This window comes from Tetrao urogallus (assembly GCF_951394365.1).
Source record: "Tetrao urogallus genome assembly, chromosome: 12".
NCBI lineage: Eukaryota > Metazoa > Chordata > Aves > Galliformes > Phasianidae > Tetrao > Tetrao urogallus.
Window position 1 is genome coordinate 13255446 of NC_136825.1, and position 71929 is coordinate 13327374.

Here is a 71929-nt window from a genome sequence, read left to right on the forward strand (position 1 = left end):
ATATAATTTTAGCCCGATAAAGGGCATTAATAATAGTTTGAAGCATTTTAAAAGAAAAACTTTCATGCTTTCATTTTGAGGGTGCTCCATTGAATTGCTGGCTGATCGTGATTGAAAGGCTCTCTGGGGGTCCCCAGGTCCATCCCTGTGCTCGAGGCAAGGCTTTGTCTAGGGTCTGATAGGTCGTGCTCAAAGGGGTGAAAATCTCCAGGGGTGAAAATCTCACAACTGTGGGGGGACCTTTGCTTGACTGTCCTAATTAAGAACATTCCCCCGCTTCTGCCACTTACCTAATAGGAACTCCCTGTGCCACAAAGCAGGCCTCTTGTCCTTTGGGTGCCACCAAGAGGTGTCTGGCTCCATGTTCCCTTCAGTGCCCATTTTGTAGCTGAAAATAGGAATTGTATTGCCCTTTTCTCCAGGCTGAGCAGACCTGGCTCCCTCAGTCTCCAGCCATCTTGGTGGCCTTTGCAGCCTTGCCTGCCTCTGTGTGTCTTGTGCTAGGGGCCCAAAGCTGTGCGCAGTACTGCCAGTGTGATTTCATGAGTGCTGAAGAGAGAGAAGTGTCATTTTCTGCATCTGCTGGCCATGCTCCTGTCAATACTGTGCAGTATTCATTAGCCTTCACTCGCTGTGAGGTTGCACTGCTGACTTATCATCAGTTTGTCCGCTGTGACCCTGAGGTCCTTCTCTGCAGAGCTGCTCTCATTCAGTCAGGAGCATGCTTGGTTTTTGGGACTGCTCTGTTCCAAGTATAGGACTTCACATCTTGCCTCAAGTAGGGCAGTCGGACCCTGCTTCCTGGAGACTGTTAGAACAATTACGTGTGTGTGGAGCAGGGGTTGTTACTAATGAGAATAAAATGTTTTCTCTTAAAATACAAATCTGAAAGTTGCAGATAAAGGTCTCTGCCAGAAAGCCTATTTTTTATTATAACCTGTCATACCCCATTTTTTTCCTGATAATGAAAGCACAGAATGTCATTTACATCTGAAGCTATTCCTGCAGTAGGAATTATTTTCTTTTGTTTGTTTTTGCTGTGCACTAACCAGTTAAGTGTCTTTAGAAAATCTTCCTTTTATTCACTATAAAGTAAGTTCACAGTATAGACTGTATCGTTTGTAGATGTGTATGATTTAGTGCACGCAATATTTGCTTCTTTTGATATACTTCGGTATGCAGGTAATGAGGACATACGAAGACAGTTTCATGTAAGTTTGTACTAAAACTCAGATGTATAAAAGCTGAAATAGTCCCTTTTCGGCTTTGTTTCACCTGAGCAGAATTGAAGCACTTCAGTGGGGCTATTGGGCTGAGGGTATGAAAAAAGGGGCAAGCTGGCTCTTCTGTCTGCCGCTCCTCAGGTACGTTCCCTTTGGTAGAGGGGGAAGCTGTAGCTCTTAGGAGGGCTTTGTTGTTGTTTTCTTGGCTCATTGCTCATTTTAAGGAAACCTCTGTAAGTGATTTCTTGGCAACCGGTGTTGTATGGTCACGAGCAGCCTATTGCCATGATCATGGTACATAACAAAATGGAGCCAGTATCTTCCTGCATATTTTGATGTCCACACTTTCATTTCTCTGTTGAATTAAGAAAATCTCACTGTATTACCTGCCTAACTCCTAGTGTAATGTAACTTGCTCTTGGTTTCTAATGGATTGCTTATGAGTGAATATGAGGGAGTAATTTTTTTATGTTCTACCTGTAAGGGGTGAGATAGAAGATAATATGACAAGTATGGAAGACAATGAAAAGGCAAATTGTCTGTGATTGAAAGAAGTGTCAGATCATGGCCTAATAAGGGAAGAGATTTATAGGTACAGAAAAGCTCAGCTGTAAGGTTTGGGCTATAAAAGTTGTTCTAACACAATTGAGGAAAATTACGGCAGTGGAAGAAAAGATGATGTGGCTCAAGTTAAATGCTTGATGGGCTCTTCTGGCACTGTTTTATTTGAGTAGTTTTAGAGTAAGCGAGACAGAGAGGTTGACAGCATTGAAAGACAAAGGTCTTCCCTTCGAGGGTGGGAAATAGTGCCCTGGTCTAGTCAGTGTGCAGCCTAAGCAAGCAGATGCTGAAGAGATGTAAGGGATCTTCATCAGTTCATTTAATCGCGCAGATAAGACTGTTATCAAAGCAGGTATCTTAAACCGAATTTGTTTGCTTATCCTCGTCTCTAGAGCGTCTGTCTATGCTGCAATTTAAAAACTGCTAGTCTGAGGTATGAAGTACAGTAAAGGAAGAGGGGCTGTTGGCCCCTTCCTGCTCAGAAGTGGTGAGACGGATGGTGGTGGCTGCTGCTTTGGCCTCTGCAGCCTGCAAAACATTGACTCCACAGCTGCACAGATAAGGAATTTATCATTGCTACGTGGCTTGTTTTTAACTCCTTATGAAGATAAACAAGTGGAAAGATTTAAATAAGTATTTGTTGTGACACAGCATTCAGATGTCTGTTACATGCCACGTTATGGTTAATTATTAACTACTCAAGGTTTGTGCTGTATGTTGACGGTATTTTTTGTGTGATACGTTTTAAGGATCTTCTCTGTAGAGGAACAAGAATACTTCTTGCCAGTACTACTTGCCTTGGTTCTACATGTGTATTTTGAATGTGGAGAAAAAAAATCAGAGCACAGTAAAGTTACAAAATGAGAACTGTAATCTGGGAACAAATTAATTTAAAATCAGTTTGTAGCTTAAGTATTATAAATGAAACGCATATCTCATGGAATAGTAACATAGAACAACCAACCAAAAATGCTTATAAACTCAAGTTCTGTTTCCTTAATAAGTAATTTTCAGTAAAAGCATTCCCAGAGGTCTGGAAAGAATTGTCTAGCCTTACATTTACTGTTGCAAATTCAAATTCAGGCAATGGTAATTGTAATTGAAAATAACATAATGGTTCTTTTTTGGCACAGATGAATTGAGCAGTCAGTCTATATATAGTCTCACTGGATGTGCTCTTAAGATACGTAACACAAAGATAATTGGCAAAAACTGAGAACTCGGACAGTGGCAGCAGAGGAAGGAATTTGAAGTTTCCCAAAAGGGCTGAAGTGCTCTGCGTGGAGGAGCTCTTACTGAGCGCTGCAGAGTTCTTGTCTGTTCTCCAAATCAATTCAGACTGTTTAACTTCTGTACCTTCCAGGAAGAATAACACGTGTTTAAATCACTCTAAGTTCATTTTGTTTCGGTATTATTTTCCTAAGTTCCTTGTTTCTGTGAGAGTCACAGACATAACGTTCTGTCAGACGTAATTCATTGACCACATAAACACAGCTTGAGACTTGCACACAGAACATGAGAAACGTTTTTTTCTTTCAAATCCCAGTGTCCTCACACTGCTGCTATATTAAGAACTTAAATCAGAATGCAGTGAGCTGAAATAAGGCATCGCTGCAACAGTCTGTGCTGTTGGAAGTGTTGTGGCTGCTGCATGGCTGTCGGCACACAGGAGAGTCCTGGTGCAGCCCCAGCTTTGGGAGAGGCCCTGAGTGGTCGTGTCAATGCCTCTACCACTTCTAAAGCTGTGCTGGGACTCGATATATGTTCTCTAGGCTTTGTGCTCCTTTTTGTGACAAAGGCCTCATCTGGGATTGTTTCCTTTCCCTTCTGGTGTGATTTTTTTTTTTTTTTTTACCTGTAAGGGAAATGGTCTTCGTCTTTTCCTACCCCCACTGCTGATGGAGCGTAAAGGGCACTTCAAGAATCTAACTATGGAATGGCTGACAGCTAGAAACTGTGTGGTGTTTCTAAATAGCCTTTTTTCTGAGGAATTGCCTTTTTAGTAAGGAAAAGCTAAAGTTCAAAGTCGTGACTAAAAAAGTCATGTCAACTGTATTCAAGCATGGCAGCTTTTTGCCTCTCTTTCCTAAAACTCAAGCTTGTACCCTGATCTCATGTGCCTGTGGTATCACACTTTTCCAAGACCAGGTATTTTGTGACTGTTATCTCCTTAATGGTAACTTGAGTTTTTGTTACTGATGCTCCCTTTTCCTGCGCTGTTTAAATACGAAGTTTATGAATTGAAACCCTTTGATTTGTATCTTTGTAAGAGAGACTTTGGGCTGATCATATTCTGGACAGCTTTTCTGGTATGCTTATAAATCTTTGAATTACCGAAAAATGCGTGCCTTGAAAAATAGCTAGTGGGGGTAGCTCTTCTCCATTATTTATTCCTTTATTCCTGAGCTGTACTCAAGTCCCACCACTGCCCACTTGGCGTTGGTGGTAATTTCAGGTGATTTTTAAAGCAATTAGTCAAATCTATCACCTCAACAACTGCATCCAGCCCTGCGATTCTCGCTGGGGTTGGTCTCTCTAGGGCCGTGCACATCAGTCGGCCCAGGGCAGAGCCTCACTGCAGAGGGCTCGGTGTTCCCCTGGGCTGTGTGGGACTTGGGGTGAAGCTGCACCGTCAGTCTGTGGCCGTCATCACCAAACGCTGCCGGGACACGTTGTAAACTTTCGACCTCACAGAATGCTTGGAACTGAAGCACACCTTTCTAGTTCCAAACCCTATCTGAGCTCCTGCTTCCTGAGGAGGAATCCTGTCCTGCAATGTGCTGGAACCTTTGTAGCTGATATCATGCGAAAGATGTTTTAAGGCTGTGCTATGAAAGCACTGCAAAAATAAAATTGAGCCCGATTAGAAGCTGTGCTACTCCATTTTGCTGTTTGCTGCGCCGCGTGCGATGTGCTTTTCCATCTGCGGCAGCGGTGACCGTACAAGCATGGCAGCCAGGCGCTCCGTTTCTCTCCTTCGGCGCCGCACGGGGGGCCGGGCAAATCCCCTCAGCCCTCACGCAGCTGCAGGGCGCGTTACGAGAAGGGGGACGCGGCGGCGCGGCAGTTACCGACGCCGGCACGCCGTGCCTCGCGCGAGGGGAACCGGAGCGACCGCCGCTCCGCGCCTCCGCCTGCGGGCGCCGCACCCCGTGCAGGGCGGCCCCGCGCACCTGCTGCCCGCCGGGAGCCGGCGCCCCTCAGCGCGGGGCCGGGGCCGGGCGAGCGGGGACCGCGCCCCGAGAGAAGCCGCGGCGGCCGCCTCGCCTCGGAGGGCCCCGACGGCGGCCAAGAGGAGCGGAGCCGCGCGGCGCACCGGCACTGACAGCTCCGGGCCGGCCTAGCCGCCGCCGCCCCCCTTTATTGCGCGCGGCCCGTGTGCCGGCGGCCCGGCCGGGCCCCGCCTCGCCGCGCTCGCCAGGAGGGGCGGGGGCTGTGGAGCGACGGCGGCGAGCAGGCAGGCGCGGAGCTGCCCTTCCATAGGAGCCGCCATTAACGCTGGGACCCGCTGACAGGGTCTCGGCGGCGGCGGCCGGCGCGGGGAGCGGAGGCGGCCGGGGTGGGTCCCCGTTTGATGGATCCCCGGATCGCCTGGTTCCAGCCAGAGCAGCTCGGCCCCTCGAACCGCCTGTGGATGCAGATCTGGGAGACCACGCAGGGGGTCCGCAACCTCTACTTCCAGCAGCAGCAGCAGCAGGAGCAGCAGCAGCAGCAGCAGCAGCAGCAGAGCGCCCCCGCCGGGGCCGGCCCGGCCTCCCCGCCCGGCATGTACCGCGCCCCCCGCGCCGACCCCCAGCCCGACTTCCTGCCGCTCGAGAGCGCCAACAACCAGCACAACCGCGGCCACCGCCAGGCCTCGCCGCCCCCGGGGGCCGCCGCTTGGGCCCGGCCCGCGCGGGGGGTGCCGCCCGCCGCCGCCGCCGCCGCCGCCGCGGCCGCCAGCAACAAGAGGAAGCGCGATAACAAGGCCAGCACCTTCGGGCTCAACTACAGCCTCCTGCTGGGGCCCCCCGGGCAGGGCCGGGCTCCCGCCCTGGGAGACGGGCCGGCCGCCAGGGCCCAGGCCGGGCCGGCCGAGCCGCTCTACACCGGCACCCCCTGGAAGAAGAGGAACTACAGCCAAGGAGTCGTGGGGTGAGCGCCGGGCGGGCGGCGGGGAACGGGGCCTGCGGCCGGCCGGGGCCTCGGGGAGGACGAGGACGAGGAAGCGGGGGGCGCCGGGCCGCGACACCTGAGGCGGGCGGCGGGGCGCGGCCCGGGCCCGGGGGCGGTGCGGGGCGGCCGGGCGGGGCCGGGCCGCTGTGGAGGGCAGCGCTCCGCGCCCCTGCGGGTACGAGGCCCGGGCCGAGCGGCGGGCCGGAGGGGCGGCTCCGGTGCGGGTGCTGGAACCGGGGAGGGGGAGGAAGGAAGGAGGCGTTCGCTCGAGGCCGAAGCGGCGCGTTCCGCCGGCGGCCGAGAGGTGTCCGTGTGCATGCTAATGGGGCGGGCACGCCTAGGTGCGGGGACGGGATCTTCTCGCACGCTCGTCTCGCTGTCACTGCGTGTGCACGTGGTGCGTGCTACACACGGATCGCCCGCGGAGCGCTTGGAGATCGCGCGCCGCCGCAGAGTCTCGGCGTGGCCGTGCCCGCGCGTTCCGTCTGCGCGGGTCCCCGGTCTCGCTTTTTGCTCGGCCGGCGGTGCGGCTCCGCACGCTGCGGGGATGTGGCACGGAGCCGCCCGCAGGCGGGAGGGCGGTGAGCTGTGCCCCGGGCACGCTGTGCGCCGAACGCGCGCGGGGCGGCAGCTGGGACCTGAAGGTCTGCTGGTGATAAAGGAGGGCGTTCGTAGGGAGCGACGGTGGGGGCGGTGCGTTTTCTAAGAGAGGTGACAGAAAAGGTGCGTTCCTATGCTGCCTGCCGTTCTGAGCAAGGAACCCGCGTGTGTATACAGCATTATGGATTTCGGTATGGGATTATTAATGGTTTTCATGGATCTCTGACTGTGGAATGCGAGTGCTGATCTGAGGATTTTGTCCATATTGTTTCTCTGTTAGCTTAGGTCTCATCCCTTGGTGTTGTTGAGACCACAGAGATCGACAGCAGGCAAACGTGTCCAAAAGTCTTCTGTCCAAAGCCCCTCCTCGCTCCTTTATTTAAACTTGTGGATGACTTCTGGTATGGGTGAATCCCTGGTTAAAATCCGTTGATAATTTCTGTGGTTTTACTTTTTATTTTTAAAGTTCATGCTCTCGGAATCCATCCTTTGACTGTGACCCATTTCTCCCTCCTCCCCAGCAGCAGTATACTGACATGTGTTTGTTAAGTGTGGATTTGCAGTGCAGGGTGTAGCGCCCTTTCCAATCCTTCTCGCTTAGAAAACATCAGGCCTCGTCCCAGGGTTCAGCTGGCCAAGGTGTGTGGTGACAGGAGGGGTGGGAAGAACTCGGTTTAGAAATCAGTACTGATGTGAGTGGGTCGTGTTGGTGCGCCCAACTTGTGCCTACGGGTCCTTCTGCTGCCTCCCACGGGAAGTGCTGACCTCCTGCCTACTGAATACTGCCCTCCTGTAAGAAGTGTCAGAACAAATATTCAAAGTTGTTGGTTGCTTTGGAAAAGAAACTCTTACAGCCCCAGGCTCCCTGTTTTCTTGCCAGCCACTCTGTTACCTTTACTGCTGGGTTTATAATAATTTGTAAAGTGACATTGCAGAATTGTGCAGTTCTGAATTCTGTGGTCACTCTCTGTGTTAGAGCCTCCACGATGTCCTTCACAAGACTTACGGGTAGCACGTTCCAAACACACTAAATCAAACATTTTTAAAGTTAGTTTTTGGACTCTAACACCTTCCAGCTTGTCATTTATTTACTTGGTTGTTGAGGATTGCTTTTAGAAGCCCTTCTTTCTTGTAAATCTATAAACCTTTTCTCCACGTTGAGGAGACAAAGTGGAAAAAGGGGCTTAGCTTCATCAGAAGCCACAAGGTAATAACTGCACCCAGGTGTTCAAGGCGATGGCTGTTGCAGTAGGAGAGTTTCACCTGAATCACTTTCACACTCAAAGTTGGATGCCCAGTGAAGACTTCTGTGTGTACTGGGCTGTCAGGTTTGTGGTGCGTGTTTATGTGATGCTGGTCCTGTTTTAACTATTTCCTTTGTTCAGGGTGGGGTAAGGTCTTTAAGATATGTCCTTAAGATATACCCCTACTTGTTAGTTTTTTTTGTTGTTGTTTTTTTGTTTTTTCTGTAATGCTGTGCTCTTAGGAAAGCACAGACAGCCGTTGGGTGTTTGCAGGGTGCCTGCCTGGCTGCCAGTGGGGCATGGTGGAGCTCTGCATTACTGCTCGGCTGCGCACTGCGTCGCTGCCGTGTGCCTTCCTCGCCAGCAGCTGCTGGTGGGCTTCTGTCCCATGTCCTAGAGCACCGTGTGGCACTGATGGACAGAGAGCTCTGTAACCCAGAAAATGAGGCTGTTGCTAAAGTGCATATTTTAAAGTACGTATTTGCAGTATGGGTTCCAGAATTTGTGTTGGTTAGTCCTCGCATGCACTGGGTAAAGGGAGATATGTAGTTGTATTGCAAAGCCTTACACTGGTGTTAAAAATATCCTTTTTCCCCTCTGTACTTGGTTCCATGCAAATGTTACAAATAATCTGGGCTTGCTGCTTTTCCTTGAATACCTTCCCCTATTTTTTTCTGTTGATCACTTTAAATTTTGAGTCTGTTGGATGCTCCCGTGTTACTGAGCAGTCGCATTTTCAAAAGGACCGGGCCTGACTTGTTCACATACACTGCTGGGAGCAGACAGTGGAATTCATGTTTCCAGGGCAAGGATGTCACTTGCGTGTCCGTTGGCTCTGAGCACACAGTTCTATTGATCAGCTGTCTGGAAAAACTGCCCGGCAGTTCTTAGCTAGTTGGGCAGTTTATGTAAACATGTGGCAGACAGCATGTAACTTAACTATCTTGCTACTGAGCTGCCTGAAGCTTTAGATAAATGTTTGAGGCATTTCCTTTCACTTGTTTTTATTTTTATTGAGAAACAATATTTTCTCAGCTCATGCAGTCTGTGTAAGGTGATAACTGAGCAACAACCCACCACTGCATGGATTTCATATCAAGACAGTTCTCTTACAGAGCGTGCACAGTATTTGTGAGCATTCGTTGGTGCAGAAATACTGGCTGTGTTCAACATGTGGCCGCTTTGTTTCACTGAGTTAATGGCACTGCTGTGCACATCTTATTCTGGCATGTCTTTAATGCTTTTCCTTACAACAGTGTTCAGACCTCTTGTTCTGTTGATAATGTTTGTGTTATTCATACTCCTCTGCTTTGTGCTGGCACTCTCAGCTTTGAGACTTGAGAAGCAGCACTGTAAAGCAGGTGTCCAGTGTGTCTGAGTTGCTTTGCACTGGCGGATTCAGGCATGTGTCTTGTGTCCTCTGCTGGCATTGTCAGCAGGCAGTGGTGTTCCAAAGAGCCAACAGCACAGAAAGCTGTGCTGGACCTGGATGATGTTGCTGTAGATGTAATATGTCTGTTTAAAACTGTCACTGAATTTACCTGGATCTGGTTCTCCTAGCAGCAAAGGTCAAGGGTGTAGGTAGATACGTGGTTTGGGGCGTGGGGGGATTCTGTGTTGTTCCCTTCCCTCCAAGGACGGCAGTAAATGCTGATAGCACTGTGTCATAGCTATAAGGGCACAAAAATCATCTGGGGTGCTAAGATAGGTCCTACAGCTCCTTCCAAATAAGGCTGAACCTGTCTAAAAGAACTGCATAAGGCAGAAGCTTTATGTGAAACAACAAAACCAAAAAAAAAAAGAAGCTAACCAAAGAAAGCCATGCACCTCATTTTGGCCTGTCCCCTGCTGTTTCTCTGATGCTTGCACTGAAGAAAAGAGCTCACAAGCAGCTCCCAGGATGTGGGTTTGAGGACTTTGTCGGGAACTGGATAATTTTTACTACAACATGCAGTCAAATAGGAAAACCTGACTAATGCGTGAGTTTAGGAATACAAATGTTATATGTAGTAGTGAGGGAGAGGCTGGGTTATGTTGAAGACTTGAGTATTTTGGAGTACTGAAAGCACACTGATAACAGTGACTTGGACATGAGAGAGAGGCTCCCAGCCCAATGGAGGTGCAGCAGGCTGGCACGGCACAGGGCTTCCCTGGGTGCTGGTCAGGAGGAGGGGATGCTGTGAAGTAGAACCGTAAGCACCTCAGGAAGAAGTAGCTTAAAGCTGTATTGTATTCTCCGGTGCTTACCGGAGAAGTTCTAATCTGCTATTTTCATGTGGCATTTGTCAGCTCTTTGGGCCCCTTATTATCTTTTAAGGCAGAAGTTCAGTGTGCAGGTGTGAGCGCCGTGCTGAGCCTGAGCCGAGCAGCGCGTGTGTGGCTGCAGCAGGGCTGTGGGCAGCCTGAGCCAGCGAGCCCTGCGTCTCACAGCTCTCACCTGTGTGTGCTGTCAGCCACAGCAGCTTTATTGCCACGTGAGCTGGAGCATGGGCAAAGCAGCTGGGTGTACTGTGAGCACAGCAAATTGGTGTACCTGTACTGCTGATTTGTGTGGCTAAGTGCCCAACCTGGGCAAATGTAATGTCATCCTCATTTGCTGTGCTGCTTTTCATCGTGTACTCTTCAGTGTTTGAATCGAAAGCATGGGCGATACTTGGTTTACTTGCACTAGCTTGGTGCCTACAAAAGCTTCATGTAAATAAACCAATGCTTGTTGTTCCGAAGTGCTGGTAAAACAGCAGTGAGGTTTGTGTGTGCCTCTAGATGTGTCATTGGAGTAGTTGCTCATGTTATGGAGCTCATGAAGAAATGTGCGTCAAAACATGGGTTGCGCTTGAATTCACCGTGTACATCGTGCTCAGAAATTCTATCAGCCCCCTGAAACAGTCTCCCAGAACTGTGCTGTCTCGTCACTTTGTACCCACGTGTGTAAGCCTTAACGTAGAAGTCCAGGGATGTGAGTTGAGTGCGCATTTTCCTGTGTCTGTCAGATGAGATTGCTGTTAGTGTCAGCGTTGTGCTGAGCGTGGTGCTGGCAGGGCCCCCGTGACAGCTTGTGCAGTTCTGGAAGGCGGGCAGCTGGGCTGTGTGGGAGTGGGGTCGGCCATTGCCTGCAGCCTCAGGTAGTGATGGGTTGTTATTCTGGAGGGAGAGCGAAACGGGCTTACTAGGAGGTGCAAGCGTTAGACTAAAGGCAGTTTGAGGAAACCTGTAGGAAACACACTGTAAATATTATATAACAGTATTGTTTAGCTTGCAGAATCTTGTGCTGGTGCCAAAATTTCAGCATGTCGTTTAAACAATTTAAGGAGAACTCTGTAGACCTGCTGGTTTCTACACATGCAGGGAAAGAGCATTTGAATGCATTTTTGTGAGACGTTTTGTTTGCTCTCATTCTTACATTCTGCTTGTGACTTGGGCACCTACTTACCTTGGAGCGGCTATATAAGGAACAGAAGTTCGGTGGACTTCTTTGGTGGATGGGGATGCCTATATTAAGTAATAGGAAGAGAGTGTCATTCCCCCTTGGGTGTTTGCTGCTTCCCAAGAGCTGCTACATGCCCTCCTCAGCAGCGTGCAGTTGAGAAAAGAGTATCTGCTGGATCTTTATTGGAGTTGCCTTAAACTGTGTTTGAGTTCTAGTTCTTATTTTTTAATGGGCAAGCTGTTAGCATGAGATCAGTTTTAGGAAGCGTGAGAGTGTTTTGTTGGTCCTAGACCCATGTCATCAAAGCATAGTATTGCATTTTTCTCTGCTTTGTTGTTTCTTAACCATCTTAGTGTTACATTTTGTTCCAGGGTATTCACTTCTGTAAAGCTGGAGAATGAGATCTGGTTTTCACTTTGGAAATTCTTAATGCTTTGAAATGCCATTTTGAGAAGTTGTATACAGAACATCACCATCAAAACAGTACTGTAAAACTTTGTGCTACTTCCTATTGACTTCATAATGTGATGATTCAGAATACATCTCTCAATACAGAGTATGTACTCCAAAATAACAAATGCACTGAAGTTGCAGAGGTGGCTTTTGCTCCCAAGTCTTTTGTTTATATTGCATGTGATGCATAACAGTGTTCCACTCTCTTTGCTGGATGCTGGCAGTGGCAGCAGTAGCAGGATGTGGCCTGGAGCCACGTTACATGTTGTGTGGAGATCCCTGGTGCACGTGGCCTGAGGGCCTTCCTTGGTTCTCCTTTTCCTATCACAAGAAAAACAGAAGGCTGTCTGAAGCAAAGTGGAAATCTTGCATAGAGCATATTATAAGCAAATGAATGCTACTGCTGTTCTTAGTGAGCTGTTTGCATTCTAATTCAGTATTTGAACATGCTGTGATTTCTGAAATTATGAAAGTTCGTTCCTTTGAATTATCCATGCAGATAACTTCCAAGGAGTGACGCTGGTTGTATTTGAATATTGCTTTCTGTCCTCAAATCTAGAAATTGGGGTGAAGAAAATATTGCTATCAGAAGGAAAAAGAGTATAAACCAAGAAGCTGGATGTTGGCTTTAGATATTTTTCCGAAGCTGCAGGTAGCATTACCGAAGTGATTTGAACTTTAATCATTTTGAAACTTTAACCTAGAACAGATAACGCAGCAGGATTTTTTTTCCAGGTATACTATGGACTTCTGATGTCAAAGCAAGATAGGTTGGATCTAGACAACAGAGTCCTTATTTGTAAACATGTCCAAAAACCTCTCCTATGGAGTCTTTGGAGTCTATTTACCTTTTGAATAACTGTGTCTTTGCACGGGTGGTAACTGTTGTACCGTAACCATGCAATTAATGTATTAGTATTGCTGCATGCAGTCCAGGTCTTTTGCAGTTAGCTGTCCCTGGCCGTTACTGTTCTGAGCCTCAAAGTAGTGTCACAAAACCTATGTGATACTGTGTGCTTGCTGTGTGCCTTAGGGCTGGTGGTGGCTGGGAGGCAGCAGCAGCACAGAGTGAGGGCGAACCACCCCATGGCAGCACCTGAGGATGTCTTGTGCTGGTAAATCAGCAAAGTCTGTTAATTTCCTTCCTCCCATGGTGACAATTAAGATTATTTGGCAGACCTCGTTCCAGATCAGCCTCGTAATGTCCTCCTTGGCATGGGAACTACATCTGAATTATTCAGAAGCAGTGCGCAGCTAAAGAGACACAGTCTTGCCACAGTTGCTTGGAGAAGGCTTTACAGTATGGCACGCTCCATCGCCACACTGCTCTGTCTAATCTTGCATTTTATTTCTTCTGCTTTGGTTTATAGAGGATTTTTACTGAAAAATCGTGGTAGTAGGGGGCTTAGGGACAAAGTGTGCCTATGTACACCTACTCTTTTATTGGTGTGATTTGAGGTTAGGGTTGAAGGGAGGAATGAGTCAGCCAGCATTACTTTTTAAGTGTTGTTGAGCAGCACAGAGGAAATGGTGCTGTGATTCTGCAAGTAATGGGATGTAATAATGGGTGGATGCAAATGTTAAAGTTCTTCACAAACTTCAGTACTGGGAAAATGAGGGTGCTGGAGAAAGGGTTGCGCTTCCAGGTCAGCAGGAACTTGGCTTGCTGCCTTTGCTCAGTCTAGGTTTGTTTTTTTTCTGCTGGTTTGAATTGAGTGCATATGTGTAAAATGTTGCTTATTTTCTTACTGTTTGTTTACAGACTCAATAAATGCTGAGAAAACTTGCATTGTCACAAATACAGCGTAGAGATAAGCCTTCATAAAGCGTCTTGCATGATTAGTGTGGGAGTGTTGCTGCAGTATTGCAGTCTGAGGAGCAGTGTGCGGTCAGAGCGGGCCCAGCCCGGCCTCTTGGTCTGCTAGTGGTCCCGCGCTGAAGACAAGTGCTAATGCAGCCAGCCCCTTCCTATAGGTTTTTCTCTCACTGTGTTACCTTTGAAGCTGTTCAATTCCACTGTTACTTCAGAAACAGCAGGCATTTTCCTATGTAGTCTAAAAAGCCTGTGCCTGGGCTCTGCCAGCTCTGTGTCAGGGATTCCCAGCCTGCAGGCGCCCAGTGGCTGTCAGTACAGCAGCTGGGCTGCACAGCATGGGGTGGGAGCTGCCTGGGCCCAAATAGTGGCTGTGGCTGCAGGTCATCCAGGCCTGGGTTAGGACTGAGCTGTGCTGAGAGAGTGAGATCCTGATGGGTTTTGTTATTATTTGCTTGGCTATGTCACGCTGTAGCTGGGTGATTCAACCAGTGTTTGAGGATCTTCTGTTTACTTGGCCTTCTGGTTGTGTTTTGGTCTCATTGTCTCATTCCCATTCATCCATGAGGATTCCTCCTTGCTGGAGTCATACTTGGCAGGTACTCAGGAGAACATCGTCATGTTGGTTTTTGCCTTGAAGAGCCAGTTGTCTGAGGTTAACAGCTTTATACCTATTTCTGCTTCCAACATTGTATGCGAGAGGTTTGTCTCACTGAGCTGTTGGATTTACCTCTTATTAGATATTTTTTGAGATCACATAAAGAACATTGTCTTGCTTTTGTTTCTGTGTTGTATTTCTATTATACGTCAGCTATAAACATTTTCTTAGCTAAAATCTATGTAAATTTGAATTAGCTACTGATCTTCTGAAGCTGCTCTTGTTACAATTTGGCCAAATGCCACAGTGCACCTACAGGTAGTAAAAGATACTCTTTCACTGACAATGAGTAGCAGTGTCAGCTGCTGGGATGGCAGTACCTTGAAGCAAATGAAGAGTGTAACAGTATAATAATAAACTTCATCTCTCATTTCTTGTATAATGCAGGATGTGCCTGTAGGTACTAAGTCATTGAATGCTGAAATAGTTCACTTCAGCAACTGCTCCTCTGGGGTGTACCAGCTGCAGGGGCTCAGGAACACACTGTCCACAACCTCAGTTAACTGAGCAGTGTGTGGAGAGCTCAGCGACCCACTGAGTGCTGGCCAGTTGGGCTCCTCTGCTGCGTCTTGTGCTCGCTTCTTGGTGTGCTAGACAAATTCACTTATATTTCAATTTATTAACGAAATTATTTTGAGATGTTGGTTTCAGTAAATTAGTTGGATGAATCTTGAGTGCATGGTGTGAGTGCTCTGAACAGCCTCATGTCCATTTTCTGCTTCTGTCAGAGCCTGCACACAAATTAATGCTGCGCTGGGGATGTCCCATCCTACAGAGGGACCCAGAGTTCAGCTGCCCGCTGTTATGTCTGGCCCCTTGGGAGGGTTTGACTCTCCAGCCGTTAGGATCCTTGTTTTATCACCACATACAGATTCTCTTGTCCTTGTGTCCAAGTAGAATTCAGCAGTTGTTGCAGTCGCATTATGTCCTTAACAAGTCATTCTTTAGCATATAATGGTCTATATAAGTTCTAAGATTTTATGACTTTGGAAAGTATATTCAGTGAAAGGTGTTTTCTAGGCTCATACTGGTAGCTTTCTGACAGGTGTACCAGCTCAATCTTCGAGAAAGAAAGGAAAAACCGTGATTTGATCTGCAGCTTTAGTCAGAGATTTACTCTTCTGGGTGCTGTGAGGAACATGTCTGATAGCCCGCGTGGGTTGAGGAAGTGTTTTTTCCAGTTCTCACACAGAAGCTCCTGGGTGTGCATCTCTATCATTGCGAAGGGACCTCAGGAAACATTTTTCTGTGAGCTGCTGAAGTATTGTTCTTTTCTGGCTGTTACTGTTTGAAGCCATGTAACCCAGAGCAATTGAGCAGAGCAGAAGGCGGCTGGTGACTCCCTGGAATGCTGCAGGTTGCAAGTGTGGCACACAGCTTTGCACATGTTCTTTCTGGTGGCTGTGCAACTAAGTGAAAGCATCAGAATGCCAGAGAGCAAACTAGAATGTGAATAGGTAGCTCATAATACATACCTGTAAGAGAGTATATTATTGGTTAAATGGGCCCCCAAATGAATACTCAGTTGTTAATCTGAACTTAGTTCACTTTGCACAGCCTTACTGTAAAGATAGCAAGTGATAAAAGAAAAAAGCTACCTGAAATGCTCCTTGAACCTTGCCACAGCACGTGTAGACCTTCTGCCTCCTCCTCCCTCAAAATGCACCCCTGCACAAACATCTGAGCACTGTCACATCTGAATGTGTGTTGCTGTTGTATCACAGAGCCACTGAAATGCAGAAACAAGTCCTAAATGGGAAGATCTGGTTCTGAGCATGTGCTAGGCAGGTGAGTTGCGATCACAGTCCATTTTACTTGAAGAATATAAATTTAACATACAAATTTAAAGCTTTGTGCAAAATAGTAAGTGCTAACTTCAAATATTTATATTAAAAAAAAAAAAAAAAAAAAGTGTTTCTAACATGAAATTCCAGCCGAGGTGACTTGCGGCTCTTTCCTGCATTCTTTGAATGCTTCCAAATGCAGTCCCCAGAGCCCTCCCTGATCCCCCAGGTAGCCACCCAGCACTGTATTAACAGCTACAGGGTTCTGCGCTGAGTTTTTAGCTGGTACACTCAGATTTGAGATTTTATTTGAAAATGTTCTTGTGCTGGACCTGATAAGTCCTGTACTGCAGATGTAAATTGTTATTGGATGCAATATTCTGACATCAAATTATTTGCAAGTTTGATCAAATGCTGTGTTACTGAAATGGAGCTGTCTGGAGTTGAGCTCTGTTCTGGGCAGTTCTTGCTGAGCAGCAGAGCAGTGTGCTTGTTGTGCAAGTGGCTGTGAGGGAGCTGTGTGCTTATCGTGGCTGCTGCTCTGCAGCCAGGTGTGTCAGCAGCTGCTGCTGTGGGGGAGCTCAGACCCGGCCCAGCTTTCTGACTGACTTGTTGTGAGTGGGTGCAGGATTGCCTCTGTTCATTGTAAGGCTGCTGTGGGTGTGGAGCTCTGGAAGTTTAAATTGACTCAGATGGAAGGAGGCTGAAATGAATAACTGTGTTGCTCTCCTCTTTGTTTAACTGATCTTCCTAGTGAAATCTGTTACGGAGTGATAAGCGAGGAGAGCATTTACCAGGCAGAAAAACCCACTGTGTGTGGGAGAGCACAGAGTTCTCTTCAGCTTTCTTCTGTTCCAGAGCTCTGTTCTGGTTCTGCATCAGGCTTGCTCGGCCCCACAATGGACTTGACTCTCAGCTCAGAGGTGGCAGTGGTAGTGCTGAGGAGAGCCTGTGGTGTGAGTTGTAGCTTGGATCCCAGTCTCCAGGAGGAGAGCTGTTGTCCATCAGAAGTAGTGGACAGCCTTCAAAGAGTGCAGTGATCCTGCCCGTGCCCTGGCAGCATGCGGTGTCACTTACTGGCACACCTCACATGGAGCACTTACACGAGAATATTTCCCACACTAACAAAATAGTAGCAGTGTGTTAGTGGTGTGTGAAGAGCTTGATGTAGTGTTGTGTCTGAAGATAAATAGAAATGACTATAAGCTGGCCTACTGGATCCCTCTGATCTATTTTAATAGTAAACACCATGGCTGGCATTCGCAGAACTGATCTGATGTGGTTGGTTTTTGTTTTTTGTTTTTTTTAAAAAAAACCTTTCTTCTCTTACCTGTTGTGTTGATTCAGGAGGTGTCAGGTCTAATTGCAGACCTTGGGGAGATGTCCCAAGGGTCACTTCTGTTACAGTGCTAGCACTAACCCCGACTCACTGTGTTGTTACAGCATTGCTGGGAAAGTGCAGCTAATATACATTGAACTGCTACTGATAAGTATTTTACTTCTCATTAAAGCCTCGTTTCAAATATCTTACAAACCAGTGTTGGCTTCTCCAGGTGAGAGCTTTTTGACAAGAGAATCTGGCAGACTGTGGACATACTGGTTCCTCACTATGGGAAACATACCTTTAATGTTTCAGAAGTTCTAGCTGTTCAGAATTCTACCTTGTTGCTATTGCAGAACATTGAATGTGCATACCAATAGTCGTGCTCTGCATCTAAAGGCTCTTTTTAATATAAATCTGTTTTCCAAATTATGAATTTGCAAAATGTGGAGCTGCTGTATATATTTCACTGTATTCCAACAGACTGATGCTTTTCTACAAGTGAGCTGAAGAGAAAGGCCTTGCAGTATTTTACGTGTGCTCACCAAGAGGGGCTGCTGGAATGAGAAGTGTGTCTCAAGACATTAGCTGTTACTAAAAGTTGAAGCCATTTTGACACAGTGAAGAAAAATGCTCACTTGTGTGTTGTCAGAAAAAGTCAATTTCTTGTGTTACTTTTTGACTGTAATAATGCACTTGGAGTCATAGTTAGAAGTTACTTGAGTCAGCTTAAAGAAGAGACTATAGAAGAGACTGTTCATCTGCATTGAAGCAAAGGATCTATAAAATAAACTAAAAAAAAAAAACCAAACTGAAATGGTGGTAATAATTTAAATTCAGTAATAGAAAAAGCTGCCTACAGTGCTTTCTTTTCCCTCCTGTGTTTTAGTATGTCTTGCCATTGCCAATGTGCAGTTATTTTAATGCTTTTTATGATGCTGTTAAACCAATAAGTTAACGTTAAGTTTGGGACATCACTAAAAAGCTGCATTTTTTTTTAAATTTTTTACTGCATTTTTTTTTTTAATTTTTTAATTTTAATTTTTATTTTTTGGAAGGTCCTGGGGGAGTGGTGTTTATTGGGAGAAAGGAGGAGAGGCTTCACGGCATGATTTCAAATACTTGCCCAGGACAGGCATTATAGGCTTTGTAATCTTAAGTTTTTGCGGCATCTCTCTTTGTTCCACTGCATTTGAAGAAATGTGATGATCAGTCAACCATGGCTTTTTAAAGTGAACAAGCTCCATTCAGGGAAATGTTTTCAGATTTAACATCAGAGTATTTAGATGAATCTTGGAACACACTGGTCCTGAAAGCAGGGTCTGGGCTCCTGCCTCACTTACTTATTTGGGAAAACATTGCCTGCCCTCAGTGTGAAAAGGCAGTTCTGTGAGTCACTCGGCAAGCTGGGGGTGCTGCTCAGAGGTGTCTGGCTGTAGGTGGATGAATGCAGCGTCCCAGCAGTGCAGCTCTCAGCAGCCCGGTCACACCTCCTTACGCTTTCCTATCTGTTACCTTACTAACAGAGAAATCTTTGGGGATTTTTCATTTTGAAGTTCCCATAGGACATGCGTGGCCACAAAATCTGGTTACTGTGTGACCTGTAGTACATTGATGTGATCCAGAGATTGAGGGTAGAAAACGATGGCCAAAGTCTCTGTGGCTTTTGGAAGTTGTTTGCTTTGTTCAGTGTAATTTTAGTTTCTTATGAGGACTGATTCTACTCGTTGTCATGAAGCTTAATTGCCTGTTAAATCACCTGCAGACGCACTTAGTTGTTATTTCTGTAGCTTAAAACCTAGCACACACTACAAGAATTAGTCTGCTACAGAGACGCAGGTGGTAGGGACAGGAGCTCAGCAGATGCTGTGTATTTACTGCTCCCTTTGCTGCTCTAATGCTTGGTTTTGCTTCAGATTGAAGGTAGGCAAAATGATTTGTGGTCTTCATGTTGTCTGCTCTGTCCTGCTTTGTTACTGAATACGTGATGATGGTGATAATGATCTAGAAATATTTTTTTTAAATTATGAGCATTAAGACTGAAAAGCGAATTTGGGATGCTGCTAGAGAGTGCAGTGTTACTTCTGTATTTAAAAATACTGGAGGAGGGAGGGGTTTGGGCTCCCTGTGCTTTTCCTTTGCCTCAGTTTTGTTCAAAGTCCCTTCAGGACCAAACAGCTCACAAATGGGAGATGGACAAGCTTTGTTTGGTTCCCAAAACTTCTAAAGGATAAGAAATTTCTGCCATAATCCTGTTTGTTTCTTTGCTTTATAGTTACAGAAACAGTGCCGTCTTTTTCATAGTCAAGTATCCTGGGAAGCTTCAAACCAAAGTTGTTCTCTCTCTTCCTGTGCAATCCTGGCTTTCCTAACTGGAGTGGAGGGATGGATGCATCTGTGTTGTTTTCTTTTCCTCCGGAGTAGATATGAAATGGTGAGGGCAGCTGAACACTGTTGCACAGGAATGATTCAGCCAACGAAAATTCGGATATAAAGACTTGTTCAATGATACAGAAGTACACTGTAAATAGCCCATCCAGGTGTGGATATAAAATCAATAAGGTCTGAAATCAGAAGTGATTCATCTTAAAGCATAGAGTTTGGGGAGGCAGAAGTTGTGTGTTCATTCCCTGCTTCTGCCCACAGTCCACAGAGGTTCTTAATAATTTAAATTTTAATCACTTTGAAAATGGAGCTTCCTTCAGAACGTCCTGTAGGATAAATTGTAGAACATGAGCACTATGGAATTCTGGATCAGAAGCTGTGGGTAACACCCTTATCAGGGAAATTAAAACGTGTGCCTATGTAATTTCTGTTGTGAAGTGAAAGGTGAAGAAGAGCCAGAGCAAATGGATTTATAGTACAATTCTAAAATGACAAAAGCAGGAAATTTTCAATTACAACTGATTTCTTTGGTTAGCATAGAACTGTACTTCAGCACACAATGGCAACAAGCTGCTATTCTGTTGTTGTTATCTTTGTCTCCCTGCTCTGCTTAGGAATATGGCAGCTTGCTTCTCAGCATTTGGTCTGCACCAGCGTGTCTCCAGTTTCACGGAGCAGCATGGCTATAGGTAGCTCTCCTGGGCCCAGTTTTGAACCTGTTGGAGTGAGTTGTGCTGCTTCATACATCAGGCAACTGAGTTTGTGTCTGCGTGCAGAGCATTTCAAGCAGAAATCACATTTTGTTTGTCCGTGACTGCTTTTAATTGATTGGCAAAGGTGTGGTAGGGTTCATCCTCCAGAATAACAGCATCTTGGCCACATAGTTGGAGAACCTTGGGTAGTGCTTTTAGAGCCCACAAGTTGTACTGCAAAAGAAAGTAAGGTCCTATTTCCCTATGACTCACAGCTTTCTGCCTTATTGCTGCGGGTCTAACAGGCTTTGTGTTCCTCCCAGTGCTGCTCCAGGCTGTTGCAGTGTGATGTCCTTTTTGTCATTACAACTTTTGTGACCATCGTTTACTTTTTTAATGATGCATCATTGTCACTGTCAGGTAAACATAACAAACACTGCAGTCCACTGTATTCACGGCATGTTCTCTGTAACTTTGGTTCTGTTTGGTCTGTAGAATTGTAGTGAGCTCATCTTAACACGGTTTGAAAGCAGGACACAATACAGCTGGTACTTGCTTTTAAGGCAAACTCAGAGCAACTGTAAGATTATTTTTTTCTCCCCACATGTTAAGACTTCCTTGGATACCGGACAAAGACACGCTTGTTTACGGCTATTTACTGTAATAAGTAAACTAATGCTCTTATGCATTGCAGACTACTCTCCTCATGCATCCTAAGTAGCTGTAGGGTGTTGATAGCTTCAGTGTGACTCTAAAGCCAAGTAAAATAGCCCTGTGTGCTGTCATCAGGTTTATTACAGCGTAATTTCCTTTCAAAAACAAGCCTCCTTTTAAGGACTTTTATCTTAAATAGCTAATGAATGTAGTGGCATTCAATAACAAAATACTGTTATGATGCCAAAAATAACTTATTGGTCTCTTTGATCTTCATTTCAGCTGAAGATATAAAATTCCACTAGAGACTTTAGACAACAGGCTCCATTAATCTCAACAAATTGTTTCAAAAAACTGCAGCTATAGATGTTGATTAAGACAGTGAATAAGCTTGGGTTTTAATTTTCAATACAATTCGAGTTAACTCTGTATTAATTGGAGTCACGCTACCAAGTCATGCTGTTTTGCTCTGAAATCTGCATGTTACTGCTTCTGTTTATCTTGTCTTTGATTAATCATTCTCTCACTTGTTGGCAGCAGTTGCAGTGGGCAGGGAAGTGCGGTTCCAGGTGGAGCTGAGGGCTGTGCTCTGCAGCATGGCGCTCCTGGGGCTCGGGAGGTTTCCACCTGGCACACCGAGGGCTGCCTCTAGTACTGTTAAAGCCAGTCTTCTGTCACTGACAGAGTTCCCATTTCATTCTTGCTGTGTCTATGTTGTGTAGCAGTGTTTGGTGCAGGTGTGATGTGTCTGTTTGTGTCCTGTTTAATTTCTTCTCTTCACCGTAAAAACTTGCACAGCTATCTAAGAGTAAGAGCAATCCAGATGTAGGCACACATGATATTTATGTGTAGCACCTCAGTAGTTACATGCTTCCCAGGGATGCACCAGCTGATGTATTTATCTCCATAGGAGCGTTGTGTGGGTGCGTTAATTTAATGGAGAAGGCACTGAGACCTGCAGTGTTTGCATGGCACAGACCTCTTTTGGCTTCAGGGACTTAAACTCCTGGTGGCGGCGTTTCCTGAAGTTGGGCTGAGGGAACAGCTCGGCCCTGGAAGCCCAGGAGCAGCCAGGGCCACCAGCAGCTGGCAGAAGGGTTGTGCTGCGCTGCACCTTCACGTCTCCCCAGGTCCCTCGGTTTTCTCTCGTGCTGGGCCTGTGCAGTCGTGTGCCCTCTGACAGCAGAGCGCGCTCCGCTCTGCCTTTTAAAAACATCACTGTGGGCCGAATGGCGCTGTGGGGGTAGCGAGGCTGCCCAGGTTTGGGCTTGAGGCCTTGGCGAGATGCTCTCTGACGGTGACCTGGTTATGTCCCCGTGAGGAGCTTTTTCAGAGGCGTTCTCTTTGCATTAGCCATAGAGAGCCTGTGGTGATTGCCATCCCAGGCTAATAGGCTGTTGGCACAGTTGTCTTGCAGATGTTGGATGTAATTCCAGTAAATGCTGGGTAAAAAGTAACATAGATATTTCATCCCTTGGTCTCTTACAGAAAGAAGCTTTTGTTGTTTGTAACATACAGTGCTGAAGAATGCAAGACAAGTCATGGACTGAGTTCTGTCCATGCTCTGATTCAGTCAAATACACCCTTTGGATGTTTCAGTCTGTTTTTTTGACACCTTTGTACAACTTGCAGTTATCAACATGTGATTTATTTAAACATGTGTGCAGTGGGGAAGTGTTGGATCCTGTGTCTGATCTAAGGATGTGCTTCTGTGAATTACTCCTTTTTGGTGATCCCCTGGAGCTTGAAGGGAGGATGTGTGCGTACTTGGAAACTAGAAACAATATATTTAAATAAAGTGTTACTGTAATGATCATTACAGAGAACAAATGAAATTAATTTCACTACTCTGTGCCAGAGTTCCTCTGTATTTTGTTGGAATTAAAGGTTTTTTTGTGTCTGCTTTTTTGAATATGATGTTAGTCAAGCTGATGATGTGCATATGATACTGTAGAAGTCTCCACATTGGTGGCACTGTGTGAAGACTTTGTTATTGCAGCTCTAGTAAAGGCAATGTAAATGTAGCTTGCTGACTGCGAGCAGCACATGTGACAGGGTAACTCACATCTGCCAAGTTGGTTGTCTGCTTGTCAGGCAGTTTCTGAGCCACAGCTGCTGTGTGCGTACTACTTACTTTCTTGTTATGGGGAGAGAATGCATATTCAGTTTGTGCCTTGTCTAAACAGTAAAAGCAGCAGTTTTTCTCGCTCTAGTACTGGCACAATTACTATAAACTTTTTTGAAAGCTTGGGGCTGGATATAGACTGATGCCTGGAATTCCCTTGCTGGTGCCAGGGGCAGGCTGGGAAGTGCTGGCTGAAAACCTCCTCTTGGAGCTTTTGAGCTGGATGTGCTTTAAGCTTACAGCTGCATTCTTAGTTGAAGACTGAAATGTTCTGTATAATGCTGACTTTACGCAGTGCAACTTCTGATGTGAAGGTACTTTGGCTTAGTGTTGCTTCCATACATATGGTGCAAGTTAGCGTAAGGAAACTAATGGGAAACTAAATCTTGCTAAGTGTTGCAAATCTAGATTTAAAATATATATATATTTTTTATTGCATGATGCTCATAGACTGGTCCTTAACTAGGAGTATTTTGTTTTGTTTTGTTTTGTTTTTTTTTTCTTCCAGTCTTCATGAAGAAATCATTGACTTTTATAAGTATATGTCTCCCAGACATGAAGAAGAGAGAATGCGAATGGAAGTGGTGAACAGGATAGAAAACGTTATAAAGGAACTCTGGCCTAATGCAGATGTGAGTAGGACACTGTTCTGTTTGTTAAAATATAAAAGACAACATTTTGTGCCTGCTTAGTCTTTGAAGTTCTGAAAACACTGTTTATTCTTCTGTTTAAAAATAAATAAATAAATAAATAAATAAGGCTTTCTAGTCAAATAAGAGAGGTGATGTTTATTTCTATGGTAATATAGGTCAACATTTTATATCACACAGAAGAACAGAAAAGAACAAAGACAAGCTAGAACTGTAGTCAAAGAAAAGATGTAAGATATGGCAAAATAATGTTTAATCTCATTAATAATTATTAAGACGAAGGTAAATTTATCAGGCAGGCAGACATGCTTGTACTGTACCACGTTTAAAAAAAAATAAATGAATTCTGAAACCCATAGCTGACTGAAAAAGTCTGCGGCAGGACTTCTAGTCCAAAGACCTGCAGTCTTGAATAAGTCTCTGAAGGTGGAATGCTAACAATGCCATGCTATGTAGACCATAATGGGCAGTTAAACTCAATTGAAATATCTTACAAATGTAAATTATCCAGGTTTCTGTACAGAAAAAAAACCAACTCTGCAGATCTTTTTACTATATATTGAGCTTTAAATCTCTCATGCCACTTCCCACTGAAGGTAGGTTTTTGCCAGTGATTCGTTCAGCTGAAGCAAGTTTCTCCTCTGTATTTATGAGCTGTGTATTTATGGTTTGTTTTGTTTATAATAACTGATGGATTGAAGAGAAGCTAGAAAAGCTTCTTTTACATCTCAAGAAATTTTTGTGGAGACACTGTTGGGTTTTTAGCATAATTGTTTCTACTGACATGGTGATCATTTCCAGAATGCAGATTTGTAGCCTTAGTCATTTATCTACAGATAAATACAGATAACAGTAGCTGAAAATAAGGACTTGCTAACCAGAACAACAAACCAAATTCAGACAGTAAAATCTTTAGTTTAAGGAATGCACTTTGATCCTGCCACAGTAGAAGGTAATGTTATGACATGAGTGATGTTAACCTGCTATTCATTTCGGATCTTCCTAACATTTTTTTTTGGGGAAGTGTTTTCAGAGATTGGCAGAGTGACTACTGGAATTCAGTATGAGCTATCTGTATGTGTTTGTTTTAGTGTGTAAAATACACTGCTGTCTTCAAGGTAGTTCATGTGTTACAGACAGCATGTTAGTGATGTATATAATGTGGAAAGAGCACATCAGCCTCTTGACTGTCATCAAAGCCTACCTCAGAACTTCAGGGGTCGGTGCAGTCAGTACTACACATTGGGTAATTTTCTCTTTGAGGAAAAGGCAGTAATTTTTCTAATGGAACTGTGCCAAACTTGGGTATATCTCACAGTGTTGTGTAGCTCTCCACTAACAGTGAGGAAACAAGGATGTGTATCCTGTTCAAGAGCAGGAGTGGTGGGATGCCACCGTGACAAGAAACACTGCTGGCCTTGAACAGTTCTTACTGTGATGCACCTTACCAAAGTCTTGTAGTGGTGAATTTCACCGAGAAAACACATTATTTTCAGCCTAGAAAAGATGCCACTGTTGTCCAGACAAGTTTATGTGCTGTAGGCTTACTAGCTTAATGGTGTGGGTGGATTTATTACTTGGGGATCTTTCTTTGTTACTGCTGGACTTTTGAACGGTGCACCAGAATTTACTGCTTTCCAGGGTGTTCCAACCATTTGTAGGACAGACTTAACCTGTGGAAGCTAGATCTTTGATTGATTGATTGACTGATTGATTAGATATATGACTTTGGGTTATTGAGAAAATATTTTTTATCTATCTAACATACTGTTACTGGTTTTTTGAAGCCTTAATCTTTTTAAGAACTGGAATTGTGCCAGCTTATAACCTGGCAATTACGGTAATGCCATTTTTCTAATACTTTACAGACCTGCTTGGGAACTAACTGCTGAGCTTGACTTTTAACTTTGACAGCCATCTCTGATTTTCCAGTCTTTTCAGTTAATCACTAAACTTCTGAAAATCTTACTGGTTCAGTACTTCCAAAATCTGAGTACTGAGTACATGCTCTGAGAAGGTGGAGTGGTGTCTGGTCCAATGTCCTCTGCTGTAGCTGTAGTGTAAAGTGATTAGTTAATGTTTAAGCTGTTCGCTTTGACTGGTAGATGCAGCAAATCCAGCTAAAATAAACCTTCAAGTTAAACATAGACATTCAGCTTTGTGTATGTTGTAAAAATCTGATACCACGGGAAGTAAAATCAGACTTCATGAATCTAATTGTATAGAGATAGTGTGGAATGTGTGTGCACATTTTTTTTTTTTCCCCATTTTCCTGTTTCATGTCAGAAAAGGCTGAAAAAGCAGATGAAGAGGGGTAAAACTAGGTATCCTAAACTGTTACTTTATTTATAGAAGTTAGCAATTGTGTCATTTGCTCTCTTACTCAAGGGAATGTGCTTAGAAGGAAACATTCCTAGTAAGTGAGAACTGTTCTTGGCATCGGCAATGCTCTGACCATAAGAAAGGCTTTAATTACACTGGAACTGAACAACCCAAAACATTAAATGAAGACATTTAATGGAGGCACAACGGTTTTTGAGTAGTTGAATCTGAAAAGCTGAGTATTCAACAAGTGCTTCAATGGAGTTTAGGATGCATTTGTCATAGTGCCCTCAGCTTCGTGTCTGAGTGTGTGGCCTCACTGAGGCAGTGTTGTGTACTTCATGCACTTCAATTATAAAAATACTACGATTGGAAATAGTAGGACTGTTTATTTTTGTAGACTTCAGAAAATTCATATTTTAACTTAATGATGTAGCAGAAAGAGGAATTTGAATTGGCTATGGATAGATTTGTTCTTTGTCCTGATGTGGGGATTTTGACAGGACAGAGTTCCCCATGTTTTGTGGGTTTCCAAGTTCAGTTCTGCACAGTGAGGACATATTTGGACATGTACCATTGTGAAAGCACTCAGGAACTCCGGAATCTGACTCAAACAAGTTTATGGAGATAAATACTGACAGCAGTAGGAGTCCATTGCAGTACTACAAAGTGCTGTCTTATGAAGGTGTGTTCTTACCTCTGTCTACACAGGATAAAAATAAAGTGAACAGTACTGGCACAGTGTAAAAACCAACACGTCTCTCGTAATAGTATCCTGCATTTGGGATGCTTTTAATGTGAAAATGGCTATACAACTACTATGGATTAAATTCTACTTTGATAATAAATCTGAATCTTTTAAAATATCTGTTCTGATTTCCCCTCTCTTCCTCTTCCATCCCTGTAGTTTTGATGGATGAGAGAGGGATTGGAGTGTGGGTGTGGGTTTCTTTTATAATAGTTCAGTTTCTCATACTCCAAATTATTGTACAAGAGCAGATGTTCTCTCATTCCTTTCAGCAAAGGTCATATACGTTGTATCAGTAAGTTTATGAATATTTTCAGGGTTGTTTATTTAACAAGGGCTTTCTTTGCTGTTGAGTGGAACACACTCCTTTGTTTAGTAATGTGAAAGCATATTTGGACTTTCTTAACCCATCCACGATGTTTGCTTTATTATGAAAAAGTACTTTTCAGACTTCTTTAGTGGTGGAATAAATCCTGATCTGCTGGCCCCAAACAGTTTGATAGAGTGCTTTTTTTTAAAATTATCGTAAGTTTAGAATTATTTTTATTTTTATTACATTCCTATCTTTAGCATGTCTTGTCTGTCTTCTTTTGTCAAGATCTGGTAAAATATTGATACTAGTGCAGTAACATCTCTTGCAATCTTTTGTACTGTGAGCAGCTATGGACTTTGAACATTAAGTTTACTGCAGTTGCGTGCTTTTTGTTGGCCTTAGGAATAAGAAAGGTTAAAGAGTGAGGTGATGCAAAATAATCAAGAGGAAGAATTTGTGTTCTGCTTCTTAGCCTTTTAAAGTGTAAAAGCACTTATTTACAGAACATCATCTTTTCCTGTCTCCCTCTTTTCTTATCCCAAAGGGAAAAAATATGAAAAGTGGGTCACTTGACATACACATAGGTGGAAATCAAGCTAGTTTGTGAGACTCATTAAGGCAGAATATGTAACTGTAAGGTGGCTCCAGGAAATGCATCAGAAGGCAATCTAGTTGAAAATTAGTCCAAATGTGTAGATAACTTTCCTTTGAAGTCTCCCCAGTCCCCTCTGAGACTTGGATTGTGAGTCTGACCCCCGGTGAGGCTTGGTACATTAAAGAGATTGAGGTTTCGGGCAGCTTGCAATACATACACAGTGTTTTAAACTTACAGTGCTAATAAAAATCCAGCACAGTGAACTGAATCTGCATGATCATGTGACAGTTCCTGAAGCTATTTTGTTGTTGTTTTAGAGAGAGTTGTGCTACCTGTAATTCAGGAAAAAAAAACAACAACAAAAACGATTAGGTTTAAATTTTTTATTATTTTAAGTGTACAAAGCAACAGAAATATATAAAGCTAAATTCTGAAAATGTGTTTAAAAACAGAAGGGTATACTTAAAGCAAAACAGAATTGATCTGACTTTTTTTTGTGTTGTCTTCTGTGTGTGTGTGTTCTGTCAGTCATCAGTGTTTTAAAATCATCTGATTTATGGCTTTTGCCAAACTTGTTTATAGTAAAAATCCTGATATTAAGAAAAAGTTTACTGGGAGAAAAGTTGAAGTCGTTAATGTTATTATCTGTGCTTATGTAATCATTAACTATTTATACTACGTTAGGTATGTAAATGCTGTGGCAGAAGAGAGTGCTTTCTTTCATAACGTACCTGCTAGCAATACCTAATTCTGCCAATGGAGGGTAGCAGCAATCATCCTGTACGAGCAACTGTAGAAAATTTGTCTTCTGAAACCTGTAAGTCTGATTTCTTACGCACTGTTCTTGTGTTCCAGGTGCAGATATTTGGAAGTTTTAAAACTGGTTTATATTTACCTACAAGGTTAGTAATTTTGCTGTATAAATTTCATACAGGAGAAAGGATATCCTGTGGAATCTGTAGCCCTGTAGAGATCTATCCAATATCCCAGTATCTGTTACTTGTGCATACATGTCCACACACTTCTTTTAATAAGAAAGGGTTGTGCTATTAATACTCTGCAGAATGTGCAGAAATCCAGTAATTAGTGCTACTAGCTGTAATACATCTATATAAGCTTCACATTATCAGTAAAAGGTCTGAATTATTACACTGTGGGAAAAAAATCACAATTTTCTTTTCTTTTTGACTTTATTAAGAAACTGAACCAAAATAAGAAGTCAACCTTCTTATAGAAAAGCCAAATTTCATCATCTAGAGATGCAGACATGTAGGGCTACCTTCTTAATGTTAGCACTGAAGATTAAAAATATATATATATCAATGTTGTACCGTTTCTTTTCCTTTATCTTCTTTTGTGAAATCTGTATAGTAGTTAACCTCTACCTTTTCAAAATCTGTTACTAGTTTTCATAAAGAAAATCATTGCTCTGTGACTTTATTGTCTTCTGTATAGAAATTTGTAAGCATTTTTGGCAATTAAATAGAAATAGAATCAAAGGCTTAAACGGCTGCAGGAAATAAAGACATTTATGTAGCGTAAGTCTGAGATTAACATTTTAATTCAGTTCTGTAGATATTCCAAAATGTTCTTTGGGAACATGAGAGATTAATATCCAGTACTGACTGTGAGTGATACCTGAGTCATCTCACCTTCTGATGTCAGATCATGAGGGTTACAACGTGAACTGTTGGAATCTAAAGAGTTGCAGAAACCTGAATTGGTCCTTTTTTTTTTTTTTTTTTTTTTTTGTAAGAAGTTAGAAGGCCTACAAATATATATTGTTTTCATTCTTGGCCTCATTCTCGGCCTTTTCAAGATAGATTTTAAATGGGCTTAATTAAACTTGATTGTACACTGGTAATGCAAGAGATTCCTATCCACGTGACTAATAGCTATAGTTCTGTATGTATTTGCTTGACTGTTTTGAAGTTGATGGAATAACAAGAAAAGGTTTGTTGTTTTCTACTTGATTCCATATACTTTGTTTTCTCCATATTGGTTTCAACTGAGTTTTTGGCAGACTGTGTTTTTAATTCTGTTAATCTGTGCTAGAATTTCTTTAATATCCTTTTACTTATACAAAATCTTCAGTATCAGTTATGTGATTGTTCTGCTGCTGGGTCTTTGTATTATCTTGCAGGTAATATGTTTCCTCAAGTGATGAGAGGGTTCCCTTTTCTTTCTTAATGTACATAAGACGTCTCCTACTGCCACCATCAGCATCACTAGTGTATTAAACACTAGTTTAGTTAAAATAAATTAGAAGAGAAATGTTCAGCACCAATTCCTGCTCTCCAAGCAGGTTTAAACATGGTTATTGGAAATGTGCTGAATGCTACCTGTCCTTGTCAGCTAAATGGTATGCAGTTGAACTGGTGCTGAACTTCCTGTTGCTGACATTAGTTGTTGTCAAGAGATGTTTCATCTAGTGCAGATGTAGTTTCTTTGAATGCCTTGAGGATGTTGAAGCATTGTTATTTGTGAATGAGCAAAGCTATGAAACCTATGTGGAGTAGAAGGGGGAAGGATAGGGGTAGTGTTACTACTTTTTTTTTTTTTTCTTTTTACTGTGTTCTGTTATGCAGTTTGTTATGCTCCATATTCCTGAAATGACCTTAGCTATACTTAACTATAAGGTTATACACTTGCCTTCTTTGCATAGGAAATCAAGAAAAAAGACAAGAAAAAGAGTAATTGGGGTTTCAGCTCCTTGCGTAGCCAAATGAACGTCAGTGTGCATTGGCAGGAAGTTAGAGGGATGGAGATACTTCTTCAAGGAGCTGAGTTAATGAGTGAAGTTAACTAGAAGGTTTGATTTTATTTAACAGCTTGTTGCTTCCTGAAAAGTTGCCACATTTTTCTCTCTCCTTCCCTGCTCCCTGTTGTTAGCACTACATGCCAGCTGCTTACCACGCGCCCACTTTGGTGCTGGGATCATCTGGAAAACAACCTTTGAGTTGTGTGGAGGCAGGAAATTACCCTCAGAGTGTGGGGTTTTGTTTTGTTTTGTTTTGCATGTGGATGGAGAGGGGTTGAGTGGGTTTCTGCCAGGCTCATTAGTATATGAATTGATTTGCTGTAGGTTAGACAAATACCAGGCTTGGACTAAAGAGGACAGGACTGTGCATCTGGGAGAGGAAGATGAGGAGCAGGGCTTTCCTTTTCAGTGTCTAGCTGTTAAATTGACTTTAATGATGAATGCAGCCCTTATATGATTCACAGTTATTTACCTTCTTGCTCTAAATTACTCTGGAGAAGCTGATCCCTCTCTGCTGACTGTGTGATGTGAGGAGATTCATGTCTGACTTGGGCAAGCCAGTTGATTGTATGTGTGTCAGCCCTCTGCTCTTGGTAATCTGAAATGTTCTTTATCTTCCCAAGCGTAAGAATTCACCCCCACCCCTTTCCAAAGAATATAAAGAATAAATTATTTGGCTAAGCTGCATTCCATCAGCTTACTTCTAGTTACATGTGGGTATCAATTGTCTGTCTTTTTGGTGTATTGGTCTTTTAATTTGAATGTATCTATGTCTTCTTTTCATTTCAGCGATATTGACTTAGTTGTGTTTGGAAAATGGGAGACGTTACCTCTTTGGACCCTGGAAGAAGCTCTTAGAAAGCACAATGTAGCAGATGAAAACTCAGTAAAGGTTTTAGATAAAGCAACTGTAAGTTTGGGAAAGAAGGGTATTTCCTTTTTTAAACTAAATTTCTAGACTAAGGAGGATCGTGTTAAAAGGATAAATACTCATAAGCAGAAGCTACTTCACATCAAAATAGAAACTTTTTATTTAATGATGGTTTAATTTCTGACAAAATAATTGATGGTGTTCCAAGAAAACATTTCGTCTATTGGGAAAAAGTCTTTAGAGTTTCCACACAGCACAGCATATGCTTACTTTCAAGTGTGGTTATGCTAGTCATTGAGGTGAATTAATGAAATCAAACTTGTAAATTTCTGGACAGAATTTGTAGTAAGTAAGTGAAATATATGTATTTTTTATTGCAAGTAAGCAGACATAATATGCTTTCATATAGAATTAATGAGTACAGTATAAGTATTGCATAAATATTTAATGGTATTTCTTGTGCAGGATGGGATTAATTCTATTCTGACTTCCTCCCTTTTGCTTGTTGTAAGACTGTGGTAAGGGTGTTGAAGCAGATGTCTGACTGCTGTCATTAGTGAAAGACATAATTTAGAAATCATGCAGGTGGAGATACAGTAGAGTGCTCTCAATACCTTCTGCTTCTTGTTTAAAGATAACGTTGCTGAGGAATCTGTGTGTTTTCTTAGGAGTATGTCTGTTACCATTTATTTCTTAAGCATTTGTCTCCCTCTGCTGTTTGTTTCTCCTGCTAGAGCTGCGCTGCACCAGAAACTGGCTAAAACCAATGTAAAGTAAATAACTTTGAAGCTGCAGTGTTATGTTTTGTTAAAACAGTGTAGTGAACTGAAAACAACATATATGAGTTAAGAAAAGCAAAATTTGAACAGGTAGGCAGTGTGTGTTCATAACTAGTTAGGAGACCTGTTTTTTTTATTTGCCTTCTCCATGAATTCATAAGATATATCGGTTTTATTGATGCATAGCATTAAGAATGAAAACAAACGTGTGTTGGAAGTGTGTTGACTTAATCTGTCTTTCTTTTGCAGGTACCTATTATTAAACTGACAGATTCCTTCACGGAAGTAAAAGTTGATATCAGTTTTAATGTACAGAATGGGGTTAAAGCAGCACAGCTCATCAAAGATTTTATCAAGGTTAGGCAATACTATGATAGAGCTATAGAGCTCTATATTCATGTGGTGACTTTATTTGTTTTACTTTGAGCTGCATCCTTACTGCAGATATGCATTCACAGTTAGTTTTTGTTGTCTGGTAGTACTGCATGTAATTCTTAGGTTTATTGCCATCAAATACATGAAAAGAGTAAAATGTACAAAGGGAGTACATATGGAAATGGTACAGTGGTACAGTGACTAATGAAAATGCACTAAATACTGACTTTGAATGTTCTGCTCTTTTAACTGTGGTTCTGTGAACATAAAATCAGTAGTGCTCTGCAGTCTTGTAGCAGGTAGGAATAATCTTGGTCTCGATTGAATATTGTTCCAGTATACAAATGCTGATGAAGTTAGACACAGCGAGTTATGGTTCAGGAGTTCCCTGATAGCTGTCTCATGGATCCTATTGCCTTTTGGCTTTTTTCTCCATATGTTGGATGTATTACAGTATCTGGATATTACAGTGTCTTTATATACTTTTTGCTATTCGGTGTATGGGATGCTTGTGGTAGATGTTGTATCAAAATAGTAGAAAGTGTTACTTGGATTTTTATGTTCTGTGTAAGGATATGAAGTGCAGTCTCATTTTGGTGATATGGTATTGATTTTCTACTGCTAAGTGCTTTGTTTTGTTTTTAGCCTAACGATAAGAAAAAGTATTTCAGTAGTTAAATAAGCAAAACTCCTTTGGGAAAATCTGTAAGTCTGAGTAAAGCAAGCACTTCAAATCAAAATGATTAGAAATCATGTACATCTGTCTTGATAATGTCATTGAGTTGCAAGGTAACTTCCAAGTATTGGGGGATTTTCTCAGTTGCTGATGAGCTAGATGCATGGAGTTCAACTTGTTAATTGTTTATTCTTTTATGTGTATATAGTAGTAAGTATGAAAGTAACTCAGTTTGTTTCTACACTGCCTTCTACTTAAACCTACAGAACTTTAATAGGAGAAAAAAAAGTCTTTATTCTTTGCTCAATTTTGGCATGATAGCCTTGAGTACTTGTCTGTCTAGTTCTGTCTGTGTGTGCTTACATAAACCTTCCTCCTAAAATTTGTATATGTGAGGCTTTTTAGCATCAACTGTTTATATGCATCAGGGTATCCTGAAACTTTTTTGGTTCTTTTTCAGAAATACCCTGTATTACCATATCTAGTTTTAGTATTGAAACAGTTCCTGTTGCAGAGGGACCTTAATGAAGTATTCACAGGTGGAATTGGTTCTTACAGTCTTTTTTTAATGGCTGTCAGTTTCCTTCAGGTAAGCTTAATGAAATCTATTATCTGTTGATGCTAATGGGCATATATTAAAGAGTTTAATTGTTAAACTTAATAATTTAATCCCTTTTGTTTGTGGTTTTGCACTCCCTTTTCATTTATAATAGTCACATTGCAGCTGTCTTCTCTTCTGTCTTCCATACTGCTGCTTCTGGAATTAGAGGAGATGTTTGGAACATCCATTAGTGTATCGATACCAGGTCTAGAGCGTGGTACTGTTAGTGTTAGGCACAGCTGTTCTTTGTAACACTTGGTTTCAAGATCATATATTCTGCATATAGTTAAATGAATACAACAGAATTTTATTTGCTTGTTTTGGTTTTTCACCTGGAAGAGAATAAAGATTTTACTGTCTGTTAAATACTAGAGAACAGAATACTAGAGAACAGAATTCATAAGCTAAATCCATTGTGTTATTTTGGGCTGAGAAAACACTTTGCGGAGGTACAAAGTAGCAAGTTCTCTCTTTTAGCCTCATTTTTTTTCTTGTGTTTAATCTTACTCTTTAACTACGTGTGTACACTATGTGTGTGTGTGTATTTGTACTTTTTCACACTGTAGTTACTTCTAAACCTGACCCTTGAGCTGGAGATCAGTGTTTGCTCAGTGCAGTTTTCAGTTGACAGCCAAGCAGAAAAGAAATGAACGTAACAGGCGTATCTTTTTGAAACAAACCCAAACCTCTCCCTTTCCCATTTTTTAAAAATTGTAACTAGTGGCATTTCCATTAGCAAAAACTGATCCAGTCAGGTTTTATAACAATTACAAAACCAATCTGTAATCTCTTAGGCTGCGTGCCTAACAGTAAGGGGGTTTATTTATATAGCTTTGTAGATTGAAATCCTGTATTTGTATTAAAAACCCAGGTTTTTGAAGATGAAATTGATTCTGGAGCATTCTTTTTTTTGTGTGTGTATGAGCTCTGCCATTGGCACTGAAGTTGACTTACTGAACTGAAAGTTCAAATACAAAGTATATAAATGTTAGAAACGCCTTTAACATTCAAATATAAAGGCAGAAATACTTGCCAGCCTTATTGTAAAGAGGTAATGAGTTTATAAAAGCTTTGATTACATCTTGTTTCAAAGAGGCAGGACAGCTTTATCAAGAATGGTTATTACATTCAGATATGTCTGCTTTATTATTATGTGTTACTTATTATATTTCAACGTGCTTGCCTTGAATTAGAAAATAATATAAAGGTAAACAGAAGAGGACTTGCAGGCATTTGAAGTATTAAGAACATTATTTTTTTTCTTCTCTTCTTAATAGCTGCATCCCAGAGAAGATGCCTGCACACCCAATGCCAACTATGGTGTTCTTTTAATAGAGTTTTTTGAATTATATGGACGTCACTTCAATTATCTGAAGACTGGAATCCGAATAAAGGATGGTGGCTCTTACGTTGCCAAAGATGAAGTGCAAAAAAGCATGCTAGATGGCTATAGACCATCCATGCTGTATATTGAAGATCCATTACAGCCAGGTATCCTCACAAACCATGCTTTTCTGTGTTGACGAAGAGAATGCTAAATTCAAGAGTTAAACCAAGGAATAGTGTAGTGACCACCAAAAATCTTAAGAAATTGCTTGTGTCTGAGAACACAAGATGCACTCAATGTTGTGATTTTATTTCTTTATTTGTTTATTTATTTTAAATGCTCCTAGCAAATTCTATCTTGCTATCCAAGAGTGTGCCTGTGCTTCTGTCAGGAAATATAAGTATAAAAAGGCACACCAAACAACTTTACAGTCCTCAAGAGTTGTGACAGCGATACAGCTACAGGAATGCAGGCATGCATACGGGCTGGCTGTATGTGCATACCTCCCTTCCAAGCCTGTGCCTGCCTCTGTCGCAGTTGCACCTTCGTGCTTTGCAGTATATGCTTATGCCCATTGTTCTCATTCAGAGAATCACAGAATTGTAGGGCTTGGAAAGGACCTCTGGTGATCATCTTGTCCAGCCCCTTCTCTGTGATTCTTTAGCAATTGTAATCTGTCTTTTTACTTTTATGTTAAATTCAGTTGTTAACATGAATGCTGGACTCTGAAGTGGGAAATGAAGCGCTGTTTTAGAACAGAGTGTACGTTCGTCCAATCTGTTGCCCAAGATAGTACTGTTACATTTGTAATACATGCAGCACCTGATTTTTATTTCTATTTGTATTTTTATTCCTGTATTGAGCTTTTACTCTTTTTGACTTCCATACATGTAAATATCTGTAGTAGTCTTGTACTGTAAAAGTTTAACTGTAGTGAGATGGAACTTAAGGACAGTTAAAAAAAAACAAAAACAAAAAACTGTAACTGTCCCCTGTCGGAAAGCAGATAATCATGGTTTCAGTTTCACATATTCATTTATATTCTTATTTTAAGGTAATGACGTTGGCAGGAGTTCATATGGTGCCATGCAAGTGAAACAGGCTTTTGATTATGCCTATGTTGTTTTGAGCCATGCAGTTTCCCCAATAGCTAAATATTATCCCAACAACGAAACTGAAAGGTAAATTTTATGAGTCTAAATCTCAGACGTTGATTGCTTATGTTCTTCTGTACCTGAAATTAATTGTTTGGAGTTTTTTCTTTTCTCCTGGTTTACAGTATATTAGGTAGAATCATTAGAGTAACACAGGAAGTGGCCACCTACAGAGACTGGATATCAAAGCAGTGGGGAATGCAAAGTAGGACTGACTCTTCGTGTAATGGTAAGATTTGACTAAGCATACAGGATAGAGTTCCTGTACATTTTGATTATGTGCATTTTTTTGTTGCTTCTGTTCCACATAAGGTGATGCATACATCCTAGTATAAGTTTATTTGCAAAGTGGAGATGGATTTTCTTGTGTTTTCACCCAGAAAATTTAAACTTCTGCAAGAAAGGTTGTATCATAGCATCACTATTCTACAGTGTTAGATTTGGTCAGTATGGAGGTCGGTAAACAGTGCTGGCTTGCGAAACTAGGCTCCTGACAAACATGAGATTTAAATCACATGTTGTTATTGTCACTCTTCCTTTGTGGATAATGTTTGAAAAGTAATTATTAGGAATGCTAGTTAAAATCCAAATCTTGACCTTTTGTTCATCTTTTATTTTTAATGTTTAACATAATGTCTATCTACAGAAGCAGTATTTAAACAAGAATTGACCATATAAGTAAAATAAGTCTTTAAAACAGAAGTAAGAATTGTGATTGATATTTTGTTATTACTAACAAATGGAAACACACAGGATCTATATAGAGATCTTGTTGAAAAGTGTATTTTAAAATAATCTTTGTTTTCATTGCCCAGTAACAAGTTGTCACTCTCTTTGGGTGCAGGTGTATGTGCTAGCTGGAAATTTTCAAATTAATTACAGTACTCTACAATTAATTTTAGAATGTTAGCTACCAGAAGTCTTCTCCAGTTAGCCATTAAATCAGAGAAGACACACAAATACTGGTCTTCAGGCTAGGCTGGGGTTTTGTTTTTAAAGATATTTTTAGTGATTTCCCCAATGGCCCCCAGCGGGCCATTTCTGTTTTACCTCTCTGTAGATCTCTGTGGCACTGCTGTACCACTGGCAATGGCAGTCAACCGCAGTTTGGTCCTGCAAGCTCCGTAGCATGACTTATCTGCCTCTTGAGACGTATGAAGCTGTATATAAATAAAGCTAGTGGTGCAATAAACATGTATTACATAATTCTATTAGAAAGCCAGTTCAATATAAGTTGTCCGGAAAAGCCTGACAGCCTTTAATGTGGATACTGGTTACTGGGAAAGAAGCAGAGGTAACTCCAAGGTGCAATGTATGGGACAAAGCAATTATTTAGTAATAATACCCTTATATCAGGAAGGTAATGGTGACAGTTGCAATGTTCACCTGGCAGGTTTAGTTTAGATTAAAGTTCTGATTCTTTTTATTTATTAAAGTAGAAGTTAAGAAATAAGAGTTCTTTGTCTTGTATTTTCAGTTGATACAAAGTTCATACAAAGCCAATGAGAGTTAGTTGAAGTTCTTATGACCCTAGCAGCTCCAGTAGGAGCTTCAACTTCAGCTAGGAGTTGCTGAATGCTGAATGCATAGGAACAGTATTTAGACCTAAAATAAAGCTAAATATAGAGTGCTGTTTAAGCATGCTATAAAGCACTTCTATTAATCCACACACCTGGGCTCTGTTGACTTCCCTCTTCCACGCCTCATCTCTCCTTCATCCTGCACTGTGGGTAATGCTTGGTTGTTCTCATAGTGTACAAGAATGGATCTTGTCAGTAATCCACCATAGTCTCTGCAAAGTATTTTTGCTGCATGCAGTACATACACACAAACATACAAATGTGCTTGCATGTATTAAAATTATGTACAGACAGATGTCTGTCTGTGTCCTGCTGGACATAGACAGATACATAACACCTGAATGGGTGCATATATTGAAAGAGATAATAATTAATGTCACTTAATGTATATTGATGGTTCTGTCTCATTTTTAATAGGTAACGGAGTAACCCTGATAGTAGATAATCAGCAACTAGACAAATGCAACAATAATCTCGCTGAAGAGAATGAAGCACTGGGAAAACCTAGAAATAAAACTTCAGAAACACTTAGTAAACATTCTTCAAATTCTTCATCAGGTCCCTTATCATCGTCATCATCTACGCTGTCCAGCTCTAGTGATGTAGTAAGTTGGAGGTTTTCTGCATTTTGATTTTAAACTGTTCTCTTTATTGGTATTGCCACAGAGGACGTTTGGAAAGCATAGAACCAGAGTTCAGTATTTCATCCAGAATCCTAACCTGCGTAAATGTCCCCTCTTATGCAGTTCTTGGACATGTAAATTGCAGTGTGTTTTTTGACACCTTGCATATAAGGAAGTCAGTGCAGTAGATACAAAGCTTCATAGCCCTTTTTTATCTCTGTATTTTTTAAAAAGACTGGTAGTCCTAATCTGTACACTTAAAAAAATTAGAATAGAAAATGTCTTAGAAATAAATCTGTTTGAATGAGATTTCTATTAAAAAAAATAATAAATGAAGAATATTAGATTCCAACATTGGAATCATGAACCAATATGCTTTAAAATCAATCTGTTTAGTCAGTAAGAATTCTGAACTGAAAGTTTAATAAACAACATTTCAAGTTTCATCCATTGCTAGCTTTATTTCTAAGGGAAAACTCACTCACTTAAAGAAAAACATATTTGTTCTTAAGAAAAACTCACTTACACTTTACATTTTCCTGAAGGATTCTGATGGAACACCTTGCAAAACCTCTAAGCAATTGAGTTGTCGCCAGCCTACAACAAACAGAGTGGGGTCACAAGAAGTATCACTGGAATCCTCCCAGTCAAGTGGGAAAACACAAAGCAGCCAAACAGGCAATACATCCAGCAACACGAACAAATCTCAGGTTTGTGAAATGTTTAAATGTTATAGCACATACCCTCTATGGAGGGATAGTTTGTTCTGGAAAGAAAACATTGTGTTTTTCTCCTTTGTTCCACTAGAAAACACTGAATACTGTTTGCATTCAAGTCATCCAGTTCTCTTTCTAGCTTAGTTTTGTGCTTTTTCCAGGCTTAAACATAATGACAGTTGGATTGACTTTATTTTGGGAAGTCTAGACTAGTTAGAAGTACGTGTTTGTGTTGTAAAAATCTTTTTCACAAAAATTTTGTCAGTCCATTCTTAACTGCAAAGCATGAGAAATAATTGGACTTGTGTGTGCTTCAGTAAATAACAGTAAGCAAAAATGTGTGTGTAAAACAATGACTGACTGCTGTGTTAACTGTTGATCTTTGCTGAAATGCCTTTTAGTAAAGGAGATGAAGATGCTTGCTGGTACATGAAATTCCTTCTCCTTTCCCCTTAAATTCAGATATCTCTGTGGTGAGACCTAACAGCTTATGCACCAGGGGATTTATCTTTTTGAAAAATACTTTGGTGACAGCTCAGTAATCTGGAAACACAATGTGCCTCTATATTCAGTATACCTCTGAATATATGCAGTTCAAAGTTTTCTACTTCTTCAGAACTTAGGACTATTTTAGTGGATGAAAAATTGTCTGGAACTTAGTGTAATGTTCCTGAAAAGTAAATTTGACGACTTGCTGCCTCCTGTTTGCTGATGTTCTCTAGCTAAGAATGAGACAGTTTAAACAAACAGGCCTTAAACATACCATTCATGTATGTTTGTGTTATTGCACAGGGCCAGCTCTGGTGCTGGCAGGTGAACACACACAACCTGAGGTATTGTACATCTGCAGAAAGATGTGATGTAAAATTAGTCTTGGTCTTAAAGGAATGTTGTCTTAATTTGCACAGATTATGAGATTTGAGCAATCTTCATCTCTTCTCGGATTATGGAATTCTCTTTCTATATAACACGTTTCTGATGGGTGCACAGTGGGTGAAATAGAGCAGTTCTATCATTTTCAACATTCAGAGTGCTGTATTCTTCACTCTGTTGACATGTGGTTTGGATCTAGAGATGAGATTTGTTTGCAGTTGGCAAAATGAAAGATTTGTGGTTTCATTCTGCCGCTCAAACAGTGGCCCAGCTCCTGCCTTGCCAGTTCCTTTGTGGACTCATTTTCATGAGCTGATGTCCTTGTTATCCCCAAATAAGTTTGTGTAATTCCCACGCTTTCTTCTTACCATGGACTTACTGGGCCCTCTTTCTCTTTGCAGCATGGATCTGCACGGTTATTCCGCTCGTCTAACAAAGGCTTCCAAGGTCCAGCAAATTCAAGCCACGGTACCTCAGTCACAAACAAACAACATCAAGGCAGCAAATCCCACCATCAGTATTTCCATGGCAAAAAGAGGAAACACAAGAGGGATGCAGCCCTTTCAGACCTTTGTAGATAGTTGCCTATTTTATGACTGTTCTTCTGTGTGCAATGATCTCATGCTACAGGATAGTTTGATAGTGACTCCTTGGATCTCTTCCGGAGCTTCAGACTGTTCGGACATTGATTAGCAACTGCATTTTTTTTTCCCAGCTCGCCACGGAACGGATCATGAAGATTGATCACTGCAAAAATAAAAAATAATAATTAAAAAAAAAAAATAAAAAAAAGAAAAATAGAAAAAAAAAAAAAGAAAAAAATTAAAAAGAACAAAAAATTTTAAAAGGAAAAAAAAAAAAAAGGAAAAAGTCTGCTCATTTGATAAGTCATATGCTACAACAGGGTCATTTAGGATATAAAAGCTTGAATGTAAAATAAATGTATTTCCCATCAGCTCATGCTGACCTGTAGGGGTAGTACTCAGTGTGTCTAAGGGGTGGTTAACAAAACACAGAAAATAGGAAAAGAATAAAAAGGCAAAAATTGTATTTTGAGGGAAACCCAGCCTTTAACCGTGAAAGTAATTTGTGCATGATTTTTTTATTATTTTTGCATATACTTACCATTTTATTGTGTATATATAGATGACCATATAGGAAAACTGACATTTGTAATAGTGGATTTGTTAATACTTTTTACATAACATTACTGTTTAAATTGTAAACATAAATTTTTCTCAGGATTAGTTTGGAAAATAATCTGAATTGTCATCTTAACATCCATATAAAGAGACATTACTAGTTATATTGCTCAGAATTTCTTTTCTTGGCATTAAGGTTTAATAGAACATTTGATCTGCAAAAGCTGTTCCTCTGGAAGAAAGTTTTATGGTGACAAATGAAACATTTCATTTGTATAAGTGTAGCTGTACTTTGTGTAGACACTGAGCTTGTCATCTCGGAGAAGTAACTTTCACCTTGTTTTCTAGAGTGCCATCATTTCAGGGCAGTGGGGTTTTATAGTTGCACCCTTCTCTTCCTACCCTTAGTGGTCCTCCCTCCCTCTTTTTTTTCTTTTTTTTTCTCTTTTTTTTTGATGTAAGCCACTTTGGGGAGGGCTGGTTGGTTGGTGTTGGTGATTCTTTTTTTTTTTTTTTTTTTTTTTTTTTTTTTTTTTTTCCCCCCTTAGTTTAAAAAAACAAAACCAAAACAACTCGGTTTGCTACAGGCCGTTTGCATTCCTGGGCTGCTTGGATCCCATGCCTCTTTGTTTGTGCCTTCCCTCCCCATTCTAGGTCTGGTTTTTTGTCTTTTATATTTTTGCTAACTCCTGTAGGAGATGATAACTGTTGAAGCTTTAAGTAAATTTTACAATTAAAGTATTTTTTCTCACTCCCCTCTAAGGCATTTTTGTATTTACACTTAATTATTATTAAAAAAAAAAAAATCAAATGATGAAATATATTTTGTATTGCCTTAAAAACCCAAACCTTTCATATCTCATAGCATCTCTTCGTTGAAGTAATTATCACTAAATTCAAACTCCGCATTTGTCTGGTTCAGTCACGTCAGCCTCGCTGCAGTGAGCTCCATGCCACGAGCGCCCATCAGATGCGTAACTGCAGGTATCGCTTGGAAAAGGGGCTGGGACACTTCAGTGCTAAAATGTTGAGTGGCATTTACTTTCACACGTTTCTTTTAAGAGGAAAGTTTGTACCCGGCGTACGTGGCTGTATTTAATGCAGCTGTTCTGGAGATGTTGCTTTTATAAAAAGTAGTGTTAGCTTTTCTTTTTTCAGTATGTATACAGTTGTGGATTCTACAGACCAACCTGACCTTTGATGGGCACTAATGAGTGCAATGATTTTTAAAGTAAAAAAAAAAAAAAAGCACAAATAAGACCAGAACTGATGTCATCACTTAAAGGAATAAACATTTACAATGTTAAAGTGTTTTACTTCAAAAAGGAAAGAATACATATATATATTCCAAAAGTGTGGAAAGTCCTAACGGTTACTCAAACACTAAGCTTAAGTGATGTTAATTTGACAATATTTAAAAAAGAAATTAGATTCATATTTTAATTTGATCAGATAATTTTATCCACAGGACGTTGAGCTTTTATTCATAGAAACTAGTAAAAGTTATTCCACATTATGCATAATCACAGTATTTATTTTGTTTTAGATTATTGTGAATGTGTAGACTTATGTTCACCGCTTAGGGAACAATTATTTATAAATTATATTAATCCAGTATTGTTAGCTGCTATTAGCAAAACTGTTCCAAAACTAAGTACCTGCAAAGATCTGTATCGCATTTACCACACTGAAGTGTTTTTAAAAGAATCACCCTCATTGTTGAAAGCAAATGTACTCTTAGGGTGCAGATATTAGTGTTCCAATAAGCATGTGATAATTTTAAGGTGGTGGTAGCGGGAAGATAATCTTGATTCCATTGGGAATCTTAGGTTTGCCTCAATTTATGGTTTTCATAAATTTAATGGAAAATAGCTTTTCCTGGACTGCTCAAGTTTCTTTTTGGTAAACAGTATCTTTCTAAAAGAAAAAAAAAAAAAAAAAAAAAAGCATGAAGGAAGAATTGAGGTATTTTACATTGCCTCAAATGACCAGCATTGTATTCATAAAATACTGTATATCTTGCAAATCTTTATTTAAACAGAACAGTTGAACTGTTCATTTTTCAATCTGAAGTAAAATACTTTCAAGACCTTTTAGTTTGCCTGCTCATTTGTCTTGTACATTTCATCTCTGTATTTGACTCAAGTCTAATTCCTTTTTGAGTTTCAATACTTTTGTGAAGATTTTGTGAATATATGAAAAATAAATGTTTAATCTAACTACTGCAGTTTATCACCATTCTTGGCACTCACCCTGTTTTTCCCTTCACAGTACTGAAAAGAACAGAGTGTTCAAAGCTCTTTAAGGTTTTGTAGTGTCTGGGTGCTTCACCTGCTGGTTGCTGGGCACCTCTACCTTTTGCAGAGGTGGGCCTGCCCTGCAGCTTTTCACTTTAAGAGAGCTGAAGCAGAATATTCTGAGAACAAGTTGTAAGGATATACGTGTATACAGGTTTTTTTTAACTATGACCTTTCTTTAATTTCCCTCCGTTCTGAATGTAGGCAACTTGTCCAACCTTGTGTTCCGTTTGGAGTTGTCCAAACCTTGCATTCTGAGCAGGGCATTGTGGATGTACACAGAAGTTAATGGCAGTTGCCTTTGGTGGAAACTTTGTTAGCATAAATCCTGAAGCATGGCTGATTTTTACGAGTTTATGCTCTTAATTTTATTAACTAATTATAAATAATTATGCAATTCCTTGCATAAATTGGTAGGAAGACATATACGTATTTACGTATTGAATTCTTCCTTGCTGTGCCAGTTTGATAACACAGGCCTTCTAAAACACCTAGAGATGCTGAAATGCTTGTACATCCTGCTGGGACATCGGATTGGTGGTTTGGTTGTTGTTTGTTAGCGTTTTTAAAAGGTAGCTCAGATTGCTTTTATTCTTAAAAAGCTGTTTAGTTATTATTTTTTTTTACAGCCATTCTTCTACAGTGTGGCAAAAAAAGAAGCTGAAATGTAAGTCAAGCTTTGTTTGTGACTCATGACACGATTCTCTTTACTCACCTCCACGTTCCTTGCGGGATTCTCAGAATTTACAATTTGGATTTTCAGTCTTGAAGTTGTAGGAAAATAATTTTGTTAATCTTTTGAAAATAATAAGCTTTCCAATTGGTGGCAAACTTTCCTTTTAAATGTACTTCAAAAATGGAAAGTTTCCATTTCATGTCTGGAGTCATCTTGTATGCTTCCTAAATGTAATGTGAGCAAGTGGTTAGACAACGGTCTTATCATGAAAACAGACATTAAGTTAAAGAGGTCAGCATCTTGACATCTGATGGGTGCTAAAGCTCATGTTAGATGTTACCATGTGACTCCAAAGCAAAACAAACAAACAAACTATGCAATTACTTTAGAAAGGGGAATGCCCCATTCAGGGGCTGCAACAAAAAATACATTTAATTATTCCAGCCAGTGTTAAAGTGAAAAAACTAGTGACTACTTACACTGCTGGTTCCTACAACTTGATTCTTTTGCTTAGAAATGCAATTTTCTGGAATCAAATCTGCTGTCTTGCAAGTGTTTCTCTCTCCTGAAAGGGAAAACATATGAGAGCTTTATTTTCTGATCTGTAGTGCTTCCGTGAGCTTGTTAAATAGCTTCTCAAAAATGTTTTCCAGTTGCAGCGATCAAAGTGTCTGTGTGTCTTGTCTCTACATCCATGAGCTATTGACCAGTACTTCTGATAGACAGCTATTCGTGGCTTCACCTGTAAGTTGAAAGCAGCTTCGTTACTTCGTGGTCCTAAAATCTGTCACACTTGCAGAGCTCCTTCTGTTAATGGTCTTTTTCCAGTAGTAGTTTGTTCTGAGCCTAATTACTGATCTTCAAAGGTTGGTGATTAGGATGTTTGAGATAACCCCAGAGAAATGATCCAACACATAGAATCCTCTCCGAGTTACTTAATGGAATGCTGTTCTGAGTAATAGAGGGAATAGAAGAATTAAAAGTTAGATAGCCTTATTAGGTTGACAAGCCCAAAATTTGAGCATCTACTTGAAAAAGGAATAAAGTAGCCCCAAACCAGTTATTTGTGCATTTTAGTATGATAGTGCTAGATTAATGTAATCTACATTTTAGGTCACACAAAAATTTAGATGAGTTAATTTTCAATAGTTTTGATGTTAACTCTTATTATCTAGTGACTTTCCTACCATGGCCGTTTTATTAATTTCTACCAGAAGTGTGGTGCCTTTATTAGACTTCTCAACCACAGACATGGTTGGGGTACAGTTCATAGGATTCTTCCATTGCAGTAACTACTTCAAAAAATTGCTTCTTCCCATTTGTTTGTTCTCCTACGCACCAACCAGTGGTGAATGTGAGTATGAAGCAGGGAAAGAGAAAGAAAAAACATACATTTTGTTTTCTGCAAATGAGTTGGTAAAAATTGATGGGATCCTGAAAGTCGTTTGTGTATGCAAATAAGCAAGAGAACACCAAGAGAAAATGAATAGAAGAAATCTTGGAGATACTCCACGTAAAAGTCTTACAGAGGAATGCCATCTTTTTGCCTTCCAAGATGAACAACGATGAGACGCCACAAGGCTTCCGGTGAGTCAGTTTGCTTGAACATTCCTTCTCATCAGGTACTGAATGAGCTGAGCAGTAAATCTGCTCACCACTGAAGTTTGTTAGATTCCTATGCTCCCCAGCAGCTATAAACAGCTACAAAGGCATTTATTAGCAATCAGGCTGATTCTAATTTGTCTTGCTTCTGCTTTCTCCTGCTAGGTGACTTTTAAAAGATGCCGTTTCAATCCTTGGTTGCTTTTAAAAAAAAATAATAAACAAACAAAAACTTGCTAACTTGAATCTTATAATCCTTTTTTTAAAATATTTTTATTGTTAAGCCAGCCTTCAGTTTTGTGGTGCAAAGTCTTGGTAGTGAATGTGGTATTTATCAGACCCTGTCCAGCCCTCTACAGAGAGGCAGGAATTGAGGTGAAGATTGATAGAGTTTTGAAAGGAATATTTGAAAGGAAGATTATCTTCTCTGAATGTAATGTTCCCACCTTAAAAAACAAAACAAATCTGCTTCACTGGTCTGTACACAACAGGTTGTTTCACCTGAGAGTGTGAATATATATATATTTCTGTTTCTTTATTTTACTATGATATTGTAGTTTATGTGAAGTACCATGTAGTGGTTACTGTTTGTATTTCCCTTGTCCTATGGCCTTTCCAAACAGGACTGCTGTCATTTTCACAGCACGGTGAAGTTTGAGGTGCTTGTTTCATATTTTTCTTCATTGCAGTAGATTTTGAATCAGACTAATTTGTGGTTGTCTGGTAATCAGTAACTACGAGAAGACCATCCTCAGAAAAATCAATGGCTAATCCAACAGCAGGTGGAAATGTCTTATTTTCTTCCTTCATTGCTAGCTTGTTTGCCTTTTCAAAATTTTTAACAGTGCAAGGGAATAATTTATAAAGTAATGTAAAACAGAAAATATTTTTTACTTATAGAAAAAATTTTACTTATACCAAAATGTGTCTTACTAAACATATGTTATGATATTAACTTGTATCCCTAAAGGTGACAAAATAAAGCAGTCCAATTGCTGAAAACCTCAACCACGTCAGAGCTGCAGTGTGTGCCACCTGCTGAATGACTTCTGTGCAGTGTCTAAGCAACATACTCCATCTAAGAAAGGTAGTTCAGAGGTTTCTGCTTTATAATGTTTGTACATAGATGCTAGGAACTTAAGGTAGTAGGAATTTGTCTGGTACTGCTGAGTTTCACCTCCATTCCTCATACATCCCACACCCCAGAGCTACGGGTATGGATGAAAAAATCAAACTTTGGTGCTTGGCGGAAAAAAAAGAAAAGCTGCCTGCCCCTGAGAGAGGAGCTGCTGCAGCAGGGGCTGTGCTTGGCCTGGCATCTCCCTGTGTATGCAGGGACTGCCATGGGCGGCTCCGCTGACCGGACCTGCCTTCCTAGACAAAGAGCTTTATTTAAATGCACCTAGCAATTAAGGATTTCTCCATTCTTGAGAGGAAAGTCACGTGATGCTTTATCAAAACCAGAACAAACTTCTCAGAGTACGTTGGCAAACACCGAAGTTAGGAACCTGGAAGCTGAAGAATTAACAGAAAAGGGAAGGAATTCAGACTTTCATAGGTACAGAGGGTGCTGGTCAATAGAATAACAATAGAACAACAATAGAAAACAGCAGTTCATTAAATAATGCCAATTCTCTTTCTGCAGGTATCAACAGGCAAAAATCCCATGAAAAACAGAGTACTTGGGCTGTGTGATGAGGTACTGTGTCTGTACCTTTGGGAGAGTCTGAATATCCTAATGTGGCTTAGTAAGGAAGTACTAGTTGGTAGTGTAGTTAATAGGAAAACTACAGTTAACAATTTTGATGAGCTGGTGCATCAGTAAAAGGACATAAATTAGAATAGATGTTTACTTTCCTGATCTCACTATAGGAAGTTCTTCCCTTTCTTGTTTCATGTCCTCTTCGATATTTCAATTTTTACACACTTCCTCTAGTTCTGTGACACATCTGGCCTGTACAGGAAACCTCAGCCATCGTCCATTCCAGCTGCCAGTTGGCATCAATTAAGAATTTATGTAATCCATTTTCAACACAGTCATAGTTTTTGATACAGCAGAACTGTGTGATTTCAAAATAACAAAAAACTAAAGCATCTATCATCTTAGTCCCTCTCAGCTTTGAGATAATCATGATATTAAAATGCTTGAAAATGCCAAATACTTGCAGGAAAGCACAAGTTTTTCTCAGTATAAAGGATAAAGGGGAGGAGTATTGCCTATTAAAATCACAATCACCACCTAAATCTAGTGTTCAAGAAGTCAGTTATTTCCTTAAAACTCCGTGTAATGGGGCAATGTTGATTTAACCAGATGATTTTGCCCACGCTTTCTTTTTTCAATTGTTTCAAAACAGGCTTTTTTTTTTTAAAGTAAAACCATATTTTCCAGTGGACTCTCTACCAACTTCCTGTTCTAGGACAACTCATGCAAAAGCAATTTTCCCTGATAATACACATGGTCTGTTTGGCCCTTAGTAATTTACCCAAAGTTTTCTGTTTGATTTCCAATATGTCCTTGTGGCTGCTAATGTGAAGACACTGGAAGTGCAAACTGAGAGCAGTTAGCTATTTTCACAGTCAATGATAAAATGATTTAACCTTTTCTGTTTTCCTTAAATCAATAACATCGTCAGTTTTATTAGAAGCCCCACCTGCAGCGTTGCAGTACCAAACAGAGAAATGTCCTTTTATTTATTTTCTTCCCTTGTGTAACTTAGCAGTTAAGGAGGAGTGACCCCTCAATAAGGTCATCACGATAGTTTTTTCAGCAAGCACAGACTGGGTCTGCTGTCACTCAGCATTGTTGTGAACAATTCAATTTCTAGAAGAAAATGTTACATTTTAATATAGACCAACTTCAATATACAGAAGCACTTTAAAACGGGTCTGACCTGTGGCTCTTGGTGCAGTCCTGATCACACCCACGAGCACAGCTGGAAGGTTTTAGCCGTTGGCCAAGCACTGATTTTAGGGCACGATGCACATTCTTGCTCTGCAGAAAGAAGCATGAGAGAGAAAGGAAATGGAAATATTTCTCTGTTTCTTAATTGACTTAAGAAGTCAACAAACCTCGCAGCCAAGGCTGCAAAGCTGGAGAAATCGAGTGGTGAGACTTGGACTGCAAAGTGCTTCATTTCCTTTAGAAGCTGGCTTATTAGCCCCTTTGCTACAGTAGTACTTCTTTTGGTCCACTGACAACCATCCTGACCTCTTCAATGGTTTTACATTGCTGTGAGTTTGTGTTGGTTTTCAAGTTCTCTTTGGAGAAGCTGCTTTTATAGAAGTAAGTCCCACTGACTTTCACAAAATACAGAACAGTAGAAAATGTGACCTTGGTTCCAAGTCAGTTAGACTGAGAATTTTAAAACAAATCACAGCTGTGACAAGAAACCTGAGCAGCTTTTCATTTGCCTAGAGATGCATGTAGCTCCTGTAGATTTTATGCTTTAGAGAAAAGCAGCAAATTATTCCCAAAAGTTCCTTAAATTGATCCAATAGCCCAGGAATGTAAGCTACATAACAGTAGTGAAATTCTACCTTCTTTTTATTGTAGCTGATGCAGTAAAGTATTTTTGCATTTAACATCATAAATGTAATGGTCTTCAGCAATCCATTCTAATATTGTCTCAAAAATGAGGATGATATCAATGTAACAGCTCAAAATAATTTCCCTTTCCTTTCCTCCTAAGCGTGTAGTGCCAACTGCTTCAGGACTGTGGTATTATTAGACATCTTTGAACTCACAGATTTACAGGAAATAGCACAAAATTTACCTGAGCTATTCGTCTTGCTTTCTAAATGAAGTTAAGGCTGTCTTGGTTGCTTTTTCTTTGGTTAGCTGCAAAAGGCAGCGTGATAAAGCACGCTTTCCTAAATGCCGTCTGCTCAGCAACTGTCCCTTGAGCACTACCTGACTCATTTATGGGAGCCACGGAACGCCTCAGTGTTGAAAGTCTTTGCAAATAAAATTATTTAAAAGTTACTTATTGGGACTCAATTTACCCCTCTTTCTACTATGAATAGTGCAAGAAAGAATATCCTGTAGGCAGATTCAACCCACAATGACTTAAGAATTAAGGCACCCCCCCATTAGAATTACAATTGCAATCTACACTGAAGCATACATCCTTATTGTACAAAGCAAACCTCTGCAATGCTCTGTAACTCAATTTGCAAACAGTGCTGGAAGTGGATTTGGTAGAAACAACGCATCAACAACTAATTCAAATAGAAAATTGGAAAAGAGTTTGATTTTTGTCATGCTAGATCTCATCAGCTAATGTGTTGCATTTTATTTTAATTGAATAACTATAACCTATCATAAATCTAGATTTGTGATTCAGTCTGGAAGGTTTAGATGCATGTTTAGTGCTCTGGTCCTATATGTGCAACACCTGCATTTTTAAGAGGGTTTTTTTTTTCCCCTTTTGTAGGACTTCTTCTCTAAACAAGTGCTTGAAAATCATGAAGCATGCTTGTCTATGGATAACACAGCTTCACAGTATCACACTGTACAGCTGTACGTATGTACAGCTCTCACATGCACACAGGTCATTTATATGGGTCTGAAGGTGCCAACAGACAAATGATTAATTGCAGGCTGGTGCCCAGGCAGAGCTGCTTGCAAGGAAGCTGCAGTGCTGCAGGAAAAGACAAGGGGAAGTGTGTGCTGTATGTAGCATGTGTGGGAGCCCATGGATTGTATCTTAAAGTCTATACTTCGCTTTTTTTGCTTTTACATCCATTTTGCTAGAAATGAGTTGTAGTTATCCAGTTTAATCTTCATAGCAGTTCTCATATAGCACTTCCGGTGTTCTGGAACTGCTGCTGTTAAAAAGTTACAGCATCAGTAGTACTGAATCATGCACAATTTTATATCTTCGTGTGGGACAGCAAATGGCTGTGGATATACGGAGCTGATCTGAAGGAACTGGTGTGCTTGGGAGGTCCACAAACTTGTGATGAAGTCCAGCTGTTCTGAAATAAGTCCACTGATGATCTCAGAGCCATGCATTTTCCATTTCCTGCAGGTTTTTTAATCCAGTTATCTACTCCAGCTTTCATTGAAGAGGAATTCTTTCTAACACGTCTTTTGCTGGAGGATCTTTTTCTCCCTCTCCCGAGCCTGGCCTGCACGGCCTTTAAAGTTTTCCTTCCACCTCGAGCGGTTCTGCGATGCTACGAACTGATAGAACTAGGTTTGAATTCCCCATCCCACAAAGCGCTCCCGGTCGGCAGTCACACGAAACGCTTCCCATTTGCAATATCCGAACGGGAGCGTGAGAGGCGATCGGAGCGCCTGCGGTGCGTGCGAAGCGCTGCTCCCCGCGGGGCGAGCCGAGCGCGGGGCTCCGGCCTGAGGAGAAGAATGGAGCGAGCGCTGCCCACGCGACACCCGTAGCCTTCAATGACCGCACCGAGCCGTGCGACGGCGGGGCTCTGGCAGACGGCGGGGCCGCCCGCGCTGACAGCCCGCCGGGCTGAAGGCTGAGCGGAGCCCGCGCGCCGCCTTACAGCTCCTCGCGCCGCCGCCAGGAGGCGGGAAGGGCAGGACGCACAACGCCCCGCGCGCACGGAGCCTCCCGCGGACACCTCGGAGACGGCGGGAGGAGGAGGAGGAGGAGGAGGGAGCAGCAGCGCCCGGTGCCGACCCGCCGTCCACCGCTACCGCTTCTCTTCCGGCCGCCGCAGGTGAGCGCTGGGCCGGGCGTCCCTTCCCTTCTCGGCGGCGGGGGCCGGGCGGGCGGGGCCGAGAGCGGCCGCGCCCCGGAGGTGAGGGGCCCCGAGGTGAGGGCGCCCTGCCGCCGCGATCGCCGTCCCGGGCGCCCTGGGGAACCTCTGCCTGCAGGGTAAGGGAAGCCGGGGCGCGCTCGGCCGGGGGGAGCCCCGATCCGCTCCGCTTCATCGCTGCGGCTCGCGCCGGAACGCTGCCGGAGCGGCGCGCCTTGCGCGGGATGGCACCCAGCGACTTACCGTGGTCCCCATAGGGTCTGGGCGGTTCCAGTAACGAAGGAAGAGAGAGGCTGAAAGAGCAGAATTTGCGGAAAGTAATAACGAGCCGTGCTGCGCCGAGTGCCGCGTGCGGGCAGCCGGCGCGGTGTCAGGCCCGTGCTGCTTTCGCTGGGTCGGCTCGGCGTGCGGAGCCCTGAGCCGAGAGCTGAGCCGAGAGCTGAGCTGCGCTGAGCGCCGCGCTTTGTGCCTGCACAGCGGCCCGGAGCGAGACCGAGAGCGGCTCGTCCTGCTGGAGGATCCCGGGTCCCCGATTGCGTACTTTTTCAGTCTGTTCGAGTTTTGCTTTAGGGAAAGAAGTATGTAGGTTGCTCCAAAAGTAATGCCTCCTATTCTTTTTTTCTTTTAAAGAAACTTCAGTAGTTACAAAGACCAGTACTATTGTTTGGTAGAGCGAATTCTCAGCAACAGAACACTATTTTTCAACGCAGTCGTGACCGTTTGCTCTGCAGCAGCAGAGGTGCCCCACTGTCACTATTGGCGCTGCTGAAATGCACCACCTACTGCCTCGCTGTACTCACATCCACTGTTTGGTCTCCATAAGCATTCAGCAAATGCTGATATTAAAGGCTGCCATTTTTTCTGCATGTAGGATTCCAGTGACACACCTTTCCTTCATCTTCACTTCCATGTCAGACATCATTTTATCAGACTGCCCCTCTGCTGCTATCTGTTGTGTGGCAACAAACTGTAATTGTGCCTGGTGGGAAGGTACAACCTCTGCTGCCATACCACCGACATTTGCTTCTGCCATTGTGGGCCAACACAATAAAATAGGAGGTATTTCTTTTGGAGCAGCCTTAGTGCTTAAATCTCCAGAGAAGACTGAAATGTGTGAGGCAGGTTGGCTCATGTCTTTTTGTGCTGCAGAAGCGGCGTGTATCATTCAGCTCTGCTCTTGGTAGGAAGCTTAACAGCATTACTGCACTAAGCGAGCATGCTTAACTGAGGGATTCAGACATCTCCGTATGTATGATGTGATGTCTGTTCACCACCATTTGGTCTCATTACGTTTGGTGGAGGCGGGTAAAGCATGTCAGTGAGAAGAGTCATCTATCCTGCTGGTGTTAGCAGGGACCCAAGGCCCTTTTAGAGGCTGCTGAGGTGAGGCTGCTTTGTGGTGTGGAGAAGTGTTGAAATCTGATGAAGCCACTTGAAACCATTTTTGGATACTAAAAGTAAACACACAGTGTAGTGTTTGCATTTGGCTCAGCATAGAAGCCTACTTCTCTCCTGTCAGTGTGCAGCTCTTTATTTGTATTGCTCTCTGCCTTACACGCTTGGTCATGGACCAAGACCACGTTGTGCTAAGCGCTGTGCAAATATTAGGGGGAGTCCATGCAAATGGTTTGGATTCTGAGGCTGTTGTGATTTATTGTAGGAAATAAAATGTCCTCTGCTGGACACAGGGGTATGAACGTTCCTACAGAGTGGGACATGCACTGATGGTTTTGCTGCTTTGTGCTGTAACTGAGGATGCTGCAATCTTTTCTATTTATTTAAATGAAGAAACAGGCTGTGAAATGTTTTATTATTATTAAGCAAGCAGAATTCCAGGGGAGAAAGAGAGAGTTTTGGGGAAGGTTTAATGCTTAGTGATAGGTGTGAAATAAACAAATAAACGCTGTAGTGCTTGTTGGTTTTTGTTTGTTACAAAGATATCCCATCTTCCAGATGTTGAAATCCTGATCTGGAAGCTTTTAAAAGGTCCCCTGTGGGCAGGAGGACGATGTGTGGCAGGTCTGTGGTAAGACCCGTGTGCACAGGGTATACTTGTGTGAAATAAGTGCTTTGGAATTAAGTATTCTGAATTGCAGTGGTTGACAAAGTCATCATGCGTTGACATTTCCCTCTATCCAGAGATGTAGAATGGAAAATAAGAATGAGAAGAACCAGCCTGGAAGCAAGAGGGCAATACTGGTTTCTAATGGCCATTAAAGGACGTTATTTGTGCTTCCAGAAGCCATTACTTACAGCAGTTAGGTACATTGGGGGTTCTTGTAAAGCAGCCATTAAGCTTCTTAATTTTTTTCTTAATGAAGCTAATGTCAACACCATTAAGAGTAAGCAGGGAAGACACTTCATTCCCTAATGTACGTGCATCCTTACCTCGTGGTTTGTGCTAAGTGAAAGAGCAGGTGCTGGTGGAGAGCTAATTAGCTGAGGTGTTAGCCTAGAGACAGATGAACGCAGCCTTCTGTTAATGTGGGTGTCTGTGTAATTGCCAGTGGCTCTGGGATCAAAAAGAGGAAAGACGGTGTTCCTTGTGGAATTACAAAAAATGAAAAATATAAATTGAAATCTTACTGATGTGTTTGTTGGAATAAGCCCTTGACTTAACGTAACAGAATTTATGGAAACGATCACTTTTAATCTGTTGTAAAGGCTTTAAAGCGTAGGGTGAAGCACTTCACCCGGAGATTCCTCCCTCAGTCTGAATGTCTGTGATAGAGCTATGTTTATGTGTTTGGAAAAGCACCCGGCTGCCTGATGGCTTGGGAGGGTTTGGTTGCTGTATTAGGGGAATGAAATGTAGCACTGAGCAGGGCTTCTGTTCAGATGGTCTTTTGGGACTTCTATGGGAAATATACGTATGTTTATCAATCCAGGACCGTTTGTTTACACTAAGTGACCTGGAGATGAAGGCCGTGTGGGAGGTGGGACTGGAGGTGTCTGTGCTGCAGAGGGCTGTCTGCTGGTAGGCACCATCTGGAGGGCTGTTCTTTCGCAGGCTGAGCTCTGCTCAGCACATCTTCTATTAAGTGAGTATCTGCAAACTTTCAAGATGATGATTTGCTAACCTGACAGGATGTTACAGCGTGAAGTAGTTTGTAACCGTTCTGCAGGCAGATCGTCCTGCATCAACATGAGGAAGTGCAGCTTCTGCCTTAGGCCACGAGGTACGTGCCTTGTGTGCAGTGCTGACAAACAGGCCTTCTGCTCTCAAAGCGTAAAATAGGAATTCGGGATTTCCTCCTGTCTTTTAAAGAGCCATCTTCACCTGGAAAAAAAAACAAAAACACCTTTAATAAAAATGGTATAAAACGTTTCATGATAAAAAGTATTTCATCGTTATCTCCAGAGAGATTTGCCAATCATTTGAAGAAACTTCTGCTGTTTTTGCCCTTTGCTTTATACCCTGCCCTGCCTTCCTTCATTCGCCCCGAGGAGGCTCCCAGCTCTGTCCCACAGTGCCAGCTGCTGCCGTGGTGGTCTGCAGTGCATTTCATCTTTCATTCTGCACGTGTTTTTCTTTGCTTAATACACACGACAGACAGCAGTGCGAGTACTTTATGCTGTGATACTCACTGCACATCATCTGTGGGCTCCTACTCTAGCTGAGCATCATCTCTTCAGAGTTAGGAAGATAAGACTCAAAAGGTGAATTCATTTCCTCCAGGTTCTGCACAGACAGATGAAAGGGTAATGTTGAAGAGGAATGTGATTCCTTCTCTAATGGAGGCATTGCTTTAGCTCAGCAGCTTGTAATTATTACACGGATTTTTAGTAAGATGTGTCCTTCAAATAAGAACGTGATTTGTTTTGTGTAGCCTGATTTCAGTAATGCTCCATGCAACTCAAGCTGGTGTTCTGTGACAGCCAGGCTGCTGTTTTGCTCTTTATGGCACAGTGTGAGTTCAGCAGCTCCAGTCTGTCTGTGGTTTAGAGACAAAGCCACGTCAAAGTTGGCTCAGGGCTGCAATGCTGCTGCTTTTCTGAAGAGCCTCCTTGCAGCTCATGGCACTGTGCATTAGCAACTGTTCTGCAATCCTCATCTCAGCATTAGCACAGTTTCTGGCCTGTAATTAGACAGAAGGAACAAGCAGGGTGTGTTTAGCTTCTGTTTTTTGACTTAGAGCTAAGTGATTAAGTAACATGCTGTAGTTAGTACAGAAATAACAAAGACTTCCAAGGCTATAACTGAGGTGTACATAAGAGGAAGGTGACAGGTGTCTCTGGATGTGGCTGTTTGTGGCAGCCTCACTCTGTAGTGCCTGCGTGCTGCCTGATGTCTGCCCGGGTGTGAGCTCAGTGCCGGCAGCGTGCAGGGCTTCAGCTGTGTGAGGTGTTCCCAGCTGCCTTCCTCATGTCCTGCCTTCAGTCTGCTTCCATCACGGGGCTCTGTGTCGTCCTCTGCTCTCTGTGATGCGTGAGCCAGTACTGCTCAGCCTGGGTGCTGTCGTTCATCCCACAGTTAAGGAAACATGTCTTTCTGAGATTCCCAGCGAGTATAGTCATAAATTCCCTTTTGATAACATTGCCTTGTAGTTGACCACGAGTGTCCTCTTGTACTGTAATCAATATTAAAATGTGTTTAAAGGACTTTGATTAAGTCCTAAGGTCTTACAGTGCGTACTTTATATTGGGGAAGGAGGGAGCGTTAGTCTTTTATAGGCAGATAAATGTTGAAATAGCCTACATGTGACTCCTTGCAACTTGTTACTTTTCTCTCTGGGAGGAGTTTTGTTACGACCAGTAACATCAGCGCTCCAGTGAGTTGAAGAAAATATTTCAGTAAGAAGGTCTTAATTTGTAATTTATCCTGGATTTTAGTCATTAGGTGCATAATGTCTAATTTGTGATGTCTTCTTTATTTCTATGGAATACAATTTTTTAGTATTAGGGCATTCTTTTTAAAATGTCTTTCTCAGAACCAGTTGCTGAGCAAAGCACTAGCAGTGTCTGACTTTCATTCAGGCGCTGTTCTGCCCGTGTAAGCCAAATGGAGCGTGCAGATGCTGCTGGGCTGGATAGCAAGCGTGGTGGAAGCAGCCGGAGCAGTCTGAGGTCACTGGGATTTACTCATGGGCAGCTGAAATAAATGGCAGTGGGCAGTAAAGGGATCATTTTAAATGCCAGGTGTTCTTAGCACCTGGCTCGTGTCAGCCCTGGTCCATCTGTTACATTACTTTCAGGTAGGGCCTGCTGCTGGAGCCGTGCTGAAGGGAAATGGGGGCACACTGAGGGAGAACAAACTTCCTCCTTGGGCTTCTTGTCTGTAGATGGTTCTCCGTTGTTGCCACTGAACTTCTGGGGCTGAGTCAAAAAAACCCCAAGTTCCAGTAGCAGAATGGGTTTTCAATTTCAATTTCCTCATTTGAAAGGAAGCTGGGGCACAGCTCTCAACACTTTCTCACTTCCCTGTGCTGACCGATCTGCTGGGCTGCTGCTGGAGGGTGGCCGGCACCACAGCCCCGGGTGGGATGGGGGAAGTGGTGTGTGAGGAGCACAGCCGTGTTTGTGAGATGCACTTTTACTGCAGTAAACTAAAATAAATCGTAGAGGAGAAGAGAAATTGTGTGTTGTCGTTATGAGCGCGCTTTGATCAGGATTAATCTGGGTTTGAGGTGAAAACCCTCTGAAAGTCCTTATTGCAGATAAAAGCAACGAATCAATTGTGATCTTTACTTACTCACCCTGTATGTGGTACATACACTTGTGTGTGCATGCCCTGTGCACTTCATTAGAAGAGAAACCCAGGTAAAGAATACTCCTGTCCATTTATAACTCATAGGTTGATGGCCGATGTATTTCAGTAAGAAGCCTGAAGGGAGCGTCGGCATTGCAGTGTGTTTCCTCACGTGTGGGGTGGGAAGAACATCTGCTGCCCTGCCCATGGCTGCTGTTTGAGCTCAGGAGCTGATTGAGGTTTGGCTTTTGGGGGCCCCGTTTTGCTCTGCTATGGATGTTCATTGGCTGCTCGTGAGTTTAAGAATTCTTTCTCAGCGAGTGCTTTACATATGTCCAGCAGCTTCTTTTGGGAATGTCCTGGAAATGTCAGATTGCTTTCTGTGTGCTGGTTATGTGCAAATGACTGTTGATGGCTTTGTAAAGTGTATTTTTGGAAAATATTCTCCTGTGTCTGAAGAGGAACAAAGGAGTAAATTGAACCCTGGGTGGGTTCATGGTGCGGTCCCATGTCTGTCGGTGGGACAGGGCAGCTCTGCCTGCTTCCTGAGCTGGTTCTGGAACTCGCTGCAAAGCGGCAGTTTCTATAGGATAAGCAGTTTGGTTTTTTTTTTTTTTTTTGATTTTTAATTTTAAGTGGGAACTTTTTCCTCCAAAGGAACAGAACAAGCAGGATAGAGGAAGTGGGAAGGCAGTGTTGTTGGACTTCAGGAGACGGGCAGGGGCCGTTCCCTGCTGTTGGGCACCAGCTGCATCCTAAAGCTGCAGGCTGCTGGAGCGACCCGGGCTGTGTTTTGTGTGCCATACTGCTGGTGGAATTGTTAGCCCCACTGCTGTACTGCAATAGAGAGATTTGTGCTCCTCTGCTTTCCTTGTGCAATGGGAAATGAATGTGAGAATACTTCGCTCAGTTACTTCTTAAAAATCTACAGGGTTTTTTTTTTTTTGTAAGTTCCTAAGGAGTGTCCTGTTTTTGATTTTGTATTCTCTGCTTTTGGATTACAATTAGCAAACGAATGCTACACAGCAGTTATAATCCCCCCCTCCCTTCTCTCTCATGATGCTGCACCGTAGAAGAAGGCAGGAGATGCATCACAGCACTGTGGAGGCAGACAAAACCAGGAACTGATCTGAGAAAGTGAGAATTTAGTTTTGTAACTATAAACAATATGCAATGCTTTCAAAAAAAGTAGGAAAAAAAAAGCAGCATAGTTACCATGTAAATCTAATTGGACATGGTTCTTACAGCACCACAAATATGCAAGGTCTCACACAGGCAGGGTTGTTCAACCCCAGGAGCTGAGGTGTTGATTGCCTGCGTGCTGGGAGCTCACTGAGCCATAGAGCTTTGGTGACATCACTTGTCAGCGGGAGCAGAACTGGGGGCTCCCAGCTTGCTTCTGGCCAGGTGCAGACCAGTTAGCTAACAGCCTTACTGGACAGTGGTGATTAAATTGGGATTCATGAATAATGTATTGAAAGAATGAAATAATTGTCTTGTTGTGTTTTTTGGCTTTTTTTTCCCCTCTAGATTTTGGACAGATTTAGAATCAAGCTGTTCACTTTGTTATATTGACTGTGTGTGTGTTCTGTAACTGTTTATAAAACATGTCTAGACAGGGAATTTGGGTGTAGTTGTAGCTCAACTGGTTTACCAGAGTGGCTTAAATACTTGTTTTAAATGTTGAATCAATTTTTGCCCTACATTCATCCAGGCTGTCAGAAATGCATTCTGCTGTACTTCACTGAGATATGGTTCCCTTGCCAGTGATGGTTAAGCTTTTCTTAGTTATCTGAAGTTATATGAAGAAAGCTAACTAAATGTCATTCCTGGAGAACACAGAATCAAAAAGCTGCTGTGCTTGTTTGTCTTTCTGGATGGCTTCACATCTCTGTGTACAGGTGTCCCAGGCATCATTCTTTGATCTTGTGCATTTACAGATGGATAACCAGAGTTTTAAGAAGCACTTGCCAAAAAAAATATCACGCTACTTGATGGTAAGTCTATGAGGAGTGCTGGCTGCAGAAAGTGTGGATGCATAAGCTGGTTAATTTATTTTCTCATTGAAACCAAGCCAGGGAGTGAGGCAGCACTTCTCCAGCACACTGTGTATTCAGCGTGCTGAAAGCTGTGCTAAGTAACGCTGTGTGCAGTTGGAATAGTTGGAAAAAGGATGGTGTGTTTCTGTTCTTAGACGCTGTGAAAACATTCTCACTAGAAACAGAGGGGTTTCGAGAGCGGGAAAAGGTGGCTGAGGGTAGAAGAGGAATGATTCCTTTGACTGTGGCTCTCATTTGTGGAAACAGGCTGACTGCAGGTTGTAGGCAGAGAGGCCCTCTCTGCAAGGCAGCAGTCAGTAGTGCTGTGCCCCCATACATGAGTGCATTGAGCACTTTGGGGCTTCAGAGCTGCTTGGTGTGGTGCCTCTGCAGGCTTGCTCACTGGGCCTGGGCCTTGGAACAGCTGTCTTGGGCCTTAAAACCAGCACTGACTGTGTAGCCATTTCAAGTAAATTGCTCTGGAGGCCCAGTACCACCAGTACCACTGGGCTCCCGGGTGCCTGGGGTAGCTGACAGTCACAGACACCAGCTAACTGTGCGCCACGTTCTGAAGAAAGCTTTTAGGTGACGCTGAAGATTTCCAGTCAGTGCAAAATGAATAATTTTGCATGCTGTTCTTTGAGCCTCCCTTCTTTGACGTGTTCCCTGGGTCTGACTGATGCTCTCCTGCGCTCCCATCTCTGTGCTTCACACTTGCTACAGGCCTATCTCTACCTGGCAGAAGGATCCAGGCAAGCCTGGATTCTCTCACCATTCCCTCAGCTGCTGCCTGGCCCTCTGTTGGGCACAAACCCCTGGGTGGTCTGTTGCGTGGTTACCATGCAATTTGAGTTCAGACCTGAAAAACTGGTTTTTATGGGCACTAACCACCTGTTCTGTTAGGGAACAGCCCAGGTAATTGCGGATGGTCTTTAATGATGCCTTGTTCAAGTGTGGAGGCTGAGCACCACTCCTTCCTCAGTACGTTGCAATACAGTCCATCCTCCTAACTGGGCTCTGGGTCTTGAACAGGGATGTTACCTACAGAGAACTAGAAATGTCCAATTGACATTCAGAATGTAGATGTCAGATCATGCGTAATCAAAGGAATTTGTGCAGCGGAGCTGTATTTTGCATCTGTGTTTTCTCTCCCTCTCCAGAATGGTGCACAGGCAGGCAGTCCGTATGTCTGCTGACATGTTGGGGCATAGCAAAGTAATTTTGGTCCTGGTAGTTCTTAGCCCCTGCCTGGGCAGGTAACTGGTCCGCATGAAAACCTGGGAGGATGACTGCAGAGAAAGTTGCTGAAGAACGAGCCATAATGCCTCCTGTGTGCATTGCCATCCTATGTAAGGCACACGTGAGACAGTTTGTTCTGGCTTCATTTACAGGAGGAGATAGTTTGTACATTGGCAGTTGTTAGGGGAGATTTTATACGTTATGAACCCCCATAACTTCTGATACTGAGTGGGTTTGTTTTTCCCTCTAATTTTTTTCAAAAGCATTTTAATGCTGTACAGCTTCTCTTTCTCATGCTTTCTGAATTTTCACCTGTTCTTGACATAAGTTTAATTTCTCTCTGTGGGCAAGTGCTGAAAGCTCTGATTAAAACACACAGTTTTGTGATTTAGTGTTATACTAAAAATGTCAGCTAGCATAAATATTCTGATAAAGCTGTAAGCTTGTCAGCCAGGAGGCTAAATCATTCTTATAACTTCCTTCCTGCCTTAATGGAGAAGGCTGCAAACTTCTGTGCACTTTAATTGGGCCTGTGACTTACACTTTTGTGTATGTTTCTCTACTCATTCTAGATTTCAAGCACACTAAATGAAGGAATATATGACCAAGGTTACATGCTGGGTTTCGGTAGCGTGTGAGACGGTGTTGTGTTGGGGCTGTTATCTTGTTTTTACTCTTCTGTGCAAGTGAATAATTTCTGAACAAGAACTAGCGGTAAGGACCTTAAAAGCAGGAGTATTGAAACAAACCTCTGGGTTTTTTATTGATGAGGTGCTGGTGTTTCTTTTGTTTCATTTGAGTCAGAGTGAGCACGTTTCTCTTTGGGGATTTGTTCGAATAGATTTACCATGCAGTCAGTGAGTTCCTTGATGCTCCTGAAGATTCACCAAATATTTGCTGTTCCTTAGGCTGATCTGTTAATGGCTTCTGTGGAATCATAAAAGGATGAACTGGGAGAGACGTTTGTTTGCTCGGAGCAGGAGTGGCTGATCCCTGGGAGCAGTGGGAAGCCCAGACCTCTGGCCCCATCTGCTTGTGCTCTGGGGCAGAGCTCTCTGGCCTCCCCTCTGCAGACTGCAGGAAGGAAGGTGGGGACTGCCTGCAGACTGGTACTTAATTCAGCATTGTTGCCTTTTATTTAAATGACACGTTTCTCCATGCATTTTTGTGCTAGCTCCCAGTCATCATCTCAGCCAAGAGGAAACCTTTGGGGAAGCTTAAAGTCAAACAGAACTTGAAATAATTGTTGTATTAGTTAATGCATTTCCTGTTGTGAATACCATTTTCTGTAACTCTTAATATTTGTTTATTTTAGGTTACTTACATTCTGGCTTTATGCTCACGGTACAGGTTTATTTTCACCCGTGATGTTGATAATGCAGACATCTAGTGCTCACAGTGCATGCAAAACATCTCGTCTTGGCATGGTTGATTGCAGCTGTTATATTTTTATTTTATTTTTTTTACTTTTGTGCGTCATCCTGTCTAAGAACTCAGGATTTCATAAATCAGTGTTTTGGGTGGGGAGTTCAGTGAATGTTAGTTTCTTTGTTCATTGTCCATAGCATTATCTCAATATAAGAACTTATTCTTCTACTGCTCTTAATTTGTGCTCAGTACCTCTAAGTGACCCTGCACAATTCATTTCCCAAAGGGACGTTGTACTGTTGGTACCTTTGTTACAAACCTGCTGTGGTTTAACTAAATGTTACAGCATTTCTATGGCTGTGTGTAGAGTAGCTAAAAATGTAGATGTGCCTGTTCTGTGCGTGGTTTAGGTCACTGAAGGGTTGCATATGGTTTGTGTTTCTTCTTACCCTCAGATGTTTGGCTGCTGGCTCCTGAATGAAGCAGGCTACGTGTTAGGTATGAATACAGGGTTTGTCACGTCGCACAGGCTATTGCATTTCTGCTTCATTTGTTAAATTTTTGTGTTTGAGACACTTTCTTTTTTTAAGCATCATGGTATTCCCTGTTGAAAGTTTGTCAGAGACCGTTAAATGGCTTAATTAAGTGTCAACAGAAATATCTGAAGGAAGTTGTTAGAGTAAAAGCAACTTTTGGACATGAAAACGTTTGAGAGCGTTACATTAGAAATACAAAACGTGTACATGTTTGTGCCTTTTTTTTTCTTTCTCATTGGGAAATAGTATGTCTTTCTAAACTGGAAATGAAATGCAGGACGACTTGGTTCTGTGATTTGCGTAGGTGTGTAAAAATGTGTAAAGCATATAAAATGTATTTACATAAAAATAGTCACAACAGAATTGGTGTTTCTCTGTTTGCACTAAGAACTCTCTTATTAAAAGCATGAGCTGAAGCTTTTTCTTTTGATTGTGAAACTTCTTCATTGAGTCCTCCCCTGACGTGCACTTACATACAGGTACTTGTGGTGTGTGTCTTACCATGTGACATGGAAGAATGGATTTTTTCCCATGTGAAGTTACTGTTTTTTAGGTGGCACTCAGCATGATTAAGCGGTGGAAGCACAAACCTGGCAGTCAGCAGATGCAGTTGGTGTTGATAGGGTGATCCTAGCAAGTCTGCTTTTCTTCTGGCTTTTTCTGCCTGCAAAACGCTGATGCTAACAAGAGTACAGGAGGTGTTAGGTGCTCCTCTGGGAGGCCCCTGGCAAAAGCCGAATGCGCTCTGGGCATTAACGGTAATTTGGCTGCTGGAACTTGCCCAAAGTATTAGCAATATATTCTTGCTGTTTCTGAAAAATAAAATAACAGATCTTTTTCTAGTAAGCAAAAAGCGTGGATCCTGCTCTGCAGCCCGTGCAGAGTCCTGGCTTCTGCCGGCACAGAGCTGCGGGGATGGCTGCAGGGCAGCGTCTGGCTCAGCACTGACTCACAGGAAGGAGAGCTGCTGCCCAGACCGGTGCCGCTGCTCAGCTCCATCCAAGTGGTGCAACCGCAGCCCTCCGCCCTGCTGGGGAACACACCTCGCATTGCCTTGGTTTCAGTGGGGTAAGCCAGCCTGGCTGGGGGGAGGCTACTCTTGTGTGTACTTATTGGTTCCCCTTTCTTAGATTCTTGAGTATTTCCCTGGGAGTATGGACTGGCTGTAACTGAACTGGCAGTCACTGCTGGCAAGCATTAAAATAGAGACTGTCCTGGCTGCTTGCTAACCTGAGCAGCCTGTTTTCCCCAAGCAGGTAACCTTCCCATCACTGAACCTTCCCTAGCATCTCTCTGGGCTCAGGGCATGCAGGGGGCACAGCTCCTTCCTGCCTTCGCCCTGCTCCTGCTGCCAGCCGCAGCACCTGCCCTGGCTGCGCTGTGTTGCTGTGCTGCTGGGCTTATTAGGGGAAAAGGAACGAGAACCGAGAGGCGCCAGTAGGTTATTTTTGAGCTGAATTTGCTGAGCGTGGGCCTAGAAATAGTCGCATGCTCATAACGAAACAGCAGTGTCGCGTGGTGACAAGGTAGGAGCAAGCAGTGGGGAGGGAGAGAAGGGGAAGCTCTTTTGAACAACTGTTACCAGCAAAGCCCCTGTCCCAGAGCTGGAGCCAGATCCACGGGTGTAGTTGTTAAAAATGAGCAGCACAAGTTCTCTAGAGTTCTGTTCACTAAACTAATTTAAACCAGAAAGGGAAGGAGGTGAGTTGGGTGGGAGTGGATTCATTAATGTGAACTTGCCAACTTGTCATAGCAGCTGTTTGGATTTGAGTACATCCCTGGCAGCAATACCTGTCGTTTCACTGGTAGGCCGTTGGCCTCTTATATTAGGGTTCATTTACTTGAGCAGAAACTTATACTTTGGAAGTAATGAAATAATGGCAATAATCTACCAGTCAGGTTGAACCCTACATTAAAAAATGTAGTAGTTGAGTTACAAATATGAGAAAGGGATGCAAGAAGCCCTATGATTTTATCTGCTGCTCTGCCTTGCTGTTGTTTAGGTATATTGAAAAAGCCACCTTTAATTCTCAGATGATCAAACCATAAATGAAGGACTTTTTCCCGCTTTCATAACTGAATTTGCAGCACTGATTGACTCTGTTTCTGTAACTGCTGTGACTATTGCTGGGAGCGGAATGACTGGCATTCTGTTATCCTTAACATGCATTCTTATTTAATTTTATATTCAAAAATAAGTATAATAATATGATGCAATAACTTAATTATTTTTATGTGATATTTAAAGCCTGGCATTGTGCTTCCTGCCACGGCCAAACAGACTTTCTCCTTCAGGGCTAATTTCTGCACGTATAAGATTAAAGTTCAGCAAAAAATTTAAGTGCAAAAGTTGATGTTTACTGTATTGCGTTGTTATAGTCCAAAATGGTTTTTGTGTCGTACAAGCTTTGGACTGCTGTACTCTTAAAATGTCTCAAGTATTCATTTATTTTGTCAGCACCTTTGTGGATGGGTGCTGGTATTAGTTCGGCCCCTTTGAGAGGCAAAAGGGAGCACGCCTCACTCAGAGCCAGCCAGCGGGAGATCTTGGGAGGGCTGAAAGTTGGAAAATGGGTTTTGAGCTCTTTGCTTTAACCACAGCGGCCATCCTTGTCATTCATAGGCTGAGAGCTTCAGATGGCTTTGAGAATTTGTATGTGCACAGGATGGAAAGGAGGGATTGCAGGCAGGAGAAATGCCTCTGCAATTTATTATGTTTTAACCACAGGATGTGGTTGTTAAAATAATATATTGGGTTTTTGGCAATGTTTGGATTTCAGGCCTGCTCTTAAACTGTAGTGGACGCTTTAAGTGAAAGTTAAAAGCAGTCAGAATTTTGAAAAGTAGGGAAATGGCTGTGGCACTAATTAAATGGGTGTTTTATGCTACCTTGGGACCTCCCTGATTTACCAGGTAAGATCTTGCCAGCAAGCTATGAAGCTTAGGTTTTCTTCCCAGGTTTGCTTCTGAGGAACTTCATGGTTTTCATGCTTTTCCTATGTATGGCTGCTTGCTTTCCCCTGGTGTTTCTAATTTGGATCATGGATTATCTTTTAGGATGCTACCATTTGGTCAGATCATGGAGCTACTGCTGAAATCCATTTTTAGTCAGAGTTTTTTTGATGTAATATACTTGGAGAGGAAAAAGAAAAAAGCCAAAATCACTTATTTCTTCCATCAGCAATAAGAGAGAAACTTGGGATTTTATGGAGTTTAGTTACATAGTATAGTTATATTTCCATTAAAAAATTTTGCCTTTTCTCAATTTTGAATTGGTTACTTCCTAAATTGTCATTTCTGTCCCTTTTTATTTCATTATGCTCTCTGACCTGGTTCTGGATGACTAGTTGAAGAGCATGACTGTATTATCAGCGTGGCATATTTTCTGTCTCTTCTAGTAGATCCCACATCACTCAGCTCTGCAGTGCTTTTCACTGGGGCTAGTCGTGGTGTACATCCACATCTTCTGTGGTCTGTGTCTGTGCTGGTGCAGCCCTGTTGCTATGAGCCCTGCCAAGGTACAACGAGCGCCAGTAGGAACGTGCTGACAGAAGGACGGCGTGTGTTGGAGCCATGCTGGGTTCTGGCAAAGAGCTGCCATTGATGCTGGAGAGCTGAGAGATCTTGCAGGAGCCGTGTGTGCTTTGCAGCTGCCTGTAGTAATGGTGTTTCTATCCTTGCCTTTACTTATAAAAAATTGCAATTCTAGATGAGAAATAGTTTAAATGTTGCTAAGTTCTTAATTACTTACATTCTTGCGCCAGATTGAGAACTCTAGTTGCTGAAATTTAAAAGCACTCCAGCAGTGCTACGAAACCTTTAAAACTGCTGGAGCAATAAAGATCGTAGCAGAAAATCTTGGAGACCTTGGAGTACTTCTGGGACGGGCTCTGCATGTGTCTTATTACTTCAAACTTCCTGCTTTCAGGAAATAGTTCCTGTGTTAATGAAATATTACTCCCCAGAGAGCAGGAACCGGTCCTTGCATAGAAGTCCTGTTTTCTAGGCATATCCAGAGGGACATCTGTAAGACGTTGGTAGCCACAGAGTTCCAGTGTAAGAAAAGGTGAAATGAAGGAGGGAACTGCAGATTGACCAGGAGCTGCAACTAGTGCAGTCACAATGCTCTGCTCTGCTGTTGTTTAGAAAGTTTAAAATTCGTTTTATGGGAGGAATCGATACACTTTTGGCTTTTCTTGTGGTTTTCAATGTAATTTTGAAGGTAGTACTGGAGAGGAAGTAGTCCCAGTTTTATCTAATGCTGTTTTGTTCTGACTTTTGTTCCTAAGCATTTATTTCATTTCTTCAGTAAGCTGCCTTATATGTCGCTGATTAAAGTAAGCTGAAAGCCAAGCATCAGCTCAATTTATCTTTCTTTAGACTGCCATTTAGGATAACAAGGAAGAGATTTTTTCCTGCTAAACTGTAAAGTAGAAGGAAATATCTTAGTCTATGTATTAATTTTAGTTTTCTTCATTTATGCTTGTTTATTTTTTTAAAAAAGAGAATATGAAATGTATTTTAAGGATTTCTGAAATACATTGGGGAATTCTTAATTATGGACTCTAGTTTCTGCAGGAGATAACTTTAGCAGTGTTACAAAATGGTGTCTGCCTTTTAAGACACTGATGTATAGTGTGACATTTTAGTAACATTTAGTAACCCAAGTTACATATTTCCTGAAAAAAATCTTTTGTGTACGTATTCCAATAACATGCATTTTGTTGTAGATTTGGTAAAAAAGAATTCCAAACCTGGACCTGCTAAACACTCTGTCACTGTATTTTGCCTACAAGGACTTCAAGTGAATCTCGGTATTTCGGTTCAAAGGTGGTATGAGAGATTTGCTTTAAAATTTTCTCGTTCTCAATATGATTGTGATTAATTTGATCTGAATTAAGGTATTTCCACAACTGTACAGATGTAGGATGAGCATTCAAGGTAGGGCTGGAGCACCACTTCTGTTACACCTACTGCCAGGGTAAATTCTTGAGACTCATTGAAGTTAATAAACAAACCAAATAGATAACCAAAAACCTTGCAGTGCTTCTTTACAGAAGTTTGTGGAGGCGTCAAATGAACCAGTAAGAATGTCTGAGTAAGGAGATTGGGAACACTTTTTACAAAACAGTATCCAAACCCAGTAATGGATTGTATTAATATTAAATTAAAGAAGCCACTGATCAAAAGTTGGATGTATATCTCATAACTGGACCAAGAGAAAAGCATGAAGGGGAGTGCTTTGTAGAACAAAAATGAATCTGAACTGCTACTTTCAGACTTTCTGTATGATTTCTGTAACCACAGTGAAATGTGGATTTCTACAGGTTAGTTGTGCTGCTGAGTGATGAATGAGCAGATGTCTTGAGACATCTGGGAAAATGAAAGTAATTGGGAGGTCTGTACTCTGAGGAGGTGCTGCCTTTGGGTAAAGTACGATAAGTCCGGGATTTTGTAACACAAAACTAATCCGTCCCTCTCCTTGGAGCTTCTGTTAAGTCACATTTGCTGTTTCTTGAAGTTAATGAACTCTCTCCAAAATTGGCTGAGAACTGTTTTCATCTCTGTCTTCTTCATACAACAGATTTCTTCATGCTACAAACCTAAAGCAAAGGAAAAAATCATAAGAAAATTGAAGTAGTAGACAAAAGGTTTTGCTAAAGAGTAAAGAGAAGAGATGTTATTATTGGTATTACAGCTCGGCTGCAGGTTTTTCACCCTGTAACAGTTTTAGCTTGAAAAAACTTTTAAAAAATAACAACAACAAAAGCAATAGAAAAAAGAAGAAAACAACCAAACCAAAATCAAAACGGATCTGTGCTGCAGGTGCACCATTGATCCACCAGCTCAACAGGACATAAGCAGCAAATTGGTAGGTGTGAAAAGGAGCTGCTGTCAGAGCAGCAAGGTGCAATGCGCTTGGTGGAGCTGCTAAAATGTGCCTCGGTCATAAGGAAGACAGCCTGTGCCCATTCTTAGGGCAGTAGGTGCCTGTGGTTAGCGCTGAGCGCAGGGAAGTTTGTCTGTCTTTCTGACCAAGAGAAGGCTCAAAGTACTCAGCCTGCGTATCACTTCCTGAAACTTGCTGCTTATCAGCAGAGTGCTGCGTGCTGACAGGCTTCAGCTACAAAAACAGAATAACCTTTTTTCCTCTTTGTAGATGTCTTCTACATCTGTTCTCTTGCTTGCTGTCTCTGTTTTCAGTGCTTGTGTTTGCCATGAGACTTGCTGCCCTTGGGTCCTGGTCCTGACACTGCTTCCAGATGAGCAGCTTGGTGCCAATGAAGTCGCATATAAGTGACTTCACATATAAGCCTTTGTCAGAGGCTTTGGGGAAAGTCGTATTGTCTGGAACATTTTTAAGAAATAAAATAAAACTGAACTCACTGAAATTTTGGGAATTTGGCATAGTCCTTAATGTAACCCTCTACTAGCTAATCAGATACACTGCAAAAATGAAGCCCCTTCACAAATACTGAAAACATCAGTGCTCAATTCTTTCTCTCCTCTTCCAGAATCTCTGACCAGTGTTCTTTCTGGATGGTTTCAAAACAGCATCACAGTGTGTTTTTCTGAAAGGCGTTATGCAATTCTGGAACACCTCAGCTGTCAGGTGTTTCCCTCCCTGTCCCACCTGAGTGCCAGTAAGCAGCTGACTGGCTCTATCCCTGGACAGCACTGACCCATTTCTAAGAAGCATGAGGCGTCTGTCTGCTGATGACCAGGGAGTCATCCTTAATGCTAGAGAAATATTGGGGTGTGAGTGGAAACTAGCTTGGGCATTCCAGGTTGAACATGTACCTCTATTAAGGCATACAGAGGTTAAAGTCTTGTTTTTATCTATGTGTACACACATGTGCATACATGTGCTTCGTGGATTTCTAGCTCCCTTGATAGATCAACTCTGTGAGATGTTGTTTACCTTTTTTATTTTTTTTCCTTTCTGTTTTAGATCCAAGGCTGTCAGCAGCCTTTGTCAAGGTCTTGACCTTTCTCTTAAGAATCTTTTGCAGTTTCCACCTGACTTTTATAAATTGATGTCCGTTGGTGTGGCTTGCTGAAGCTAACTGCTGTGCAAAAAGTAATGTGATTTGATTACAACTTGTCCTCGTTCTTATGTCTGTACTGGACACGTAGCCCATTGTGACAGAAATGCTTCCAGAGGCTTTGATGCTGAGTAGAATTGTGTCCAGATGTGTGTATGTTCACGTGGACAGAGGTGTCTCTGAATACAAACATTCTAACATGTATATTGTTATCCTTTCTTATTTTAGGCTAATGAAGATAAATGCTTTCTGATTAAGCCTTTGAGGTCCAATACTGTTTTATTTGAAGAGGACAGTACTTTGTCATCCTTGACAAAAATTTATAGATCCAGAAATTGTCCACTGGAGAGAAGGTGATTGGTGCTATATGACCCGATCTTGTGAAGTCTCCAAAATGAAGTGTGCAAATGTGGCATATTGCTGCCACAAAAGTAGATGTGTGAGCTGTTAATCTCTGAGAGAACTGCAATGTTATGCAGTAAGATTTGGGTGACCTTGAGGGCTGGGTTAAACTTGGATAAAATAAGAGATTATGCTTTTTTTTTTTTTGATCATACATGTCTTGCATAGCGGAAGGTCTCTGGAGTTGGAAAGTGTAGAGGAAGATAAAAATCTTAAGTGTTTCAGTTATAGCAGATAGTTTTGAAGCGATTATAACTGAAGGAGGAAAACGTAAACGTTGCAAATTTTTCTACAAGAAATAAGTACTGGTGTTGATCTGTGAGTCCTGCAGTATTTTGTAGAGTTCTGTCTGCTTTCAAGAAACGTTCAGAAGAAATTAAGACAAGTGGAAAAACTGAGTGCCTATTTTGAGCGGTGATTTTAGTATGTATGTAGCAAGAGTTTAACAGAAAATTACTGCAGGTTTTCTTGAATCCTTTTTTACAATAAAACACTTTCCATTCATGGTCATTTCATGCCAGACTACTTGGCAGTTCCATTTGCTATTCAGTTTCCAAAGTGAACCTCTACTAAATGAGTCTTCTGCTCACCTGCTCACCTGGAGATAAAATTTCCAGTTCATCGCATCTTAGGAATGTGCTTCCCTGCTCTTGTGCCTCAAGACAAAGCCAGTAGGCAGAGTCAGAATGTATTCACTTCCATGCTAGCAGTACTGCGATAAGCCTTCATTCAAAGCTGCAGGGTGCAAGGAAGGAACTTGTAAAAGTTGATCTTTGAATGTTATGCTATTTTGAATTATGCATTGTTTTATTCAATGAAACTGCTGATGTTTCATCTCATATGTAATAAAAGTTATTGGAAAAACATACAGCTCTTATTACGAAGAATGCTGTCAGTTAAGAAAAACATTCTTTCATTTTTAGCAGACTCCCATTTGCTGTCATTGCTTGCAAAGCACTGAGATCAGTTAGCACCAGGACAGTACCTCTCATCGGTCTTTTGCCTTCGTCTCAGACATTTCCATCTATCATTATTTCAGACAAGTTACTTTCATTCTGCAGCTTGACCCAGTATAGTTAAATATTTAATTTTTTCTTGTATTGATTTTTCTAGGCCAAAGTTTCATTGTCTGTGGGGAAACTGAAAAGTATTTTTCTTCCATGAGCTAAGAGGGTAAGAAATAGAAAAATTCTTAGTGCTGATGGTGATCCTCAGAATGCTCTTGTCTGCCTTGTTGCAGGTTGGTGTGCGGGCCGTCTCAAAGGTTTGGTGTCAGGGATCGTACCTGACAGGGCTGCACTCACTCTGCTGCAGAAATTTCAAAATGATCAAAGGAACCACAGTAGAGTAAAGAAATACTACATTTGCTGATGAATTCTGTGGCCTGTAATGGTAAGCAAACAACAATTGTATTTGTTTTTAAGCAGGAGTCTTAGTAAAATTCAGGACAGTAACACCCACAAGTAACCTGTTGAGCACAGCTCAGCCTTAGAGATGCAGTCTAAGAAGTGCTTTCTCAGTGGCTACGCCCAGCTCTGGGGATTGATGGGATGTTGATCGTCAATGTGATAACCTCTGTGGTAGTGACTTTGCCCTTTGCTGTTTTGGAAAGTTCTTCTGTGAACTGTCTTACTCCAAGGCAGTAACTGCATAGCTGTGTTGTTTCTTCTTTGGTTGTTTTTTTTTAAAGGAAAGTGACTTTTGTCATATTCTCAAGTTTTACTGCAACTATCAAATTATCTCAAGTTTCTGGTAATAACTATTTCTGTTTTCATACCAGCTAACTGAACTTAGTATGAGTGAATCTCAAGAGTTAAGCTGCTCCAGAATCATTTGCTTTAAGCATCTGCTTCATTTCAGCTGTTGCCTGTTGAGACACCAGTGTTTCCCATAGTGAGTCAGTGCTTCACATGATGTAGGTTTCCAGTAGCCTGTTAGTGTGGAAAACAGTGGGGTTGGCTGCCAAGCAAAGCTTTAAAAATAAAAGATGGAGGATGAGATGAAAGAAGAAGAATGATACTGATCACAGATTTGTGTTCAGCAATTACAATATCTCGATAGACAATCAAAGCTTACAGTGCAAACAGTTCTCATGAGGTGTGCA

At 42.0% G+C, this 71929-nt stretch overlaps 1 protein-coding gene across 1 annotated transcript; it reads left to right on the top strand.

The window, feature by feature from the left end:
- Positions 1 to 5358: 5358 nt before the first annotated feature.
- On the top strand, positions 5359 to 40737 carry TENT4B (terminal nucleotidyltransferase 4B; the record flags this gene model as incomplete). The annotated part of the gene is made up of 12 exons (XM_079541584.1): positions 5359 to 5918; positions 23604 to 23727; positions 28579 to 28625; positions 31274 to 31394; positions 32384 to 32491; positions 33646 to 33774; positions 35064 to 35277; positions 36168 to 36294; positions 36393 to 36496; positions 38265 to 38452; positions 39016 to 39180; positions 40461 to 40737. The coding sequence occupies 12 exons, from the start codon at positions 5359 to 5361 to the stop codon at positions 40638 to 40640; spliced, it is 2067 nt and encodes a 688-aa protein (XP_079397710.1). The 3' UTR covers positions 40641 to 40737.
- Between the last annotated feature and the right edge of the window lie 31192 nt (positions 40738 to 71929).